This window comes from Juglans regia, chromosome 9 (assembly GCF_001411555.2).
Source record: "Juglans regia cultivar Chandler chromosome 9, Walnut 2.0, whole genome shotgun sequence".
Taxonomy (NCBI): Eukaryota; Viridiplantae; Streptophyta; class Magnoliopsida; order Fagales; family Juglandaceae; genus Juglans; species Juglans regia.
Window position 1 is genome coordinate 20,834,399 of NC_049909.1, and position 62,092 is coordinate 20,896,490.

Sequence of the window (62,092 nt, forward strand, 5' to 3'; positions counted from 1 at the left end):
CTTTACTATGTTTTTATCTGTTCCCCCTACAAGAAAAAAAGAAAACCACGACTCCAGTCCCGACAGATAGTCTATCCCAAAGGAGAGAGAGTTTCAAATTGCAGCCGATGATTCGTCTTTATATCCTCTCTGTTTGCTTTAATTTAATATGTCGTAAGCTTCATTAAAAAAAGGAAAAGAAAAGAAATAACATAGCATTTTGGTGAACTCCTAAATCTCTTATCCGGTTTTTCTTAAGAATAATCCATGCATGATTAGCTCCATGCATATGCATGCCTTTGTCAAACAATAGCATTAGCAGAAACAGCTTTAAAAGTACTAAAATTCTTTGCCTTCAATTATAAACACGATGACGTTCGACGGACCATTTCTTCCACACCCATTAATATTATCGACAATAATTAATTAGCAAAGGGGTCCATTCTAGGAGCTTATAAGCTGGTAGTGGGGACTGGGAGTAGGTGATGAACAACCAAGAGTTAATTTGTTGACTTTTAAAAGTTTTGACTTAGAACATGCAGGTTACGGTTTAAATCTATGGACCGTGCCTGAGAGAGTAACATGCTGCGGACGGCATGCACGCCGGTGAAAGAAACGGACAGCCTAGCTAAGACTCACATGCACAGTTGGTTTGAACCTTTTTTTTTTTTTTTTTACACATTGGCTCTGCTTTTTATAGACTTGCTTCTCGTGAGATGGTGAAAATGGCACCATGCATTATGCATACGAGAGGTAGAAAGCTTGCTTGTTTTAGGGCTCAAAAACCATGGACAATATTATAGAATTAATCTCGGGTATTTAATAATTTGCTTTTGTTACTGTTTCGAGATGACAGTTTTGATGATGATCAGGCTAGCTAGTACTTTTTTTTTTTAATAGAAAGAAGACAGTACTTCAATTTTATTGATAATCCTCACTTATGATGGAGGAAAACCGTGATTACAAACCGAAATCTAATAAATAGTTTGACTAGTTAGTACTCTTGGTGATCATGTTGTGAATATGCTGATTCGTGTCTATGGTAAGTAGTTATATAGCTAGCTAGGGAAGCAAAGATCGGGAAAGCAGATTGACAGTCTATTAATAGATATATATAGCATTAATGACATATTAGTTATAATTAATGTCAATATAAATGTAGGCATTATGAGTCATAAATTTAATCTAACGCATGATCAACACCTACGATAGCCTAGTTATTGAATGCCAAGTTATTGGCATATTTGGAACAAGAACTCGCTTTAACCCATCTCAAACTAATTATTGATGACACCTACTACTTTTTTAACTTTCTATAAAAAAGTTAAATTTATTTATTTTTTTTTAAAAAAAGACGATATCCCAACATACTTCATATATTTAAATATATATGATCTCAACATATTTATATTCAAGCACATTTTAATGAGACCTACAACATATTATTATTCATATATCAACTCAAATCATTTGAGATCATTTCAAAATCCAGGCGCAATCTTATAAGTATCGCTAAGACCGTCCATCAAGAATTTCTTCCATCGTCCACAGAATATTTGATGTTGTATGTGGACAGTATGAGTTTGATTAAATATTATGAAATCCATGTATTATGTATATATATTATTCTCCAAACCGTAGGATTCCTTGGCTAGCTTCATGTCCACCCTTTAATAAGCAAACCTAAAACTAGATGCCCCGTGGCCCGTGTGATCAATTTAACAGATGGTACGTACCTTCCAACCAATTATTCTTGAGGCTAGCTACTAGCTAGGATATTGATTCTTTGAGTGTTAAAGAAGAACTTGGGCATGCAGCATTCATGTCGAGAAATCTCAAAGGAATTATATGATCTTTAAAATGTAATGAACCATGCATGGATATATACCGTCACATTCATATATATCTGCATGCATGCAGTTGAAAGGTAGGGTTTGATGCTTTATGCTTCCAGCATAATTTTAGTGCACATGATGTGCAAGTAGAACCTGGGATATATGCATGCAGGAGGTTTAATTCACGTAAAGCTAGCTAGCTTGCAGGTGAAATTTAAGGTGGTATATATATCTAATAGATGTCATGTCATCCTTTAGGACAAGGCCGATCCCATGAATGAGAGCGTGCAACATAATTAATTCACATGAAGTTTGCAGCACAAACCAATTAAGTTAATGGTGTTTACTTGAGAGTTGAGACAAAATACACGCGGCAGTAGTACTATATATATATATATATCTTTACCTACCATGGAAGAAAGAAAATAAGTTAAGAATCAGCATTTTAATTAGACAAGACTACTTATAACTAGCTTTATACATTATGGTTTTCCTAATAATCCAAGTGCTGTCGTTTAGTGCAAATATCCAAATTCTTTGGTGGGCATTATATGGTCATGATCAAGATCAGTTTGGTTAGAGAATCTACATGCAAGGGGAGGGCTTCCTATGGAGACTTTGTCTATGTTCACGTACAGTTAGCCGTTTTCTTTTGTAATTGGAATCTCCTTTTATTAATCTTATATATGCGCCTGTCCTATGACCGATCCTCCTTTTTTTTTATGTGTCCATATAGCTTTGGTGTTTGGGAATGCATCACTTTAATCTCAGCATGCCCCTGTATTACGTACATAATTAGGCCTTTTTCAAAGGAGATTCTTAGCTGTCATTGGCCAATTGTCATAGGATACTTACAAAACGAGAATCAGTAAATGTTCTTTAGTGGAATTTACACAAGATAATATATATGTCTTCCATATATATATCAAAAACTTTATCTGGCTGTCGCCTTGGGTAGGTGGAAAGTTGCAAAGTGGCCCTTTTCTTTTTTCTTCTTTTCATTAATCTGGCACTGAACATTTAGATATTGTCGCTCATGTTCTTTCTAGCTAGCTGTTCTTTTGTAGATAATCACGTACGATGCTCATAAGGCATAACCCTGTCTGTTTAATTTCCTAGTTCTTAACATGCATCAAGCTGGATTGTGTCCTAGATAAAAAAGGCCAATATTGTACACAGATGCGTTCTAACTTATATATATTTACTAATCACCATGCATGACAATGACCTCAGTTGCAAGATGAGGCACCCAGATGTGATCGAAAATAAAAATATTTGCTTTAGCCTACATGATACTTCGAGGATCGAGCCAAAATGAAAGACAAAACTCTGGCTGGCCTATGCCAACTAAATTCTTTGTGCCAAATCGTCGTGTATTGTTTTCTGCATCAAGAACGTCTAGTACTACAAATATAACAAGGCTCCGGCCAAATTAACCACCAAACTCTCTCGATCAGTTGGGTTTACAGTATTAAAGTGATGAACACGATTTGATCTCTACGGACGTGCCAAGAGACTAGCTAGCTGATCATAAAGACAGAAGATAAGCCAGTACTAGTAATTACCCTAAGAATTATGAGGCGCGGGGAAAGAAACAAAGATTAATATATAGTAGTTGAAAAAATATTAATTGTTTTGTTGCAAGTTGCAAAAATTCGATGATATGATATTTCACAAGCTGGTTTGGAAAGTTTGATATCCAACGAAGAAAGCGCCACAATATAATGAGACTTTCGCTGTTTACTATGACTTTGTTATATTTTTGAAGTTAGAATCTGATCTTTAATAATTCATGCTTTTCTGCAGCCTTTTTTTGGTTCGTGTTCTTACAGCTTTGGAGTTCCCGCTTTATAAAGTAAGCCAGTAATTAAGCTTGGAAAAAGCTTGCGCGCCCATGGTTGTTTAGAAAGGGTTCAATTCATATTCTTTTGCTTAATTTTTTTGTTCTTTCGGTAAAGGGTTCCGAGCCTAATTTAGCAAATACTCAAACAAACCCCATATATATCTTAATTATAAATAATTTTGCTCGATTTACAAATATCTGAGGTGATCCATGCATGGGAAATAACATGCGTAAGATAGATAGAAATACATTCTTGCATTTCAATTCAAATAGAGAAAATGGATATATAAAATATTCTAGATCTTCTTGTTGAGGAATAATCTCGACAAAGTCTTAGGCATGTTTATAAGAAATGAATAATTTTATCTTATTGAACTGATTTTATGAGATGAGTTAGACTCATGAATTTTTTCACTCCCAAACTATATATGAGTACTTAGATTCTCCGGAAAAATGGCAAACTTTTCCTGCATATAAGACAATCATGAATTCTCTATCAACTCAAGCACGCATAATTAGGTGAAGCTAGCTAGCCGCCTTGGCCGGGTGCATGGTTTGTCATGTTGAAAGCAATTTTACGTTAAAATAAAGTTCGAGTAGTTGACCCTTTTGTTGAAGTCCATGCCCTGAGCAGTCATTGTTGACTGCTCAGCGCTTAACCCTCAACCCCCAGCGCCCAACCACCTAATGAATGCAACAATAAATGCGTTCATACGTGAAGTAATGCGCCTATAAATTAAAGCTTCAGACGAGAGCATCATACACCCAAAGAGAAAAGAAAAGAGAGAGAGCCGAGAGAGCTCTGAGAGAAAAGAAGAGAGTTGAGTTGAGTGGAGTGTGATCCTCCTCCTCTGTAATATTTTCTTGTGTTCCACTATTTATTAGTGAAGCTCTTTTCTGTGGATGTAGGCAGTTGCCGAACCACGTTAAATTTTTGGTGTCACTGAGTGCATGAGTGTACTCTTTTATTACCGCTTTTATCCCTTCCGCTGTGTTGATTTCCCCAACAAGTGGTATCAGAGCGTTTGTTGGAAGAAGTTTTTTACAGAAAACTCGGTTTTAGTGTGTAGCTCAGTTTTCAAATTTGAGCATACCACTGTGTTCGTCTCATCCAGACAAGAAAAGCGGTGGAAACCAGAGGCCAAACGGATGCCGCACGCGCTCCCACGCGCCGTCTGAAGATCGGAGAGTGAGACCCACTCTCGACACGCGTCCCACGCGCCAAGTAGAGTCTCTAGCGCGTGATTCCCACGCTCATACACGCGCCACACGCGCTCCAGAGAAGACTTGCGCGTGAATTTCACGCGCCTGACGTGTTCTTGACTTTATAAAGCGCGTGAGGGACACGCGCCTACGCGTTCCACGCGCACCAGAGGTGTTCAGGCGCGTGAGGTACACGCGCCTACGCGCTGTTTGTCGCGCCACGCACTGCACGCGCGACAGAGTTCCTGTTTTGGTTCTTTTGCTCATTCCTTGTGCTATCTGAGTCCGATTTTGACGAAACAAGACTCGTTTCCAACAAAATCAGACGTTCCGGACACAACGGTGCTGTCCGTTTTGTGATATTCCACCTCAAAGATCCTGTACTTGTATTTTGTATTTAGAACAGTCTAAATCCATGGAGGATTCAGCATCAGGCGCCATGATAAAGCTGACTGCCTCAAACTACAGTCTTTGGAGACCTCGAATGGAGGATCTCTTGAACTGTAAAGATCTGTTTGACCCTTTGGAAGATGAAGGGAAGAAGCCAGATGAAGTTACGGATCAAGTGTGGAAAAAGATGCACAAGAAGACTATTGGTCAGATCAGGCAATGGATTGACCATAGTGTTTTTCACCACGTGGCCCAGGAGACGGATGCATATAACCTCTGGAAAAAGTTAGAGGATATGTATCAGGCTAAAACTGCTCGAAACAAGGCCCTCTTGATGAGACGGCTTGTTAACTTGAAGTTGAAAAGCGATACCTCTGTTGCCGAGCATACTAGCGAGTTTCAAAACCTAGTTAACCAGCTCGGGTCCGTCAACCTGAATCTTGGCGATGAAGAACAAGCCCTGCTACTTCTCAGTTCATTACCAGACAGTTGGGAGACGCTGGTGGTCTCCCTAAGTAACTCTACTCCAGATGGCAAACTTACCATGACGATGGTTAAGGATGCCCTGTTTAATGAGGAGGCCAGACGAAAAGAGACAAGCATGAATCAAACTCATGCCCTTGTCACCGAGAGTAGAGAAAGGCCTCAAGGTAATGATAGAGGGAGAAGTGGAGGCAGAAACAGAGGGAAGCCTCAACCACGTGGGAGGTCCAGCAGCAGCAAGAACCAGCAGACGGGTAACATAAAATGTTACCACTGTGGCAAAGAAGGCCACATGAGGAAACACTGCCGCAAGTTTTTAAGGGAGCAAGGTCAAAGCAGTAAGCTGAAGAAAGAAGATGGTGAAACCCTTGTCACTCTTTCTGGAGATGTGGCAATACTCTCCACCAGTGACGAGACGTGTCTGCACGTTGCAAGCCATGATGTTGAGTGGGTGGTAGACACAGCAGCATCATACCACGCCACTTCCCACAGTGAATTTTTCACTACGTACAAAGCAGGAGACTTTGGTACGGTAAGGATGGGGAATGCCAGTTCCTCGAAGATCGTGGGTGTTGGCGAAGTGCAGATAAAAACCAACGTTGGTTGCACCATGGTGTTGAAAGATGTTCGACACATTCCTGACCTTCGGCTCAACCTGATTTCCGGGACAGCCCTTGATCGACAGGGCTATGACAGCTACTTCAGCAAAGGCACTTGGAAGCTGTCACAAGGTGCCATGGTTGTCGCCCGAGGACATATTTGCGGTACGTTGTACAAGACCCATGTGAAGATCGGTTCTGATAGCCTCAATGCAGTGGAAGACGAGGCATCACCGAATCTGTGGCACAAGAGACTCGGACACATGGGTGAGAAAGGGTTAGATACGCTTGCAAAGAAGGCACTTATCAAAATTGCCAAAGGAACAGCGTTAAACCCTTGTGAGTACTGTTTGTTTGGCAAACAATGTAGAGTCTCGTTTAAATCCTCTACGAAGAGAAGATCAGAGTTGTTGAGTCTGGTACACTCTGATGTATGTGGTCCCATGGAAGAAGAGTCATTGGGAGGTAACAGATATTTCGTGACATTCATTGATGATGCTTCACGAAAGGTCTGGGTATATGTTTTGAAGTCAAAGGATCAGGTCTTCGAGCACTTCAAGAATTTCCACACCCTAGTGGAAAGAGAGACGGGAAAGAAGTTGAAGTGCCTGCGAACGGACAACGGAGGAGAATATGTCTCCAAAAGGTTCGCTGCATACTGCGCTGATCGCGGTATTCGACATGAGAAGACGGTCCCATATACCCCTCAGCACAATGGTGTAGCCGAAAGAATGAACCGGACCATCATTGAAAGAACAAGATGCATGCTCAGTATGGCCAAGTTACCAAAGCCATTCTGGGGTGAAGCTGTTCTAGCTGCCTGTTACCTGATCAACAGATCACCTTCTGCACCACTGGAATTTGAAATTCCTGAGAAGGTTTGGTCTGGAAAAGATGTCTCTTACTCTCACCTGAGAGTGTTTGGGTGCAAAGCCTTTGCACACGTATCCAAGGAGCTGAGACAGAAGCTCGATGTCAAGTCAACTCCATGTATCTTTGTTGGATATGGAGATGAAGAATTCGGATACAAGTTATGGGATCCAGTGACAAAGAGAATTGTCAGAAGTAGGGACGTTGTGTTCCATGAAAACCAGAACATAGGAACTGAAGCTTCATCAAGAGAGCTTAGTTCCGATACTCCAAATCCTGCACCATTACAGTCCGCCACAGATAATGAGGAAATGCAGGATCGAGATCCAGAAGCAGAAGAAGAAGCTCAGGGTGTCGAGCAGGGGGAGCAAGAATCCTCTCCACCAGCAGCTGGTGTACCACCACAAGGGTTAGATGGTGATGAACCTCCTTTGGTTGATGAACCAAGAAGATCGGCAAGAGGCCGCCTACTGATTCCGTCGAGGAAATATCCGGAATCAGACTATATTCTGCTTACTGATGAGGGGGAGCCAGAGAGTTTCCAGGAAGTTCAAACTCATGCTGATAGAAGCCTATGGGTGCAAGCAATGCAAGAAGAGATGAGTTCTTTACAGAAAAATCAGACCTATGAGTTGGTGAAATTTCCTGAAGGAAAGAAAGCCCTAAAGAACAAATGGGTGTTCAAGCTGAAGAAAGATGGCCAAGGAAAGCTGATGAAGCACAAGGCCAGATTGGTTGTCAAAGGATTCCAGCAGAAGAAGGGAATCGACTTTGACGAGATATTTTCTCCGGTGGTGAAAATGATGTCGATCCGAGTCATACTCGGATTGGTAGCCAGCTTGAATTTGGAACTCGAACAGATGGATGTGAAGACAGCCTTTCTCCATGGAGATTTGGAGGAGGAGATCTATATGGAGCAACCAGAAGGGTTTGCAGCTCCAGGGAAAGATCACTTAGTCTGCAGGCTGAAGAAGAGTCTCTATGGCCTCAAGCAAGCGCCGAGGCAATGGTACAAGAAGTTCGACTCATTCATGATGAGTCATGGTTACAAGAGACTTGTTGCAGATCAGTGTGTCTATGTTCGAAGGTTCCAGAATGACAAGTTTGTCATACTCCTTCTTTATGTTGATGATATGTTAATCGTTGGTGAGGATAGGTCCATGATTAACAAACTAAAGAAGGAACTATCCAAGTCCTTTGACATGAAGGACTTAGGCCCAGCACAGCAAATTCTGGGCATGAAGATTGTTCGTGATAGGAAAGCCAAAAGGGTGTGGCTATCACAACAAAAATATGTTGAACAGGTCATCAGACGTTTCAACATGGGAGATGCTAAGCCAGTCAATACTCCACTTGCTAACCACTTCAAATTGAGCAAGAGCTCGTGTCCTTCTTCAAAGAAAGAGATTGAAGAAATGGAAGCAATCCCCTACTCTTCAGCAGTAGGAAGCCTAATGTATGCAATGGTTTGTACCAGACCAGATATTGCTCATGCTGTAGGCATGGTGAGCAGATTCCTTTCAAATCCAGGAAAGGATCATTGGGAAGCAGTCAAGTGGATTCTCAGGTACCTGAAAGGTACATCGAATATGTGCTTGTGTTTTGGGGGAGCTAAACCAGTTTTGGAAGGCTATACAGATTCAGATATGGCAGGAGATCTGGATAGCAGGAAATCTACTTCGGGATTTCTCTTCACCTTTGCAGGAGGAGCTGTCTCTTGGCAGTCCAAGTTGCAAAAGTGTGTTGCTTTATCCACAACAGAGGCAGAGTACATTGCCGCAGCGGAAGCTGGGAAAGAGATGCTGTGGATGAAGCGTTTTCTCCAAGAACTAGGAGTTAGTCAAGAGGACTACAAGGTACATTGTGATAGTCAAAGTGCTCTAGATTTGAGCAAGAATTCAATGTACCACTCCCGCACCAAGCATATTGACATCCGCTATCATTGGATACGCGAAGCGATGGAACAACAGCTGTTGAAGCTTGTGAAGATCCATACGAAAGAGAATCCAGCAGACATGCTGACGAAGGTGGTTACAAGTGAGAAGCTTGAGTTATGCAGAGACATAGCTGGGATGGAGAACATATAGGTAAATGGGCATGGAGGGGGAGAATTGTTGAAGTCCATGCCCTGAGCAGTCATTGTTGACTGCTCAGCGCTTAACCCTCAACCCCCAGCGCCCAACCACCTAATGAATGCAACAATAAATGCGTTCATACGTGAAGTAATGCGCCTATAAATTAAAGCTTCAGACGAGAGCATCATACACCCAAAGAGAAAAGAAAAGAGAGAGAGCCGAGAGAGCTCTGAGAGAAAAGAAGAGAGTTGAGTTGAGTGGAGTGTGATCCTCATCCTCTGTAATATTTTCTTGTGTTCCACTATTTATTAGTGAAGCTCTTTTCTGTGGATGTAGGCAGTTGCCGAACCACGTTAAATTTTTGGTGTCACTGAGTGCATGAGTGTACTCTTTTATTACCGCTTTTATCCCTTCCGCTGTGTTGATTTCCCCAACACCTTTGGATACTGAAATAAGAACAAACAATGAAGCCAAGGGCACCAACATGTTTTGAGGAGAAAAACAATAGATGTCAAAGTCGGAGGAGACCTGCTTGCATGTTCTTCTTCTTCTTCTTCTCTATGCATGTTTTAAATAGTAAAAAAAAAACAACTTAAACAACTCGACACAGCACCAAAATGCCGGCCAAATAACAGAACTTTTTTTTTTCTCAGCTTTCGAACAATCTCGAGTCGTTTGACCCAAAGATTACAACAAAATGAAGTGCAAGCTGCTGCTTCCTTAATTATTAGAATCTTTGCTTCGATTTGCTAGTCCTTTTGTATTTGTTTGTGGAATCCGTCCGATGCCTTTGCTTGGCCATTTCTACTTGTCTTTCATCAACTATTGAGATGTCGGGGCCGGGTGACGCAAACTCATGAAGATCAGGTACGTAATTAAGATAAGGTATCTGATAAGTACTTGATCAACCGAAAGTTCCAAAGGGTATTAGTTATCTAATCAGAAATTAAGAAAGAAGATTCCCAGTGACAATTTTCACGAAATTATTATTCTTGTATGTATGTATATATGATGCCACAAAATTTGGCACAACCTAGTATGTAATTGCCACATGGCAGATGTTGTTCATATTCTTGACCATAAAATGCTACATTATATATATATATATATATATATATATATATTATACCCTTGTGATAATGATCTTTGTAACTAATTAATCACATCGATCATCATCACCCTCCTCCAACTTGTCAAAAATAATCACCAATTAAGCTACGTACCCTGATCTCTCGTCATGCATATAAAAAGCATATAGACTTGATTTATTCTGTGGAGTGACAGTGCATGTTAGAGTACGATATTAAAAGGAACCTTTCGAGTTGACTTCAGCTACGAGATGGATATTAGCTAGGTTAGAGCTTAATTATTAATAGTTTTGATAATATATGTGACACGTCCCTACATTTTGTTTATTAGCTAGGTAAGAGTTATTCTATTATCAAGTCGGTGTATAGATAACACAATCTACATTATTTAAATGGTAAGATTTGATTTATAAGATTTGATTTATAAGATTTAAATTTTAAAATTTAAATTAAATTATTTTATATAAGTAATTTATTAATTATGATATACACTTAGTTTGATAACAGAATTTATATTTGTTTAATTCAATTAGCATTTCAAAAGTTTCAAAACCCATCAATGAATCCCAAGTGGGTAGAGACCTAAAAGTTGGCCAGGCCGTGGGAATAGATATGCATGGGCTCAAATGCAAGTTGAACTATGGGCCTAAATAGAAGGCTTTTTCTAAGGTCCTAGTCCTCACAATCAATAATCAAGTGGGCTCTAGATATTCCGACCCATTCGTTCTGCTTCGTGGACTGGAAAACCTTGATTTTTATCTACGTGATTTTTGCAGAAGGTAGCCCAGCCCGACCATCCAGTTAGCTCTGCACGGTTGACGATCAATGATGATAGTGGGAATAGTCTTAGCCCATCCCACAATTTAGTTCTACTAAAGTATAATTAACCCAATATTTTATCTTCCTTTTAATTAAATAAATAAATAAATATGTAAATACTCTATAGGATTACAGTCTCTGTCTTTTTTATGAAAATTTCTTAAATATATTATCTTTCGCTTTCCATGAGTTAGGTCTGAAACAAAAAATTTATTTAAAAAATAAATAAATAAAAAACAATTATGCATATATGCAGGCAGATATACATTTAAAATAAAATAAATATATATATATATATATATAAAGTCGTGGAAGCTAATGTGCATCGAGTTCGTCACCATATTTGTTAATTGTCCAAATAATTAAATAGTTAAGATGTATTTATCTAATAATTTAATATTTATTAAATTTCCTTTGTTTTTTTTTTTTGGCAGCTTGCCTAAAACCATTGTTTAGAAAAGATACATGTAATCTCATGAATAATATCATACTTGTTTTCAAATTATTTACTTAGTCAATGGATGTGGTCCCATATTAAAATTAATATTCTTGTCTATTTGAAGGGAGATTACTTCCCCTTCTCCCATTTTCTAAACCACTTTCATTAAATCTACTTAGAAAAAAATTATATTAAAAAAAAGTTTAGGTTATGTTTAGATGTTGAGATTAATTGAATTGTGAATAGTAATATTTTATGAGTTTCATTGAGATTGGTTTAACTTTTTTAAGTTGAAATGTGTTTAATTTTTTAAGTTAAAATGTATAAAATAGATTGAGATGAGTTTAACTTTTTATAAAAAATTAAAAAAATAATATGTCTCATTAATAATTAATTTAAAATAAATACTTGAAATAAGTTGAATTTTATTCGACAACCAAACACAATCTAAATTTGGAGTAGGCTAGAAAAAGGCACTGAAGAGCTCCAACATGTGCTAGCTGCAGCACTAACATCATCCACTGCTAATCTAACACATGACATATTGCAAAGAAACACCTCTCCTTTTTTTTTTTTTTTCTCATGGAAATGATGCAAAATCTCAAAAAATGAAAAGAAAAGGGACCATTTCCAGAGATAGGTCTCCCCTAAAAGTTTCCCAGAGCCCATCATAACAAGTGGAAAACGTACTCAAGTCTTTGAATTATCGACTGAAATGCATTTAATTTGAAAAACAGAGTGCACTTAAAAGCAAGCAAAAAGATTACTGTACTGCAGCACACTTTGTGATAAGATCATAAGACTAATTAATTACCCAAAGCTATGGCCTATTGCTGTACGTTGAGCACTACAATCAATGAATACATGTTTATACAAGTAGTATTGCTTATTTTTTATGGTCATTTTTATTGTGAAAAATAATGATTTATGAGTAAGTCAACCCAAAATAATAAATACGTTATGGTTAAGCAAAATAATGCAACAGTTTTTATTTTTTATTTTACTCTTTTCCCCTTTTTTTAAAAAAAAAATACTTTTTTGATTTTCTTTATGTCTAAATAACTTGAGATTCACTTTTGTTTTTTAATAATACTAAATATAATTATAGATTGGAGATGTGCCGCACACTCTTTTTGAAAAAAAATGAGATTGATTATTAAAAAATTAATTTTTTATATGAATTTTATATTTATTCATTTAAAAAAAAAAGAATGCTCTTTTCCTTTTTTTTTTTTAAATATTATTTTGCTTTTCTTTATGTCTAAATAACTTGAGGATCACTTTTATTTATGAATAATGCTAGATATAATTATGAATTAGGATGTGCCGTATATTCTTTTTAAAAAAAAGTGAGATTCACTATTAAAAAATTAATTTTATATTTATTCATTTAAAAAAAAAAGAATACTCTTTTCCTTTTTTTCTTTTAAATATTATTTTACTTTTCTTTATGTCTAAATAACTTGAGGTTCACTTTTATTTATGAATAATGCTAGATATAATTATGAATTAGGATGTGCCGTATATTCTTTTTAAAAAAAAAGTGAGATTCACTATTAAAAAATTAATTTTATATTTATTCATTTAAAAAAAATGCGCGATATTTATATATTTTATGTCTGTAAATATTATTTCTCTTTATTTTCTCTCTTCACTTATCATTCCATGGATATAATTTTTAAGCCAAAAAAAAAAATAAAATAAATAATACACTGTCTATAGGTGGGAAAAAGGGAAGAATAATGAATAAAAATAAGATTTGCTTTCTCAATTAGATAGTTATAACGTGTCACCTCCAAAAAAAAGGGATGCTTGCCTGCCTGCCTGCCTTTGACAACCCCTCTTGTTTCCTTCTCTAAACAATTCCTTAATTTCTTGACAACCAAATTTTACTTTCCATTCACCTAAAAGATATATTATTTAAATAGTATAAACATATAATATAGTAAAGAAAGAAAATGATAATGGTGATAATAATTACTTATTATTTCGTTTTGTCCACTTTTACAAAAGGAAAGAATAAAATAAAAAGAAAAATAATAATAATAATAATAATTCCTACCCACTTTCAAATTTATTTTATTTTATATCTTCACCAGATTCCAACCAAAATTCAAATATCGATGCTTTTTTCTCATAAAATATTAAACCATCACAAAATAATATTCATTAATGACTCATTATTCAACATTTTCTTTTCCCATTTATTTTTTTAATCTCAATTCGGACAGTCTTAGGAAAGTTAGGCACCCAATTAGCTTAAACAACGAAAACAAGGTTTGTTATTATCTCAGCATTTTCCATTCGAATCGCAAAATCAAAAGTCATAGAGCTCAAAAATCAGCCTTTTTTTCCTTTCAATCTCACTCAATTTCCGAAAATAAAAATATATAATTTTTTTTTTAAAAAAAAAAAGATAATCACCGTTTGAGCTCTGTTTCAGCTTAGCTCTGCAATAGTCTAAGTTTGCAGATTAAATCTCACTTCTGCTTTTGAAAAAATCGTTTCTTCAAGTTCTTCTGCTAGTTTAACACTCCAAAGAAGCTTCACTGGTTCTGAAATTTCAAGCTTTTGTTTTTTTGTTATTTTTTCTATTCTTTAAAAAAATCTTGAACTTATTTTTGGGTGATTTAGATTAAGAGGAAAAAAATGGGCTTTTGATGAGAAGCTTATAGAAAAATCTGTGCATAACTATGGAAGCAAGTGGTGGGGTTACAGTGGTTGGATCAGATGCTCCGTCGGACTACCATATAGCTCCGAGGTCCGAAAATCAGGCTCAGACAGATGGATCCGCTCCACCGCCGACTGCGGCGGCGCAAGTAAGTGCTCCGCCGCCGTCAACGGCGGCGACTGTGGATGCTCCAGCTATGCCGGCAAAGAAGAAGAGGGGTCGGCCGAGGAAGTACGGGCCTGACGGTAGCGTCACGATAGCACTGTCTCCGAAGCCAATATCTTCCTCCGTGCCGCCACCTGTGATCGACTTCTCAGCTGGGAAGCGCGGAAAAGTGAAGCCGGCGAGCTCGGTGAGCAAGACCAAGTTTGAGGTGGAGAATATAGGTAACGAGAAAATGTGTTCGCCACATATGTTTTATGGTTAAAGATGGTATTGTTTTTGTGTTTCTGACTTTCTGCTTATAGTTTGTGCTGTTTTGCATGCGGGTTTGGGGTTGGGTTTTGGTTTAGTTTTTATAGTGAATGGATTATCGTTCTGATCTTATGGGGATTTGAGTTTAAGATGGTGCTTTGGGGTTTAGGGGATGCCTGTGGGTAGGTGTGGGACCTCTGATTGGATGCGCTAAGTGAGATCTTGATGTGCGTGGTAATTCTGAAAAGATGGTGAGTTTTATGGGTTGGTGCGAGAATGGTGGAATCTTCTTGGTATGGCTCTCATTTGGCACTTTCAGCTTTTAGGACGATACTTATGCAAGGTGCCAATTTGGGGTACCTGCTAAAAGTTTGCAATCGATTGTGAACAGACTTTGGACTTGAAACCTGTATTCTGATTGCCGACTGATCATTACTGCCAAAGGGGGCCAAAGGGAAGTTGTTGTTCTCTAGACATTTAGCTCCGAGTTGGTGTTTTGTTGTTAGATTCTTGGAACACAGTGAAAGTAATTGAAGGTCTGCAATAGTTTTAACTCTTCGTATATATTTTGATTCTGTTTACCAACTAGGGAATCTGAATATAAATCAAGACCTTTTGTTTTTCCTTCTCTCATCCTCCTCTCATTTATGTAGTCAAGACCTATACTGCTGATACAAAAAAAGAAAAAGAAAAAAAAAGAAAAAGGTCAAGCGTCCTTGCACTCCTTCAAGATACCTTTTAGTATATTTCTGTGGTAACTGGTAATACCTTCCCTTTTTTTTTTTTGACAGACATCATTGCTTGTAAAGCTGTAGTTCTTATTCAGATATTTTAAAGCTGATGGCTTCATCCGTGCTGTTTGGAAATTTAGATTCCAAGCCATCCATCATTAAAGGAGAACTTAACACACAGGATTTTAAGTATTTACCAAATTAATAATCCATAGTAGGAAAGCTCTATACCTTGTTCAATGCAACATCGGCCAGTATGAATTAGTTATGCAGGGTGTAATGTGAACTTGGGAATGATGACATAGCATCAATGATTGCAGATTGGCACAGCATTGGTTTTGTTAATATGTCGTATTTAAGATTACAATTTTGTTACTTGGCTATGCCTATTATTATGAATAAAACTTCTTAATTACCTATCAAAAAAGAGTCAGAAGCCTAGACCTTTTTTTCCTTGCTTAGATGCATTGATGCACTGGATTCATCCATAAATACTGTGGAATTGGATTGAGCCTCGATCCGGAACCCTAGCATTTAATACCTTCAAATTTAGAGAAAACCTGAATGTAAAAAATGGGCGTGTTTCCGGTACCAATATAAAATCTCCCCCTGTGAGATGCAATATTCAAAATAATGGCTACTTTTGTTTATTTTAATTTCTTTTTATTATATTAGTGGTACTTATATCATGAGTACACATTGACAAACTCAATATATCGTTTATAGATGGTCGCAGTGAAGTCATAATTATTTGTTGTAAAGTCTTTACATCGTTCATTAAATTATGTTAGATGACAGCTTAAAAGGAGAACCTGTGAGATTTTTACTTTTCTCCAAATTTTCTGCTTTTAGGAAAACAATTATGTTGCATTTGACATTGTTTCTTTGCTGGAAAGTAAACATGTTGCATGTTCTGTTTGCCTAGTAAATTTAAAATTTACTTCAGAGGGAGGCTCCTTATTGTGTTTACTGATATTTTAAGAATCTTCTGTAGGTGAATGGGTTGCATGCTCTGTTGGTGCCAATTTTACGCCCCATATCATCACTGTTGATACCGGCGAGGTAATTGTTGAAAATAAGGGTGTCCTTTGAATGTATTTCATATATCATATATTGCATGAAATTCCATTATGTGAAGTATGGTTGGACAAAATGAAGACATTATGTGGATTTCATTGTCAGAGAAGGATGACGTTCTTTGAATCCAAGATATTTGGGCCTTAATGCTGATTTACCATGGATTGTACTTAGTTATTTTCCAGATATAGGAGAGAAAAAGATCTAAGATATTTGGGCGTTATGCTGATTTACCATGGATTGTACTTAATTGTAAACATGGAAAATGTGGGTTTTGTTTGGCCTGTGGATGAAAGAATTGGACTAAAACCCTTGCTTTGATGGTGCACTTTTACTACATTACATTTGGGGATCTTTTTTTTTCGCAGGAGGGTTATACGTTTTACCAGAAAATGAACTCCTGGTGTAAGTTGGGTTTCTGTTTCATTTTATTAGTGTATTTGTGCTTTCTTCTCCTGAGAAGATAAAAGACTTTATAGAGGAAAATCTGATCAGTTAAAATGACAGGGTTGATTTCTTTGTATTGTCAGTATCTGTACCTATTCCATTATCTATTACCTATTAATTTATTGATGAAGGATATCATCCCCTGGAAAAATTCTAAAAAGGTTTCAAATGGAGTAGTCATTTAATCCAATATGTACATGTTATACCAACTTTAGTGAGGTAAGGTCCTTTGTACAAAAATGGCGCTTTTTTGGCTCCAACTCCCTGTTGATTTACCTGCATGATACTGTCTGGGAGTTGCCATAGAAAATGCTGGAAAATTAGATTTTGTAGTACTACTTTAGGATGATTTCTATCTGTACATTTCTTACTTTAATGGCTTATTCAAGCAAATGATTTGTCTTTTATCATAAAGGTGAGTGTTCCTTTTGTTTATTGCAGGATGTTACAATGAAGGTTATATCCTTTTCTCAGCAAGGGCCTCGAACTATATGCATCCTCTCTGCTAATGGAGTGATATCAAGTGTTACACTTCGCCAGCCCGATTCTTCTGGGGGTACATTGACATATGAGGTGATGCGCATTATCCACCTCAGATTAAATGAGTATTAATGACCTAGCTCTGTTGCGATGATTGTCGTGGGATATTTGCATTGCCTTTGATAACTGTATGCTCGACTTTTTCCTGCTGTTAAAGATGCTGTCCCCCCCCCCCCCAAACCAAAAAAATAAAAATAAAAAAACTTTTTCCCTCCACCATGCGTTTTGTTATGCCATTTTTTGAAATGGCTGGTGGACACTTTTTCTAACTCAGGTACATATAGTATTTTTCATTCTATAAATTTAGTTATTCTCACGCATCGAGCAGATCAGCGACTAATTGTGAATAAAAGTGATGACCAATATCCTCCAATGTACCCAATCAAACCATACCTGCATTTATATATATCGTTTCCAGATCCTATCATTTTTATTATTATGTCATTAATTTTGCATTCCCAATTTCTTTTTGCTGCTGTTCTTGCAGGGTCGTTTTGAGATATTATCGTTATCTGGATCATTCATGCCAAATGATAGCGGAGGAACAAGGAGCAGATCTGGTGGGATGAGTGTTTCATTGGCAAGTCCGGATGGGCGTGTAGTAGGTGGTGGAGTTGCTGGTCTATTAGTTGCTGCGAGTCCGGTGCAGGTATGGCTCTTATTTTCACGCATTTATGGTCTTCACTTTTTAAATCGGTGCACAATAGAAATGATAAACTAGTCTCAATCCAAACTTTTTAACATCTCCTTGTAAGAAGTGATGATTGGTACAAGAGAGTTCCATAGCTTGAGGGTCGAGTTGTGATATTTTTACCTTGTTGGTATGAATCAGGTTGTAGTAGGCAGTTTTCTGACAGGGAACCAGCATGAGCAAAAGCACAAAAAACAGAAGCACGATTTCGTATCAATTGCCGCACCAACTGCAGCTGTTCCAATATCTAGTGCAGATCCCTGGACTTCTTTGGCATCAGATTCCAGGGATAAGCCTACTGACATTAACGTATATCTGCCTGGAGTGTAACATAATTGGCCTCACATTGTTGTGCAGTATGAGGTTAGTTACTGACCCACTTTGGCAATCCGCTCAATTAAGTTAAAATCTCACTTCCCTGTGTTTATTTGGTTTGCGAACCTAATCCACTATACATTAGTGTACCAGCATGTTGTTTTCCATCAGGGATTTCTCCTTTCCATTTTAGGTAGCATTTATATTAGTTAGCTGAGTGAGTGTACCAAATGTTGCCGCTGTTTTGTCAGGGAGATTAGTTTGATCATGTAATATGTACACCTCAACTTTCCTTTCTTGGAGTGATTATGGTTTGTAATTTTAAAGTTTCTTTAGACATTCTGAATTATACATGCTCACGTCTTCAATGGTCTGTTATTGCTAATTAATCTGCATTATTTTTTTATTTTTCTTCTCAATATTCGAATCACTTAAATAACAATATGACATTTTTTTTTAATATTCCGCTACGTATATATAATTTTCAAGATTTTTAGGCTCTTCAGCTAAACTTGTTTAAGCGTGAAGGTAGCATATCAAATTCATTGTCTTGACCATCGCCGCCAAATGGTTAATACCCACGATAAACAAAAGGGAAATGAATACAAATTACACAGGGTTTGTGCACAAATAAGGTTTAAAAAAGAGAAATACTAGAATGCCGTTTGAGTTTGTCGTCTCTTCATTTTGACCGTCTATATATTTTTTTTTTTTATTTTTTTTTTACTTAATGATTAAGAAAATGACTTTTAATGTATTGATGTATTTTTTTAAAATTTTTTTTTTAAATATTTAAATGTTAAAAAAATATGAAAATAAAAGATAATTTTTTACATATGAACAGTAAAAAATTTTTATTTTTAATTTTTATCACAGTATTGGCATTCTACATAAAACAAAAAGGAACTTTCGGGCGGGTATGTATTATCAATTAAGCTTGGAAGTTTTAATTTCTTCACGAGGTGTGCTTACTGAATTTCCACGTAAATTAATGGTATACTGCTTAGTGCTTGTTTTCATATTTCTATGAAAACCACATTTTTTTAATGATTAAATTAACTCGGCGCCATAATCCTATACCAGAAGACATCACAAAAGAACACAACCGCCATTACCCATTTTGTATTTCAGGGCATGAGATTTGTCCAGATACTAATACCTCTAATTCTGTGTTTGGCTGCCATTCTGGTCCTGAACTTGTGGACATCAAACCATCAACAACACAAGTTTCATGGATTCTCGTTAAGTCCTTATCTTTAGTTTTTAGCTTTTTAACACAATAATAATTGAAAAAATCTATACAACCTCTCATCCTCCACACACCACACATTTTTTAAATTTTATTTTTTTTTTCTTTCATCAAATTTTTAATATATGAATAATGAATAGAAAAATAAAATTATTTTAAAAAGAATAAACTCAAAAAAAATTTTAAAAAATTTAAAAATTAAAAAAAAAAGGTGGTGTGTGGAGGTTGGGTAGCATTGCTCCAATTACTATCCATGTTGGAAATTACAGATCGTCTTCAGAAGAAGTTGATGGGTTTTGGTCAATTTTCCTCCCTTGTATGACGAGGAAGATCCGCAATACCATACTAGGGATTACAAAGGGGATGACGATGAGGAAGATGAAGAATACTGGGGTTCAGATGGTTACAATGATAGTAATAGTATTGATGACTACATCTTTTGGCAAGATAAAGAACAAGATAATGACGATTTGCATGGAAGAATCGAAAGCTTTATTGCTAAGGTCAATGAAGAACGGAGGAAAGAGAGATTCAGGAAGATTTATTGCTACCAGCTCAGACTTGGACAAACGGCTATAAAGCATGATAACCCATTTAGATTTGTATGTAATATGTTTCAATCTAGCAATAGATGTGAAGTAACTCTAGTCCGTAGTTAGTTATGAATTGTTTGTGCATGTGTTATTTATCTGGCAATTTTGTTCAAAACTAAATCTAATGCAAGTTATTTCAAACTCAATGATATAGAATGTAACTAATAACCTTATCAAGTTATTACGAACACTGAACATTATAATATCCCTCTCTTATATTTAAGGTTTAATTGAAAAAAGAAAAAGAAAAAAAGAATTCTGTCCAAGTTGCATGGGTCATCGTATGATATAATTAGGAATGATGCCGAAAACAACGAAAGGCACCATTTTTTTCCTCTCTATCCCAATTTATAACTACAAAGCGAATCCTACATGTTGATAAATTAACTTGGGAAACATCCCAAAATGTCAAACAGAACTTATCTCAAGAACAAGTACACTGACCCCGCAGCCTTTGCATGTGTTTCCACCTTAAGATGAGACTGTCAAATTTTCAGCAATCATCTCAAGCAAAGGGTAGGTTAACCAAGCCCTGTTCCTGCATCCTTAGGAGGTGCATCGGCCTTAATACGAGGTGGCCTGACAATCCGATCAATTAACCCATATTCAAGAGCCTCCTGAGCATTAAACCGTTTCATCCTGCTCAGATCTTTGTTAATCTGCACATAACCATTAAGACAGTTTTTCAAGCTGATGACACTCCATATTTTCAGAAATAAAAAGGGTTTAGTTCAAGAAATGATGGAAACATTGCTTTCCAAAATTTTAAAAGAAATTATTGTGTCCTGTAGGGGTGACTGAGAGAGGTGACAAATTCCCGTCCTTTGTGGAGGTGTAACTTGCAGTCTTAAAAGCAATATAATACCTTACTTACCATATGTAATTCTGTGTGCACTTGGAAAAGCTTAAGCTTCTTCACAGCCATTAATTACAATACCAAGTACGCATCTTTTATTTAAGTATAAAAATAAGCAGCCAAAAAGACATAGTAAGTTTTAGTGATGAGCAAACTAACCTTCTCGACAGGCTGGCCTGTTTTCTCAGCCAACTCATTAAAAAGGTAATCTCGGATTCTAAGTAGCTCATTTGCTTCATTACGAATGTCGTCAGCCTGAGATAATTTTTGTTACATATCATTCTGTTTCATTGTAATTTTCACGCATATAGATTTACATGAGAATATGGCATGCAGTCACACCTGACCACGGGCAGCTCCAGCAGGAGATTGGAGCGCAATTCTTGCAAGAGGCATTGCAAAGCGGCTACCCTTCAATGCAAAAAAATTATGAACAATATAAATTATCTTAAGAGCTCAAGCATTATGGATATAAAACAAGAATGAAATCTATTCAAAGAGCATATTAGACTCAACTCAACTATGCCTTAATCCTAAGATTGGGATCAAATCTATAAATGCTCATCAACTTATCAAAATCTGCTGTGTATTCCTATTTGTTATTCTATCCACCAGTTGAAAAGCCTACACTCTGTTCACTCCCTATTTACATATCCTTCATAACAATTTCTATCCACGTTTTTTAAGGCCACACATAACATATTTATGCAAAATAAAATATATTCCATGAACGCAGTAGGCTACTAGGGTTCTAACAACAAGACAAATGTGGAAGGACAAGACTTCAATTGAGGAATATCCCAATTAGCATAATCACACAACTCTAGCAAAGCTGTTCTTTTGGATGCTTAACTGATGTTTCTAATAAACCAAACAAAAGGGAAAGGACAGTCCACTATCATTCATCCTTTACTGCGTAGGTGAAAATACCTACATTGTAAGTCCAACCACCCTGCACTAGTGCCACACATTGCATTTATCTGTTGTTTTTAGCCTCAATGCCTCCCAGATAGGAAGGTATAACAATAGAGTTTATCACTTCAAAATCTAACGGAGACATTTATTACCTTTTCTCCAGCAGAAAGAAGAAAGGCTGCTAGATTGTATGCATATCCCACACAATGGGTGGCGACAGGACTGTTCAAGCTCTGCATGGTGTCATAAATAGCCATGCTTGGAGTAAGCTGCAAAAGAGGAAGTTTTAAGTGAGGGAAAAAGATTTCACAAGCAACAAGAATATGGTGATAGAAGCATGCTTGATTGCAGAAGACTGGTTTAGAAGGAACTCACATCTCCACCAGGCCCATTGATGTACATATAGAGCTTTTTGGAATTATCAACGCTGTCCAGGTACAGCATTGTCGCTAATATTTGGTTGCTAAATTCTTCATCTATATGTTGTCCAATAAAGATAACACGCTCTCGGTACTGCATCACGAATTCGGTGATTTTCTTAGAGCAATATAATTAATATAGATCGGTATAAATTATAAAAATCACAAGGGAACTTGACATCCACATATAAGCAATTGGTACTGACAGATGAGCACTGGGCAGTCAATCCCCGTCATAAAAACAAAAAACAAAACAAAAGGATATGCCCAACTAGCTAGAAGAATAAAAAGAGCAAAATTTCCGCAATCCCTATAAAGACTGAAAATGCAGCTAGTATAAGCATTCAACCAAGCATAGATATTGTTGAATATGATGGTTTCTAATCATGCCACGGCCCTCTCACTCTGAATTGAGGGGCATGAGAACTCACTGAAGTAAAATCTTTCAAACGCCCTATGGGGAGTAAAACCCAGACAGAATGATCTCACCAGCCAAAACTGTTTATCAGGTAATATAGGGAAAATGGTAGTGTGAAATCAAACCCAGATGTATGAGTGTACAGCTCATCCCAAGTCCACCCTTTGACCACTAGGTTGCATCCTTACGGGTCACAAACAACATTGCTTTGAATAAAAAGAAAAAAAAAGTCCAAGTTTAAGATCAACAGATGGTTATGATTATTGAATCAAGTCCCTGGCCTGGGAGAATTGCATTTTGCTTCTTTCTCTTCACTTTTTGACACAGGAAAACCTTAGGTGGTGATACATGAAAGTGATTGCCAACCCCATGTGGCGTCATATATACATTATTACCCGTAAATAAAACTTTCAGATTTGTAAATTTAATAGAATATGAGTTTAAGATAGAGTGAGGTCTAGTGACTTACAAGGGCATTCCACAGATCAACCCACTGCCAAGTTCCCTCACCAGGAGTTCTATATGGCACTCTCGGTGTCCCTATAGGACTCATTCTAACTCGTCCTCTTATTGATATTTGGTTATGAGTCCTGAAAATATATTAAGTGCATCATACATTAAGAACATATTGCTTTAGAAAGTAGAAAATTTCAAAAGAAAAATAAAATCATGCAAGTATTGATACATTCTCTTTATTCAAAAAGGATAAATTAAATATTATAAAAAAAAGGATAAATTAAATGAAAGTTATTTCCTAAAATATAGATAGATCAGCTCAGATGTTATTCAGGTACACAAACCATAATGGAAGAAATAGAATTATCGCATAATATTGGCATAAAAACAAAATAATGACTTATGAGAGGAAGAACTTCCAACTACAGTGAGTTATACTCTAGAAGAAGAAATACTTGACACCTTCAAATCCATGTGTGTTGGGGATTTACAGCACTTAGGGAACAATGGGTTACGCATTATATAACATTGATATAAACAGTCAAGCACCCATAACGCAAGTGCACATCCAGCTGCACATCTGAGTTAAACATAAAACAAAAAAACTCGGGGACAATCTAAAGATAACAGGAACAAAAAAGCAATAACAAAAGCTTAGGCAGTTAGGCTAATCCCACCGATGTCATATTAATAAGAAAATAACCCAATAAAGTTTCCTTTGGATAAAAAATATTAAAAGGTAACAAAATGTAGTTCAAAATAGCTTATAATCCCTCTAACCCAATTAAAAAAACTCTTCTAATGCTAACTCGCTCAGTGAAGCAAAACGTTGTAAAAATCGAATTACAAGATAATATATAGCTCTAGGTGCATCCAAAAGTAGAAAAATCAAAATTATGCTACCAAAGAACAACAAATACCCAATGTCATCTTGACATCGGATACATATGCTTTCAAGTGATTAAGCACAAAACTTACCAACCGTGCAATCCAGAACAGTCAGGTTAATCTTTACGACCCACGAATGAAATTGCAAAACATAGAAGTTAACAGAGTTAGCCTATAATTCATTCAGTTACCTGGGCTGCAGGCTCTTATTAACTTTGCCATAGAATTCAGCGGTCAAGTTAGGTATTCCAGCTCCAAACGGACCTACCAACAACGATGAAAAATAAATATGGTACAAAATGGATAGAGAAGGAACATTCAGGAAAATATAACGTATGTGAGCATGCCTGAAGATTGAAGCTTCAATCCTGAATAAAGCTTTGTCGCGCAACTGTCAAAGACAAAGATCAATTAATTATAATACCAGTCGATTTTCCCGTCCACTTGTAAAATACTAGCGAGCGAGAAAAAGGGAGCGAACCTGAGGCGATGATGTGAGGCTCCAGTCTGGGGGTGAATACCGGTAGTATGAAGAGAGACTGCCATGTTTCACAGAGAGAAGAAGCGAAGGTTTCTACTCTTCTCGGAAATAGGATGGAGGGGTAAGATTACGAAATAGAGAAGGATGAGATGGTGCCGGTACTATTGTAACTTACTACTCTTTAGACTGATCTGAGCCGTTGGAGCTCGGTAGGAGAATGATAGGCTTTCTTAATTCTTACTTTCTCTTTTTTTATTATTTTTTAAATAATTTTTCATTTATAAATTCTGATTTTTGTGAGTCGATGTTTATCATTTACTCTAAGATATAAAAACTTCGAGCAAATTAATTTTTTATTCTGAAGTTTCACATTCAATATCCTAATAAACTATTAGACATGCTTGTAAATAATTTTATTTAAACCAAACTGAAGAGAAAAAAAAAAAAAAGTATAACAAACAATAAATATGGATATGCGTTTAGCTTCTTCTTTTTTTTCTTTATGAAAAATAATAGTTGCAGTCGTAAGTATGTAAATATTGTACAATTATTTAAAAAAGTGAATAAATATGAAATTTACATAAAAAGAAAATTAATTTTTTTAATAATAGATATCATTTTTTTTTAAAATGACTATATGTATTATTTTTTTTATTAGCATTGTTTGTAAATTAATCTTGGGGAGCACAAACTTTTATAAAGGAACTTGGCACAATTGCAAGTAATTCAAGAAGCATACCTTCCATGACTAAAATTTTGTGCATCTATTATAATATAATGAGAAATGATTTGTATAAATTATAAATAGATAAATTATGCGCAAGAATTATATAAAAATAATCTCATAAATTGACGTGATTTTATCTAATCCGTTATATCTACTTCACAGTAAAATTAACTTTACAATATGATAAATCACATCAAATAACATCAATTTATATAATTATTTTTGTGTAATCTATTTATAACTAGAGTACTTTTCATTTAGAAAATACGTTGTACTATGCTCTCGAAAAGTTGGGTGGTTAAAATAAAAAAGAGGATGACTTTTTAACTAAAATTGGGTTGAACTCTAAAGTTGGGGGTTACATTGGGATGTTTCAACAAGGATTGCTTACAAGCAGGATAACACTGCCTTCTACAAAAGCGAAGTACAGAAGGGGTGGGGGGGAAGAGATTAACTTATTATCCAAACAAATACAAACCCTGCTATTAATTTAGTTACAATTGGTGTTGCTTGGAGGCAGCAGTCTATCGCTAACACCTTAGCAATAGTTTGCGGCATTCGATACCTCCAGTACATACTCCAGAAAGTAAGTTACAGTCCCCAACTATTCATGCTCATCCAGTGTGGTTAGAATCATCCTGCAACAGATGTACAAGGAAAAGTCTTGTGATCTGTTTATAGACTATCAAAATTGAAACAATAAATTTTTGAGAAACAGCAAGCAGGCTCTCTAATGGCAGTACCAAACTATGGAGAAAATGAGCAGAAATATGAGATAGAAGAATTTGAACAGCCGCTGCTTCTTTTCCCAATTCAGCAGGTTGAATATCTCAGTGACATCTACCAGGTGCCGCCTTTGCAAGTACCTGATCAAGTGGAGGATGTATTTAGCAAGGTCACAAAACTTATACATTCTAGCATCTCAGAACACCAACACATGACCACTGCAAGAAACCAGCAACTAGTGCAAGCTACAAGGTAGCAATTATATGCTATCTACTTCTGCACATAAATACTGACGTCCTTTCTTCCTTTGTTATCCCACATCCAACTTCTCAGGAGATTCAGGACAACTCAATTACGTTGTCAGAAATCTGAAATCTCAAAGGGTGGTTTCACATATTCATCTAAACATTGTAACACATCAATAGTAACAGAAACCAAACCCCGAATTATGTGTATTCAAACAGGTGAAAATCACAAATTTGTGGAAGGGGAGACACAAACAAAAGAAAACTTACAGTCTAACATTGTAGAAAAGGTATGGACCACACAGCAGGGACATAAACCAATGCCTTGTTACGAGATAGAATACACATAACACTCCTTGTGCAATGAACTCCGGCAAAATCACTCTGTTGATTCGAGATGAAGAGTCATAAGGGTTGATATAATCAAACTCTAGATCTGCCAGGCACATAAGCTGCAAGAAATGTTTGACTGTTAAAGTTCCATATTTCATTCAACTAAAGAAACAATGAATTAATGGAAATCCCCCGATTATATGCAAGTACAATGCTGCTCACGCTAAATAAAACTGTGGGAATCCCCCGATTATATGTAAAACTATATGCAAGTACAATGCTGCTCACACATAAGCTTACCTAATGAATCTTTTTTAAAACCTATATTCTATGGATGCTATCAGCTACAAGTTTCAACCCGCTAAATTTCAGAATAAAACGTTTTTGATAAACGAATCTGAAACTTTAAACTTCAGTAGTTTAAGGTCGAGGTAAGATGCCAAAGGTCACTATTTGACTTAATTTAGAGCCCTGTCATTATGTCATATAAAACTTTAACAGAGAGAGGAAAAGTCATGGAACTTATGCTATCAGTTGACTCAATAAGATACCTATGAGAGATATTTCACGTAAACGAGAAAAAAGGATTGAATATCAATTTTAACCAAGAATTGAGAAGAAAATCGATGACGCAAACCCGCCCCCCCAGTTACGAACATATCTACCAAAGCCAGCTAATATTCACAAGAGCCTAATTTTAACCACTATATTCCAAATCTCGAAATGAAAAAAAAAAATCCAAAATCTTAAAAAATGCACTCTGAAATAAAGCATACGAACCAAGAAAAGAAAACCAATAGATATAACAGAAATTCAGGGTATTGTCCTTTTGGGATTGACCTGATAAACGACGAGGACGAGCAAGGCTATGAGAAAGAAGAAGGAGACGAGCCACAAAAGGAGATCACCCATGCTCCTCCTCCTTCTCCTCTAGCTTCTATCTATCTCGGTCGTAACTGATGTCTCTTCGAATTCAATGCGTCAATCAGCAATCCCAGAAGGACGCGCACGCTATAGCAACGCACAAGTCGCTGCTCCAATAGAGATGAGGTACGGAATGCGCGCGGCTTTCTCTCTCTCTCTCTCTCTGTATATATATATATATGTATATGTATATATATGTACATGGGTGATTGGTGAATGTGTATGTTATTTTGCGGCAGATACACGAAAAGGATCGAATAAACTGAATGAGGGGTTGGACCGTTGGATGGCTCCACAGAGACTAGGGAACGCGGAGCACCGAGGGTGAGCGATGTGATTTTATTTACATTTTTATTCCCATTTTAGTATTTATAATTTTCAATTTTTAAGTCTTTTTCACTTTGGGTCTTGGGATCTATAGTCAATACTCTGTACTCGCTATAAAATGACATAAATTTGAAGTCTTTCGAACTTTCCACTCTTATAGTCTCCCACGTTTCTAATTTATAAATCCAACATTTTATAAGGGCCATGGCCCATGGTTGACAAAAAGGATTCAGAAGATTTTTGGGCTCTAAAGGATTGGGCCTTTGCTTGGCCTTTTGATACTTTTACCTGATTTTTCTTACATCTATCGGCCTCTACTAAAAGCCCATTTTGATTACACCTATCGGCCTCTCCATGGGTTTACATGGTTTAATATGTATATAAGAGAAATGATATTTATAAATATAAATGTGTAAGTGTTGTGTAGTCGTTTTAAAAAAAGTGAATAAATATAGGATTTATATGAAAAGAAATTAATTTTTTAATAGTAAACTCTACTCTTTTTTAAAATGACTATATAACATTTACACATTTCATGATTATATATAACATTACAATATGCACAGGTAGTTAGTATAAATACATAGTTTAGGATACATGAAGAGTTCAGGAAGTAGACAATAGCAAATAAAAAACTCTATATATATATGCTAATAGTATCGCACATAATACAGCAGTACTTATGGATTAGAAGCATGGCTATATACAAGTGGGGGCTAACGTTGACTGAAAAGGCGCCGGCTAGACCTATAACAAGAAATCCATTAACTTGGCTAGTGGAAATGCAGCTTCAGTTGCATCATCTGCTTTCTCGGAGAAAGTAGAGCCGGTAGAGGTGGATTGCTTTAAGCACAAGAAGAAATTCCTAGACCCCAAGTTTATCAACTTCTCCTCTGGCTTCAAACCTGCACCCACCATCCACACGAAGTTGGTCCATGTTTTGTACTTCAGAAAAAATTCAAAACAAAAACAAAAGAGAAATTAAAGAACGCAGCTCTTAAGTATTAATTGTGCTAAAATTGCTGTCTGCAAGTCCAAAACCAATACTAAGATAAGTTCGAAAAGAAAGGACGACGCAGAAAACTTTTTCTTGAAGATAACCGAGTCGACACAGTCACTCAGGGACTTTGGGAATTTCTAAAAGAGGAAATTTTCTTAAGTCTCTAAGGCCATGAACGGGAGAGCTAGGGTACTCGAACGCATACTTTCCAAGCTGAACTGCGAGTAGTGGAGCTCGAAGCTGGGAGGATCGATCTTTGGCAGCAACGGCCTCCTTTTTTCCCTGTCGTAAATCTCCAACACCTCCTTGATCAAGTCCAGGATCGTGTTCTCAGGCAGCATGACCACCTGTACAGGACCCAAGCTTCTCTCGATCGTCACGTTGAGCAGCAGCTTGGTCGGCCTGCCGAGGGACCCTCTGGTGGCAGGAGCCGACTTAAGTCTTCTAGGGACAGTGATGAGGCCGCCAGGACGGCGAACGATGTCGGAATGTCTTTCCAACGGGAAGGTCTGGAGGGACCTGTAGGAGGTCGACGGAATCCTAAACACGTTAGGTCGCCGATGAAGCGTTAGAGACGGGGAAGTCATGAAGAAGAAAAAAGATTAGACGAAGGGTTTGAGCTGGAGATCAGTATGGTAGGAGTGGGAGTGGGTTAACGTTATGCTTGTCGTTGGAAGTAGGGTTTTCTTTGTAAGCAAGAGTACGTGAGTAGCTAGCGTTGGAGAAATGGCGGAGTGTTTGAGTTTCAAAAAAGAAAGCTCGAAGCTTCCGAGAAAGTGGCAAACGTGAAGCAGCCCCATTAATACTTGGCTGATTGAAACTTGCTCAATAGTAATAATAAACTAAAATAGTTCGGCCGTTGGAAGATGCAACAGCTTCTTTCGTAATTTTATGAAAATAATGAAAAAATAAATGTTTTAGTACAAAGAATATCTAAGTAAATTTTAAAATACAATCGATTGAGGTCGTATGTTATATTATAAATTAGAGTTAACATATTATATAAAATTAGGTAGACAGTGAATTTATTTTTATGGAGCAGCTCATTAGCTTGTTGATAAAAAGTACCCAAAACGAGGAGAATAAAGCAATCTGTCTGGGGAAAACGCCAAGAAAGCGAACAAACAAACAATGGACATGACTTTTGAAGTGAGAATTAATTATGGGGTTGGGCACAGCGTGTGTTGCGTGCATGGGCGTGCCACCGAACTCAAATGCATGCAAGAAGAGGAAGGACAAGGAGCCGGAGCAGCTTGAAGATCACCCGCGGACCCTTTTTTTTTTTTTAAGTTGTATATTAAATAAGAAAATCATATATAATATTTTTTCATATTCCTAATCATAAGGGTGAGATCATTGCTTGGATGTTAGAATCTTGCATGATGGATTGAGAGATTAACCGTCTTTATACGATCACTATAAATAATGGATCCTCTAATGATGTTGTTATTAATCATGTGAGGAAGATCATAAGAGATAAGAAGTTCATAATTTTGGAGGATGAGTTTATACATGTGTGATGTGCTGCATATATTTTAAACCTTATTGTATGTGATGGTTTAAAAATTATACGTGATACAATAAATAATATTAGAGAGGCAATAAGATTTGTGAGATTTTCATCGACAATGTTTGATATGTTTAAAACATGTGTAAAGGATCTGAACATTGAGTGTGAGAAAATGGTGCGTCTAGATGTTCCTACTAGATAGAACTCAACATGCCTAATGCTTAGTGTTGCTGAAAAATACAAAAAAGCTTTTGTGCTAATGGGAGTGAGGGATTCACAGTTTTTGCCACCTCCTTATGAGGATTGGAAAAGGACTCGTATTTTTATTAAGTTTCTAAAAGTTTTTTATGACGCCACCTTAAAAATCTCTGACTCATTGTATGTGACCTCAAATATGTTATTTCAACAAATTTGTACAATTGAGCACACTTTGAACAAAATGTGTCAGAGTAAGGATGGTGTGTTGATGAACATGACATCTAATATAAAACTTAAGTTTGATAAATATTGGGAGAACAAGAATAGGATGAACATGATTGTTTATATAGCTTTTGTCCTTAACCTTCAATATAAGATTACAACATTGTCATACTGATTAAAAAGGTGCAAAGGGAATGAATGTGGAGATAGAATTGAGGCCAAAGTAAGATTGCTCGTGAATCGTTTGATTGAAAAATACCACAAGTTTTATGGGCTAGATAATGAAAGATCAAATATGGCTCATAGAAGTTCCTCAAGTATTATTGGTGACGACCTGGACTATGAAGATTTTGATACAGCTCTAGAGCAATATCTTGAGGAGCAAAACAGATCGGTATTTAGCTCAGACATGGATAGATATTTGTCGGATGTGATTGAACAAAAAACACTCGAGTTTGAGATTTTGACTTGGTAGAAGAGGAACTCATTTAGATATCTCATCCTTGCGGAGATTGCACGTAATGTATTGGTCATCTCTATTTCCATAGTTGCATCCGAGTCCGCATTCACCACCGGTGGATGTGTAGTGGACCCATATTGAAGCTCATCAGCGCCAGAGACTGTCCAAGCATTAATCTGCGCACAAAATTTGAGTTGTAAACTAATTAATTCTTAGGAGACTGTCCAAGCATTAATCTGCACACAAAATTTGAGTTGTAAACTAATTAATTCTTTGGAGGTACAAGAGCATGTAGAAGGCATTGACATCGGAGCTAAATGCTTTTCTTTGTTAATTTTGATTTTTTATTACTAACTTATCCATTTAACTTAACCTCCAATTTTTTTTTTTCTTTTTAAGGTAACCATCTTCATTCAATTTCAGCAACTTAAGCATATTCCGCTTGAAGATATTGAAGAACCCCTCAAAGGTTTCACCAATGCTCACATCTGAATTTTGTCTGTGATCATAAAGTTTTAGTGTTGGCATTGTACACTTGATTTGATATTGCTTCAACTCGTGTTGCAGATGAAAGAAATCAATTTTCTCCCAATTTCAAATTCAAGATGTGAAGAGTAGTAGCATTGTACTAGTTTAATTAGTTATGATGTATTATTATTTAGTTTGTTCTTTGTAAATTAATATTTTATATTGTGATGTAACATCAACATTATTTATTTTTTTTGTTATTTTTTTAATTTTTTTTTAAAAAAATTTTAATAAGTGTTTAAATTATTATTTTTTCAAAATATGAGAAATTTAAACATGATATTATATATTTTTTTAAAAAAAGTGCTATAAAAATATTTTTTAAAGTTTAAACAGTTTTTTTTAAGTGTTAATAAGCCAGATTAAATTCGATTACAATCTGGATATTTGGATTTATTGGAAAAAAAATTCGGATATCCAGATTGAAACTGGATATTCGCCCGAATTATTTTCGGATTAATCCGGGCCAATAACTGCTCGGTTTTTAGAATCCGCATCCGGATTCGGTTATGGCCGGATATCCAGATCCGGTTGCACATCCCTAACTGCCACTTCTAATTTTAATTATGTAAATTTGTTACTGGCAAATAAATGTAGTACACTTCTTTACAACGGTTAAAAACTAATTTTAATGTTACAAACCTGCTATTAATTTAGTGTAGAGATTGCCCTTCTTGAAATAGGATTCTTTGCATGATTAACATTCATTTAATTAAAAGACTAAAATATGTTATGTGTAAGAAATGGTCCATAAATGAGTGGGATAAATAAAGAGCTAAATAAGAAATATAATTAGCACTATCATCCAAGGACTTTTCCCGCTACAATTTGAGTAATTAATTAGAAAGAATCTTAATTTTGCAATGCATAAATTTATAAATGTCTTTGCAGCCTATTGTATTATTATAATTATTATTATTTTTGCATATGTACGTACATATTTATATAGAATTATGTTATATATTACTCTTATATCCCACTATTTATCCTACTATATATATTGATATAGTACAAGAGAAAATCGAAAGAGTTAATTTAAGAGTTATTAGTGAGTATCAAAAGCACCCGTCCCAACTCCCAATTGCAGGCTTTTAAGGGGCTGAAACCTGGTCGAACAGCGCAGGATCATCAGAAACCAATTTGTTTTGGGGCGACTAAAGCCCAGACGCAATTTCTGGCCCTATCTTTTACAACTCTGAGTCAGGACTCGAAAGTTGCACCTTCTCTGTGAAAGTCTGCCCTTTTCCCGGTTGCGGACATCTGGTTAAGCAGGAAATAATGAATGGTGACGCATCCTTTGCATCGACAAAGAATATTCGATGGACATACTAGGTTTATTACCATTAAATAAAAATGAAAATGCTAAATTTATTACAAATTTTACTACAAAAGCTTTATAAATTTTATGTGATTAATGACATATCACGTTTTAATGTATTCATTATTTGGGGCTCAAAATATTTTCTTGGTTCCTAGACTATAATTCTCGCATTTTTTTTTAATTTATCTCTCAACCATTGTTTACTTCAATTATTATACGAGAATATGGAAGAACTGATTTTTTTTTTTTCTTTGACAAAAGGAATTCAACTCGAATGATACAAGGCAGAACATGACGAGCTCATCATGGTGGACTTTATATTTTTTTTCCATCGATCATCACGGTGGACTTCTTATAGTTAAAAATATAAAATAAATAATAAAATCTCTCTTTTAATTAGTTTAAATTTTATAAATAAGTAGAATTTAACGTAATATCCAAACACAGATCTTGAATCTAAACACTGACTCTCCACTTCACCCAATTAAAAGTTTTTGAACAGGGGATTTCACAGTTATAAACAAAGAGGAAACAACATGCACTTATATCTATGATTCTATAATATTTGCTTCGCTAAGATCAGCGTCCATCAACGTTGAACAGTATGAACCAGCAAAAGGATTACTTTTACAGCAATTTACATATATATCAAATGATTGAGAAAGCAAATTACGAGACTCAATCTTGTATTGTAATCTGTACATTCTTTACGTTTGAAAGAACAGTGAATTTGTATTAACGGAGAAAAGGGAAACTGATTCAGAAAGAAAAAAAAAACAGTAATATAATTAACGATGGGTGTGGTGTTTGGGTCATCCATCATTATATGCAGATAAAGAGTTTCCAAAGCCTACGTGTTCTTCTAAAAAATTGACTGATCTTTCGAGCGATGAAAGAAGGGAGTAGGAATGCAGGAGGTGGAATGGGTGGGGGAGAGCTTTCTCTTGCCGGAACATTAATGTCTGAAGTACATGGAGACGCTCCATTACTACTATGACCACTGCTACTCTTTCGAAGATAGAAGCTTCTTCTACCAACATCTCCGACCAATTCTGATTTCTCCAAACCTGTTTAATCAAAACAAAGACAATCAAACATCAGTTGGAAAACAAGCTGCTGCCGATGTTTATATATTTATTAATTGGTCATTTTAAAGCTAGCTAACAGCTCTTAGAACAGGTTTGAAGCATGACATGGTGCAAAGACACCAGACTTGAGAAGCTGAGAACTAGGGAATCTTAAAGGTTTGCTTACTTTTAAGGCTGAAATAGGAGTCATGCAATTCGAATGAGGATGCTGCATCCCGGTGAAGCTTAGGAGTTCGGCCTTCTTCGCTATATTTGTCAACAACAAGCTTGATGGTGTCCTCCACACTTGCCCCTAATTTAACCATGGTCCGCACTGGTCCTGGACTTCCTTCGACTGTCACATTAACCACCACCTTTGCATCTTTCTTGTATCCCTGCATTCCACAATCTTCACGACGTTTAGACACGCATGATTATTTCTGGGAGTAGTCCTAGAATTTTATATATGTTCAAGATGTAAAAATAATCACGGGATTTGACATGGGCAAGATCAGCAACTTGTTTGGATTTAGACATGGTTTATCAATTAGAACCGACAGAGGAACATTTGTTCCTGTTGTCCAAGACACTCCCCATTTTCAACAACCAAGACCCCGTACTAAATGAAAACCAACGGAAGAAAAGACAAAACGAAAAAAGTCGATTGTGGTTTTCTCACATTGAATCTGTACAGTTTATTTTTGGTTCATCAATCTCAATGCATAAACCAAAAGGGGAATCTATAAACGGTTAATAACTGGTTTACACAACTAGATGAACGAAAAAGAAGGACCTTGATCAGAGTATTTAATTTTCAATTGGATTTAGCATACTTCTCCATTTTTTGTTGCATGGAAGATTGTTAAATTATAATGGGTGCCTGCCATTTTTTTCATTCATTATTTTTTAGAGCTTAAGAGAGGTTTTCACAGCTCAATGAATATAGGGTCTTGATTAATGTATTGAGCAAATAGAAATTAATCATTTTTTTTTTAAATCTCAAAAATCTTAGAATAATTGTTTAGGTGTCTAAGAAAAAACACTTAACTGACAGCAATCAAAACCCTTTCCCATGTACAGGTGAAAAAAAAACAACAAAGAAAATTTTTTTCGCGACAAAAGGTATCAATCTTGACTTTTACCTCGTACTTCTGCGGAGAGGGACCGAACAACGAAGGCGAGGACGTGCACATGTCCGTAAATGTGTGAGGCCTATCAAGAACAGCAACACCCTCGGATCTCAAACTCCGATCATCGTCGCTGGTGCTGCTGCTAATACCGACGGTAGAACTCCAAAGAACCGGTTCCGAAGAGCATCGCTTCAAAATCTTTTTGGGCTTGGAAGTCAGCTTCGCCGATCTCCGAGGGGGCGGGCTCCTCCTCCGAGGGGATGACGATGGGTTCGGCGGCTTGCTTTTCCGTCCACCAGTCGCCTGAGCCCTCCGCCGCAGATATCTCTCAGGCATATGTTATGGAATAGGAGCACCGGTTTGGAGAGGACACAGGTTGCGTTGCGTTGCGTGGGAATGGGATCTTTGTTTGTTGAAGTTTCGTGGGATTTGAAGGGTAGTTGGTTGTTTTTGGAAGTTAACGTCACTGTGATTTTGTACTATTGGTGACACAGTAGTTTAAACTTTAAAGTCTACACATTTTTTTCTTCTGGACCCAAAAGTTTGAGTAATCTTCTAGTTTCATACCTTATTCTTTTACTTACTTCAAACAAAAACACATTTAAAATAATCATTATAATTTTTTTTAAATAATTATTATAATTTTTTCAAATTTAAAAAAAAATAATTCAATTTTTTAAATTACAAAACAAAAATTATATTAAAAAATCATATTCTAATAATATTTTAATTTTATAATATTTTTTATCAACTTTTTCTCTATCTCATTACTATTATCTCAAAACTTAATAAATACTTAACTCAAATTATCTCATTATTATTCATAAACTATCTTATTATTATTTATAAAATTTTTATTTCATCTCATTCTCAAACATGCCGGCACGCCATAATCCATTTACTTGGCTTGGGGACTTTTCTACCGCTTTGTCCCCCACAATTTCAAATGCCTCCCCTCCTCTCTCTCTCCTTGATTTAAAAAAAAAAATGATGTTTAAATAATGAGTTGACATGAAAGTTTAAAAATGAAATAAAATATTTTTTTTTAATATTTTTTTTTAATTTAAAATTTTGAATTATTTATTATATTTTGTATAAAAATTTAGAAAAATTATAATAGTGAGATGAGATAAGATGAAACACTTTCACTTTTTAAATGAGGCCTAAAAATCATAACTTAAAGTAAAATTAATAAGAATCATATTTGAAATTAATAGAATTTATATAATATATAATATATTAATATGATATATTTGAACCATTTTACTTATCAACATCATATAGAATTTATTTTTGGCCCTTGAATGGTTCCAAAGTGTACTTATAGGCAAGCCCTGATTTTCGTTGATTTGACTCAATTTGAATATCAAAACTAACTCAATTCATCTCATCACATTTCATTATTATAATTTTCATAAATTTTCACATAAAATATAATAAACAATTCAACTTTTTCAAATTTTAAAACAATAATAATATTGAAAAAATATTCTAATAATATTTTATTCAACCTTTTAACTTTCATCTAAAATAATTTCATCTCATCTCACTATTCAAACTCCACCCAAAAGAAATCAATTCGTCTCCTTAAATTTGGCAAAGCAACAATAACTTAAGAAAGGAGATAATCAATTCTTCTCCCTAAATTTGGCCAAACTTAACAATGGGTTCTAAAGTATTAAAAAAAAAAAAAAAGGTGTGCAATGTTGCGGAAACTTGATCAAAATTTTGATTTTACACAACTCAAAATCAGGTAGAGATTGAGAGGAAGGGGGTGGGGCCAGCCACGGCGAATTAAAAAAATGAACTGGTCGAGTGTTTAATCTTGTTATTCGCAGAGCCTCCATAAGTCACACTAATCCATTGTTAAGTGACGAATTATGTTTTCCATCTGAAAAGGATCCATGGAGAAGCCTTCCTTTCAAACATATTAAAGAAAGACTTCCAGCAACACGGTGATCAAGGTGAAAAAAGTACACCCTTCCAATTCATGCGAGACGCCAAGTCCAACAACATTGTATAACTAAGAGCTGAAGAATTGGGCCATAAAATATGAGGTTGCCATCAAAAGCCGGAATTATTTACCATGGTCTCTAAGCACTGAGAGAATGCCTTTCCTTCCAATTATGAGAAGTCAAATAGATTCCATCCAACTACAACCAGGTGTCTTTGTGAACCCCTTATCCCCTGCAACCTTCCTCAGTCTCTTGGCATCATCCCACCTTCCGACAGAAACATAAATGTTGGCGAGAAGAGCAATATAACCAGTTGAATTGGGCTCCAGCTCAACGCAATGCCAAGCAGCAATCTCCCCAAGCTCAACATTTTGATGTAACCTGCAAGCAAGAAGCAAAGCTCCCCAAACCCCCGCATGAGGTTTCATTGGCATGCTCCCTATTAGTTCATATGCTTCTTCCAACCGTCCAGCCCTTCCTAAAAGATCCACCATGATCCCATAATGATCAGCTGAAGGTGAAAGCCCATGGTCCTTCATGGAGTTAAAGCATTTGTAGCCTTCTTCAACCAAGCCAGCGTGGTTATAGGCAGTTAGCAGCCCAGTGTAGGTAACTAAATTAGGGCAAATACAGGCATTTAGCATCTCTTCAAACAACCTGACCGAATCAACTACCTTACCATTTATCCCACAGCCTAAGATCATGGCAGAATAAGCAATTAGATCCTTTTTCCTCAAGGCATGAAACAACTCATATGCTTTATCAATGCTTCCACATTTCGCATACAGGTCTACTAAAGCAGTAGCCAAATGATCATCCAGTTCAATACCTAATTTATAAATATATGACTCAGTCCAAAACCCAAATTTGAAATCTCCTAGTTGTGAACAGGCAGATAGAACACTAGCCAAAGTCATCCCATCTGGCTGAACATTTGCATCTGACCCAAGCATCTGTTTGAACAGCCCAATGGCCTCCTGAGGCCGACTATTCTGAGCATAGCAGGCTATCATAGCATTATACGAGAGTAGACAATTCTTATCCATCTGATCAAACAGTTTGCGAGCAGACTCAAGATCCCCCCATTTCGAGTACCCAGCAATCATTGTGATCCAAGAAATATTATTTCTTCGAGGCATCGCATCAAAAATGCTTCTAGCTGATTTTATACTCCCACAGTCAACATAACCACTAATCATCGAGTTCCAAGATGCCGAGTTTTTCTCTGGCATCTGTTGAAACAAAGAGCCTGCCTGGTCCATATTCCCTGCTCTTGCGTACCCCGAAACCATTGAATTCCAAGAGATAACATCTTTCCTTGGAATCTCATCGAATACCCTATGGGCCTCTGCTAAATTCCCAGATTTCAAATACCCAGATAATATAGAATTCCACGAAACGACATTCTTCTCAACCATCTCATCAAACAATTTCTGTGCAGTTACCACATCACCCACTTTCGAGTAAAAATCCACCAGAGCTGTTTGCACATAAACGCAGCCACAGAACCCAGATTTATAAACCTGAACATGTACCGAAACCCCACCTATCTTATCTACAACTCTAGCGCATGCCCTTAGAGCAGAGGACGCAACAAATGTGTTTGGACACAGTCCCAGTCTCTGCATTTGAACATAAAGCGAAAAAGCTTCTTTGAATTTCCCATGCTGGGAAAAGAACCGAATTGTGCAACCCCAAGAGAATGTATCTGGGTTTTTTAATTGGTAAATGACTAGTTTTAGATATTGAGCAAGACGGCTTGAGTAATTGGAAGTTGAGAGGGAGATTTGGCGGACTAAGAGGGGCTCGAGGTGGTTAAGACCGTTTACGAGGATGTGTGCGTGGATTTGCTCCGCCTGGTTGACAGTTAGGCAATTGTTCAACAAGGTTGTCAGCCTCGTTACCAGCATTAAGAATTTCAGATTGCAGGCTCCTTATGTTTCGTCTATAAAGCTTCTCTCTGGTTCACGTCGTGGTGCTTGAGAAAGAGATGGAAGACCACGTGCTTCGGCCCAAAGCAACCCAAATAAATCTAGTGGCAAAGTTGTAAGCCCAAGCTATGGATGCAACATACATTACCATTGGTTACGAATTTGTTATTTTACAAATTAAATAGAGAGGAATTATATAAAAATAAATTTACAAACTAACGTAATTTGATGTAGTATATTGTATAGTTACTTTTAACGTAAAGTATATCTAACGAATCATGTGAATCTACGTCAGTTTATAAATTTATTTTTGTATAATATATTTGTGTTTGTAACAGTTCTTAAGTTGTCAATTGTGTTATGGTATTGATTTGAATTGTACCAAGTTTGATTGGGTCGCATATGTTTTAACTTCTAAATGGGTCAAACCTCTCAACACTAATTTATTAATTTGGTGTTGAGTTGGTATCAAATTTGAGTTTCTTATGATTTGTTATAGTCAAAATAATTATATTTCTCTTTATCTCAAATTCTATTATCTCTAATCGCATTTGTTAATGTTGTACAATTTTAAGCAGTTTCACACTTCAATAATTTAAAATGTACTATTCATCTCAAATGATCTGTTGATTTAAAATGTACCATATCAACGTGAATAATTATAAATAATAAAATTCAAAATGAGAATTACATTTCTCGGGCAAACATAACCATGAAGGTTTTTCTAAGGTAATGATTTTTCAAACATTGAAATTGCTGGAACTATGGAAGATTGTACCTGAAAACAACTGATCAAATTGAAAGACCAAATTAAGCAGACCCACTTAATTCGTTTAAAGTCCCCTTTGAAGGAATTAGCATGCATGAAGATGAACAGTCACCATATATGCCATCATTTCAGGCCGCATGCTAATCAGTATAATCACCACCTTAAAGCCATGCATGCATGGATACGACAAGGATATGAGGGAAACTAAAACAAAAATCGATAGAGACAGTAGAGCAGATCACTTTTGTAGCCAACTAGTGTGTGCCATGGACCACTCCCCATGAATCATAATCTTATATATTCTTCATGCATCACATCATTATCTTTCCCACATGATACACGCGCGTCACTGATCAAACGGTGGCCGCTGGAGCCAATCATGGATCAGCTCAAAGTTTATGACTCAATCTTATCTTTCTGTTTAATTGTGACGAGTTATTTTTTATAAAAATAATTATTTTTTATTAAAATGAGTCTATTTTTATTGTAAATAATCATTCTCGTTCTAAATAGTCGGTCACAAATCCTTAATAGACAAGTTACATGTAAGTTAATTCTAAATAAACACAAATCCTAAATAGATAAGTCACATATAAATTTTTTTTTGTTAAAAAAATAGGTTCCACTAATAAAAAATAATTTTTTTACACTTTTTTAATATGGGATCTATTTTTTTTACAAAGACTTGTATATAGTTTGTTTATTTGAAATTTATATAAATCATTCCTCAATCTTGACTCAAACCAGCAATTTTAGGTGGGTTTTGGTTTTATATTTTCAAAATGAACCAAATCCTATCGGAAGTGAATGAATTGGCTCCAAGAAAGAGGGAGATAATGGCAACTAAATTAATCCATGCATGGCCCCAGATAAATTTGGAAGCAGGAAAGAAATGAATTTTCAAGGCGATTTTTTCTCCAAGAAAAGAAAAAAAAAAAAAAACGTACTAAAAATGGTGATGAAATTGATCAAGCGGTTAATGACTTAAATGAGCTTTTGGAAATGGAAAGATGAGTACAACTGATTCATATTGCTCTCATATATATGGGAATTAGCTAAATAATATTGGTAGTGATTAGTCATTAGTCTAACCGACATATCTACTAATATTTAATACGGATACGAAGTAATATATGCGATCATAGTTCATGTTATCATATTTTGAAAGGACAAATGAAGTAGGAAGATGTCACGGGTTGGGAACAAAAGCTGCACGAGGTGGGGCTTAACAAAGGCATTAACTTGACAGGTTGGTGGAATAAACAATGATTTAATATAATCAAATCAAAATAAAATAAAGAATAATTCTACATATAATCGTAAAATGTGTAAATGTCACGTAATCGTTTTGAAAAAGAGTAGAGTCTACTATTAAAAAATTAATTTTTTTTCATGTGAGTCTCATGTTTTATTTTATTTTTTCAAAATAAATACGTAACAGTTGCATAATTCACGATTATAAATATTTTTTCTCTAAAATAAAATAAAAATAAATAAATAAATAAAACTTTAATATTGTCATTAAGATATTTGATATATTTAAGTGCCCATTGTCTGATGAAAAGTAAGCAAATGATCATCAATTATATATGTTGAACTTGAAGACATTTGAGAGGACTAAAACCTAACCACTTGTCACCTCCAAGTTGCATTATCAATCAACCTAGCTAGCTAATTACAACTCACATGCCTTCGTTTTCACTTCCAAGTAGCATTTATTTTCAGCTCCAAACAAAACAAAAAAGTTCGGAGCCTATCATGTTACTCATTCTTCTTGTTCTATCTAATATCAATTATCAATAGCTCTACACCTTTCCCATCTCAACATCAGACAGACATTCAAATTTCCCTTTTGGAACCAAAGAAAGATTGTAACCAATGAGAAAGTTTAACGAAAGCAATATCATTTGTCTTCATTTTATTCTTTACAAAACAAAAAAAATCGGATAAACACAAACCTTTTTATAACCACCGCTTTTTCATAGTTGATCTCTCATTATGGTAGTAATTGATTTATATATCAAATCACATCAATTTATAAATTTTATTTTATTAAATTTTTTTTAGATAAAGAATATTTTTTAATAAAGAAAAGTTATATAATATTTAAAATTTAATCATTTTTATGAATGGATAGACAGACAGTATCACATTATTGATTATAATTATAAAAGATTAATATTAAACATAAGTCTCAAATATTCAAATTTCATATAAATTCTTTATAAAAAATGAGTCTCATCAATTAAAAATAATTTTTTATATTTTTCAAAATATAGTCTATTTTTCTTATAAGAATTTATAAGAAACTTATCTATTTCAAATTTATATAAATTTATAAAATAGTAATGTTAACTATCTCGTAGAAAGGAAGGAGTGATGTTTTGCTTAGTGGGTCCAGGGTGTACTTTTAGAACATGCAACTGGATCTACTGGTTTTTGCTCCGACGTGGAGAACAGGACAAAATCTGGGTGCCTACTATTATATGACTGACTGTAGATCAAAGTCACGTGCTATGTTACTGGCGTATCGCAACATGGATGCAGAGTTCCTTCTAGGCCGAGACGGAGAACTGCGAAGGTGATGTCTGATATTTGTTTGGCATGCAAGTCTTCTTGCAACCTGGGAAGGTGGGAAAATAGAAAAATAATAACAATAAAGATTGAAAAGTGAAAAATAAAAAGAAGGTGAAAGAGGGATTAAAGAAATAGATTACGAAGACAGTGTGTTTAAGTTCAATATTCTTTAATCAATCAAAGGGGAACATTTTCACACTCAAATCATATGAAAATACTTATAATTTTGTAATTAGAAAAGATGAAATTTTTGGAGGAGCTCAATCCGTATTTTGGAGAAAAGAAGTACTGTACCCTTCTTCTGGTACAGTTTGCGACAGATTGCTCGGGGGCGGCGGGGGAAAGGAGTTCTGGAGAAGCAGTCACCTCGGCCGTTGGACATGTCCCGCATATTTTAACAGACATCCAGCTCATCCCAACCTTTTTCACTCTCCTTTCGGTCCAAAACCTAAACAAAGGGTGTCGCACAGGACCCACGCCTCCCCTACAACATAATACATACATATATATATATATATATATATATATATAACCCACCCTGTCTATACTGCCCTCCATTTATTTAGCGTTCTCAACCTCGGTGACCAATCCTCCCCGCCGACCAATCCTCTTCTTCCAGAATTTGGTATTTGCCCTACAATGCTGCCATACCAGACGCTCGACGAGGCCTCGGACGCCCTCGGCCGAAACCTGACCTACGCGGAGACCCTCTGGTTTCAATACTCCGCCCGCAAGTCCGACTACTTCCTCTACTGCCACACCATTCTCTTTCTCTTCTTCGTCTTCTCCGTCGTCCCTCTTCCTCTTGTCTTCCTCGAGCTTGCCCGCTTGACCGGCTTCGAACGCTTCAAGATTCAGCCCAAGGCCAGGTTGTCTTCCGCTCAAGTGTTTCGCTGCTACAAGGATGTCATGCGCATGTTCTTCCTCGTCGTCGGCCCCTTGCAGATGGTTTCCTACCCCTCTATTCGGGTACTTTATTTGTGCGTATAATTTCTTTCTGTGGGTGATTTTGGTAATCAGATTTGGATTGGTTTTTTAAAAGGTTATGTCAAACCTGGCTTCGGGGTGCCTTTTTTTTTCCAGTTAACGATTACTTCTGAGATTTTAAAGAATCTATATTTCTTAATGTTCGAGTTTGCTCCAAGATGAGAATTGCGGGCCCTTTGATTGGGTGCATGTCCTTAATTTTTAAGTTTTGTGATAAACTGGTGGGTTCTCAACGCAATATAAATTCTGTGATTATTGTGACGTGATTTCTTTGACTCGAGCTCTGGCACTTATCCTCATTTTATGCAAGTAATCATTGCAAACTTTTTCATGTCTGTGATTAGATTAGCAAGTGTTTGAATTCATAGGAAATCTTGTTTTGTTTTATGTTCCACGTTTAATTATGTAGTTCTGTTGTTATGGCTAAATCTTGAACTCCTGGATGAAGTTGTGAGGTTTTGTATTTTGGGGATTTTTTTCGTATTGGCCTTTTCTTATCTTTCTGGAATATCTCTCTGCGATATTGAAGTTCAAGCAATTTTCTGTTCATTCACAGATGATTGGGATTCGCACGGGGTTTCCATTACCTTCGGGATGGGAAATATTTGCACAGTTGTCGGTGTATTTCGTGGTGGAGGATTATTCGAACTACTGGATCCACAGATTTCTGCATAACAAGTGGGGTTACGAGAAGATTCATAGAGTTCACCATGAATACACAGCTCCAATTGGATTTGCGGCGCCCTACGCGCATTGGGCCGAGATTTTGATCCTCGGTATCCCATCTTTCCTTGGGCCGGCCATGGTGCCCGGTCACCTGATCACGTTCTGGCTGTGGATTGCTCTACGGCAGATTGAGGCGATTGAAACGCACAGCGGGTACGCTGCTTGCACATTCTTCTTTTACTTCCTTACCATCCTTTATTGCTTTATTCGATTGTGACAAAGCGATGCCCAGTTTAGATTATCTTCCTTTCTTTTCCTCGTTACTATTTTAATTTCTATGTGAAAGTAAGATGGATTTCAGGGATCTTTAACAGTGCCTGCCTTGACCTTGTTGGTGGTGGGTACTACGATCAGTGTGATGCCTTGTACTGTTATTTCTGTCATTTTATTTTTCTGAGGGGTTGCTTGGGTAGAGGAAGGGCGTATTTGTTTTACATCGTGAGTTCCTGTTCATTTCTGCACAAACAAATTGGCAAAAATAACATTCCCAATTTTCTTTATAAACCATCTCTTATAGTGGAGAAATACCTTTTACAAATGGGAAAGAGCTTTAGAAATTACATAAATCCTGAAATCAAAATCCTTATAAAAACCATATATTCTAATAAATCAATCCATAACATATTTTAAAATTGTAATGTATGAGAAAAAGATGTTGAAAGAATCATTCATTTCTTTTCAGTACTTTAATCTATGGTCTGCCTCATCGAAGATTATCACCTCCTTTTTGGACTTTGTAAAAGCCTTTGTAAAAGCTTCTGACAATGTGCACTTAACTGATTGGTGACTGGAGCATCTAAAAATTGTCATGATAGTTGATACCATAAAACTCTCTTTTTGTATATTAAGTGACTCGAAGTTGACCACCTATTTAATTCGTATATTTTTTTTATCAGTCTCTATGGCTGTTGTCTTGCTTTTGCATGACACAATATTGGTCATGATAATGAAATTCAACCTAGTAACTAACTGTACACGCATACTTCCACATAGCAACAGACTAGAACTCAGTAAGGGATGGAGAGAGTCAAAGGGAGGTAGCATACTAGATATTTGTATTTTTGGGACAGTGTCTTCTTCGGTTATGTGGATTTTTGTGACAATCAGATACATGAACAGCCTAATTGGCATCGGATCAGAATAGGCTGTATGTTTCATTTTAACATTCTACTGTACATCCTTGTTGTCTTTGCTGAACTTCTTACCATTCTGGACAGCAGCAGATGTTGATACTTATGTTTTGCGATACAGGTATGACTTCCCTTGGAGTCCCACAAAATACATTCCATTTTACGGTGGTGCTGAGTATCATGACTACCATCATTATGTTGGAGGGCAAAGCCAGAGCAATTTTGCTTCTGTGTTCACCTACTGTGATTACATTTATGGAACTGACAAGGTAATATTCCATATTCATTATAATATTGGCATGCACACTTTATGCAAGGTATGCAACTGAAAAATGTTTCTGCAATAACTTCTTTTGATTTTGCATCAGGGCTATCGATATCAGAAGAAGCTCTTTCAGAAGGTAAACCACTAAGTACTAGGCCAGTGCTTCTTGAATTAGCCCGACTATTTGGTTGATTTTATTATCTGGAGCGTAAAGACAAAAGCATTGCAAGAGTACTTTTTCCCGTCCTTTTAATCAGATTGATTTAGTATGCAGATATCTGTTATTCTTCTGCATAGAACGTGTAAAATGGTTGTGCCTTAGGTTGAATCATCTTGCTTTATCATCATCGTCTTCATTATTACCATGTTGCAGCGGACTAAGTTTCCATCTTTGCTTAGTGTTCCTACTAACTTCTTATTTTATTTTTATGCAATACAGTCGAAAGGGGAATTAAAAGCCGGTGGTCAGCAGAATGGGGGCTCACACCATATTTCTACCCAAGATCTCAAATCTGACTAGCTATGATACTGCAGAACCTATCTGGACAAATGCTCTTTGTTATGCTTTTCAGCAGTGACAACATTCTGAGATCTGTGATTAGAAGTTAGTGTCAGTATGTTAGTCCATGTAGAAGTCCTCAGTGGCTAAGGAGAATATTGGCTTGGGATTCTTCAAAATTGGGATGTTTTGTAGCTTGGGGAGGGAGAGCGGGGGTGTTGTGCTTTGTTTCAGATTTTAATGAATGATTGTATATAACTTTTTTTGACAATCCAAAATGATGTCACAACCAAGTTACTGAAAGAAAAATTCTAGCTTTGGTACTTCTCTTCTCCTAAGGATACTATTTGCTAGCCCATTCTTAACCTTACAACTGTCAGCTTCGGTTCCAGCATTAGGCAAAGTGCATTTGATGTCATGGTATGGTTTCAAACCAACCCAAAGCCCAAGTGATTGGGACTAGGCTACAGAGATCAGGCAATTCATTCAATCAAATAACAAAGATGCCTGAACAATCAAAACATTGCGTCATTCATGCTTGGAACTAGAAGTCAAAAACTATAGAAACTTACATCTGGCATATCATCCTCTATAGTCTACCCACTTAGATTTATAGGGTTTGTTTGGTCGATGAGGGCCATCTGGTTAAGTTCTAGATTAATCACCAATGGAATTATATGATTGGTTCCTAGGCAAAGGCGGCGTTACTATTTTTTGCTTTATTAAAGATTTTAAAGATAGTTACAGCAAAGTAGCCCGTCTAGCTCAGCCGGTAGAGCGCAAGGCTCTTAACCTTGTGGTCGTGGGTTCGAGCCCCACGGTGGGCGTTGGTTATCTCTTTGTTCTGTTTTTTGTTTTCAATATGGACCGACAAGTGGCCCACAGAAAATTTAGTCAACTTTTCACACGTGGAACAATTTTTTTAAACGAGAAAAACGAACTTTTTGTTTTTGGTTTTTTTAAATTTCGAGGCCCCTCCTATATAGTTGTTAAATGGGTATCATCGGCTTAAATTATTTTTGGGTCTTCGGACGCCCTAAGAATATTGGTCCGGAGTTCACATTGGCCCATCCACTTGATGGGTAGTTTTCTGACATCTCTCTCTCTCTCCTTGGGCACACACGTTGATTTTAACAAATACCATGAACACGACCGAGATTGTGAACGAAAATATAACATGATGCTTCTCTATCCATACCCTAAAAAAAAAAAATCACCATCAGAAAGTAGACATCCAAAGAGGCCCATTGGACAATAATCCCACGTGTAAAAAGCACTAACTGTAGATGACACAATCATATGGATTCAGTGGCGATGATCATCCAATCTATTTCAATCTATGTGATCCCTTTCTTTTTTATTTTATTTAAAAAAAAAAATTATATAAAAATAATCTTATAAACTGACATAACTTAATGTGAGATTGTAACATTACTCTTATTTTAAATTAAATTTAACGAATCAAATAAAATTATGTTAATCTATAAAAAAAAATTTATGTAATTTTTTTTTTTTATAGATGTAATTTTTTTTTTTTTTTGTGGGTTCGATCGAAGTGATGTCGAAGTGGAACTAAAGACATTATCATATTTTCACCTATTTTGGGGGACCCGCAGTCATATGTGGTTTTTATCTAGCCACCTGTTTCTAATTGCGGAACAAAGTTTCAGCTTTAATTGTGTTTGTGGGCCTACTTGGCCCATTTTCCTTTTCCGCACTTTTTATAAAGGAGGAAAATTGCAAATTAGCTTTCTCTTTGTGTCATATGTTTTTGCCTTCTATTATATATAGTTATTTTTATATATTTTATTAATATAATTGACTAAATAAATTATTTTATATTAAAAAAAATAATACAGTCAATCACATTAATAAAATACATAATAAATATACAAAAATAATTATATATAAAATTTTTGTATACTTTATAACTGTATTAAACTCTTTATATTCGATTTCTTTTTTATTCGTTTCATATCCCTCTTGCCAAAATCTTGGATGCAAGTAATTGCCAAAATTATGGGTTGGTTCTACTCGTAGTTCTATATTTGCAAAGAGATTTTATAATAATAAAGAAAATAATAGTATACCAAATGTGCCTACTTGTATTTTTTTTTAATTTTTCGTAATAGTTAAAGAATTGACTATTAGTAAATTTGTATTTTTTTTCTTAATAGTTAAAAATGTTTAAAAAATATTTAAAAATAAAATAAAAAATCCATTTACACTGATATGCATATTTGAAGTGCAAATTTGGTATGCACCCTATCATTGTCTTAATAATAAACTAACAATTGATGTAATTTTATATAATACAATAGATCTATATTACAATAAAAATTATAACTTTACAATCTCTTATATCACATCAAGCTATTTCAATTTATAAATTTATTTTTATAAAAATCTTTTGTGGCTAAAATACATATTTTAAAGATGTGCCTTGTATCCTGATCTTTATATAAAATAATTGATATATAAAGCGAAGTGTATTTGATGGCATAGCATGTAGGGAAAGTATATGGTACAAAATGTTGCATTATTTTCGGGATTGAAAGACCGAAAGCAATATTGCCAGAGGTAAAGAAGATCTGTTCATGTCCTTTGAGAAGGAAAGTCTGCCCCCAGCTCACAAGAGAGATTGGAGGAATAAAGAACTCTGCCGCCAACTACGTTATTGACATTAGGGTTTCGTTTGGTTACTTAACTCCTCTCAATTCATCTCAATTTATTATTATAATTTTTTTAAATTTTAACACAAAATATAATAAATAATTTAAATTTTTTAAATTCTAAAATAATAATATTATTAAAAAATAATATTCTAATAATATTTTATCATCTCAACTCAACTCACTTCAACATCCAAACACAACCTAAGAAACCCGAGATTTGGTTAGAACTAGATCAAGATTACAACCTCATGTCATGGCAGCCGCAAACATCATTCACAAATAATGAACGTACCAAAACCAAACCTTAAAACAAATAAATTAATCAGATAAGATGCATGCATGGTAATTATTCATCATGCATGTTTTGTTGGAAATTCTTTACTTTTCCTACAAATTTGTTCATAATTCTGTGTTATGATCTGTCTCCGTGCATCCCATGCGATCTCCAAGTCCACTTCTCTTGTAACACCTGATAGCAAGATAAAATAATGAAAAGGGACCGAGGGGGAAGAAATTAAGAGGAGAGAATAATGGTATTCGATCGTAAGTTTGAATTGAATGGAGAGAATGTGGCATCAAGTTTTGAATTGCGGGGATAGCTCCCCTTTTTGGAAAAATTGGCAGCGTTTTGACTTATAATTAATGGACTCGAGACTTCTAAACTTGAACGTACACAATTGGCTTAAATAAGGAAAAGTATGAAATAGATAATTAAGTATTTTTTTTTTACAATATTATAATCCCGTCTCATCTTATTTAGAGCATTTGTATTGGTTTTATCAAAGTTATCTTCAAAATTTAATAAAAAGTACATATTTTTAATAAATTCAAAATTTTCCTAATCATAACCTTACATTGGATTAGTTATTGAATTCATCAAAATAATAATATAATATTATTTTTTTAATAATAATTTTTTTAATTTTTTTTCATATTTTATAATTACATTAATCATATATTAATTAATAATTTAATTTGATTCTTATATTATTATTACAAAACGGTCTTTGTTTTTGGGATACTAGACAAAATCACACCTTTCTACCTTGTTATGGGATACTGCATGCACAAAATTAAAGAATATTCATATAGATTAAACATCCATTAGAGATTAAATGTGAATAAAAAATAAATTTACTTGGTGAACAGTAACCCTTCAAATTTAAAGAAACTCATTCATTTACTGTAACTCAAACCTTCCCAGTACTTATCCCTTTGGCTAATTAAATGCAACTGTATTTTGATAAAATTCATCATATTTTACATTTGACTAGGTTTTTAAAAGCCAATGCCAATGCTCTAATTAAACGTGTGAGTTGTGATGTCATCTTTATTGTATTTATTATGGGTTTATTAATTTATGGGTATTTTGTTTGGAAGTGCATGTATGTTATTTTTATTTAAAAGGGAGAATACAGACATTTCTCGTGGCTTTATATATTGAATGGTGTTAGGAAGCACAGATTATTTTCTATCCCATTTTATGGTCTTAGGTTCGTGTCTTTGTCTACATATATGTCATGTGCATGTCATGTTAACGTTTTTTTCATTATTTTCTAAAATAAAACTATGTCGAAACTATCTTATGACTCACGAGGGATAGTGTCATATCATGTTTTCTGATAGAGACTTTCTTCCATTTATATATATATATATATATTTTTTTTTTTTATACGTATTAATTAAGATATGCAGATTATCAAGTATATAGGCCGGTTAAATGAATGGCGCCAAAGAGAAAGGTGGGAAACAAGAATATATATGCCCGTTATGCATGGAAAGCATTGTCGATCATGATCATCTTGTATTATAAAATAAATCAAACGATATGTCGTTAACTTAATCATTGATTATAGCTTCAAAGGCCAAGATTGTTTGAATTTGACGTGTGAGCTTCTAACTCAACGGGAGAGTGACTTGTGTGTACGCATGTTAATTCTTCTCCTTCAGTAATTAAGGTTGTATCGTTCCTACGTACGTTGGCGCCATTACTAAATTTTGGGTTCCGATCGATTTTGCTACGTATTCTTCTTTTCGAAGTAAAGCCAACGTCGACTGTCGTGGAAACATAGCCTCCATACATATATATATATATATATTAAAAATGTGATCTACCCCAGCTCAAAGTTTGATCACCATCATGGCCGAACCACCAAAGCCATCAATCCAGGCTTTTGTTTCATGTTTTGATAATGTTAACCAAAAATATATGTAGGCCATGCATGGCAAAAATGTTCTGAAATGGTACTCTTCTTCTTCTTCTTCTTTTTCTTGAGACGAAAATGGAATGCCAAACAAAATTAACAATATATGATCAGAAGATGGCATTCTTCTTATATATAAGAAAATCCAGTACTAGATCTTGAGCTGATCGATGCATTAGAAAGAATAATATAAAATGGCGTCTTGAATATTATTTGTTGAATAATATAGAACAATCGATATCATATGAAATTATCACTTGTTTTAAATATTATTTATTCTACAAGTTTAAACTAATAGATTCTCCCTCGTGAATAATTAGAGAAAACACGTAAAATATTTAGTTAAATTGAAATAGAGTGTAGAATTAGAGAAAACATGTAAAATATTTTCGTTTTGATAGTGAGATGAGATGGTTTTAAATTAGTTGAATAAAATATTATTTTTTAATATTATTATTATTTTGAGATTTGAAAAAATTGAATTATTTATTATATTTTGTATAAAAAATTTAGAGATGTGAAATGAGTTGAGAGTATTTTTGTATCTAAACAGAGTCTTATTGTTCGAATTCATGATTTCTACTTTAATACCATGTGATTTTAGTAGAAAAAGTTATCTAATTATTTTCTTAAAAAAATCAAGTTATTTGAGTTAAAAAATATTATTAAAAAAAAAAAGAAGAAGAAGAAAGAAAGCGGAATATCTCCTTAAGAGGAGCTTTATACGAGGAAAACAAATGAAATTCTATAGTGTGACTGAAACTTTGAGAGCGACAAGCTAGGGGAAAAAAAAAAAAAAAGACAACCTAAGCATATTAGCTTTTGTTGAGACAAGTGCTAATTATTTTGGAAGGTGCAATATATAGAAGTTTGAAGCTCATTAAAATTGCCATTTTGAAAAACAAAAAAAATTATCCATTTTTGCGGAGACATATTAAAACTTTATAGGCACCAGGTCACTTGGGGGCACGCACGACACAACAACAACGTCCTAGTTGGAACATATATAGTGTCACTCTCATTCTTTTGTTATGCTCGAGTTTGTAGATTAGCTGTTAGGGCCAAAGACGTCAAATCACTGTTTGAGGATTCAAGTTTTACGTAAATGAGGTAGTAGATTGATTCGTGACAGTTGGGTTTATATTTATTGACTCGGATTAATATTCAACATTGACTAATAAAATTATTTACTTTTATTTTTAAATTAATATCTTAAGTTTATATCTTAGAGTCAATTTGGTTTGAATAAGCTCGTGCTTTATTCGTATACCTACGAAAAAAATAGAAGAAAACATAATTCTAAGGAGTGTTACGGGCATAAAATAATTTTATAAATTGATACGGATTCATGTAATTTATTAGATCTATTTTATAATAAAATAACTTTACTATCTAACGAATTATTAAATCATATCAATTTGCGAGATTACTTTTATATAATCTATTTAATTATACAGTTATAATTGGTTTGGCTTGATTTTGATAAATTAAAATACCATAGAAAATTTTTTGTTTTATAAATAATGAGATAATAAAAGTGTTTTTTAAAATTTTGTAGTAAGCTAAGGGGTTTGGAAATTATGACTCTTTATAGTTAGAATTATTTTGACATACTATGTGGTATATGCCTTTTTTTTTTTTTTTTTTAATCTATCTTCCTTTTAAAGATAATGTAATGATTCAATAGAAGATTCAAGCCGCATGACTTATATTTTAAAAGGATTAGTTAATGATATAGTTGAAGTTCTATTAAAACATTATAAAAAATAAGAACTTTTTATTTTTAAACAATATGAGATTTCATATACTACATATCCTTATCACTTTTTAAAATAAGGTATCACAGATAAATTTATAGAATTTATCATCACTAACATACAAATATAAAGAGAATACAACCATATAAGATTAAATTGTTCAACGATGTTGAGATATTGAGATAAGTTAAGTTAAGTTGTGAATAGTAATATTTTGTAGTTCCTATTAAGATGGGTATAAATTTTTTAAGTTGCGATGAATTTAATTTTTTAAGTTGAAATATATTAAGTAAGTTGAAATGAGTTTAATTTTTATATAAAAAATTGAAAAAATAACCTAGCTTGCTAATATTGGCACAAGATTAGAAGTTATAAATGGTACAAAAATTGGAGCATAAAGACCGAAAGAAAGAAGCATTTTAAAGAAGCAGTTTACGCATAGCTACCTACTCTTGGGACTTTGGAAATAAATAATCCCAAATGTTGGTAAAATAAAGGGAGAAATCCGAAGCCCTTTGATTCCATACGACGTTTGGTGAAGTCATTCAAGGCAATTTTATTGGTTGGTCTATGGTCAACAGTGCCACCAAGATGTACTGGTTGGAATCAAATTAAATTCCTAGGTTGCCCTTTTCTGTCCACATTCTACATAAATAAACCAACATATAGAAGTTACATAACAAGGAAACCTAATTTAATTCAGAGGACCGCTGTAGTCATAAAGAGATTATATAAAAAAAATTACACAAATTGACGTGATTTTATGTGATTCGTTAGATCTACTTTATAATAAAAATAATTTTATAATTTGACGAACCACGTGAAGCCACATCAGTTTGTGGAATTACTTTTGTGTAATTTATTTGTGGCTAAAGTATTTCTCAAACAAAAATAGGTTGGTTTGGGGATTGAGATGAGATCATATCAAAATTTTGTGAATTGTAATGAGATAGTTTGAGTTGAATATTTTTTAGATTTTAGAAAATGAGATAAAAAAATTTGAATAAAAAATATTATAAAGTTAAAATATTGTTAGAATATAATTTTATAATATTATTATTGTATAGAGATTTGAAAAAATTAAATTATTTTTTATTTAAAAGTTTTTGAAAATTGTAATGATTAATTTGAAAAAATTATAATGATTAGTTTAAAAAATTTAAATTTAAATTATGTTTAAAAAAATGAAAAAAAATGATATAAAAATTTTGAAATGTAGTTGTGTTTGGATGTTGAAGTGAGTTGAGTTGAGATGATAAAATATTGTTAGAATATTATTTTTTAATATTATTATTATTTTAAAATTTAAAAAAGTTGAATTATTTATTATATTTTATATTAAAATTAAAAAAAATTATAATGATAAATTAAGATGAGTTGAGATGAATTTAAAATCCAAACAAAACCTTACAAACAAATACTTAAATTGAAATTAGGATTTTCTCAAAGAAAGAAATAATAAACATAAAATAAAGAGGAACGAAACGGACAAGGGACTTGGAAGACTCTCTTCCTCACAAAGACCCAACAACACGAAAAGAAGAAGCATAAAATACACAAAAAAACTAATACCCTCCCAAAAGTACGCGTGTGTTTCACTCCCCAATCACTTGGAAGTAATGACCAATCCTCAGGTAGTGTCTTCGCGTACATCGGACTGTGGTTTTACCTTCCTTGGTACCAGCTCCCATCGACATGTCTCCATCGGGCTTCCCACGCGCACATAAGCGGCGCGTTGAAGCGCGTACACGTCTTTCCTTGTTTCTTGCCCATTGTTTCTTTCAGTGTCTTGGTCTCAGAAAAAATAGCTGAAGTGACCCCATCAGTGAAACGAAAGCCATTATCCCTTCTCTCCAAAAATCTCCATAGATCGCTGGGCTCCGGCATGGCACTCCGCCGGAAATTCAAGCTCCGGCCACTCCAGACTCCTTACCCGGGCTAAATGCGAAGAAAGCGCTACCATTTCAGCAGCTCTATCCAACCCGGCAAGAATGACAACAACGATGATGACGATGACACTGCTACTGCGGTGAAAAAAGAACCTTTCAAAGTTCGGAATTCCCAAACAAGACCCCAGCTTTTTTGTTCCTTTTCATCTGGGTCCTCGCAATGGCGGCTACGAACACTGCACCACCGCCAGTGGACTCAGCCGCGACCGTCGCCGCCTCCGCCGCAGTGTCAAGCGAAGAGCTGACTGCTAAGGCCGTTCACAAGAGGTACGAAGGGTTGGTGATGGTTCGTACCAAGGCCATTAAGGGGAAAGGGGCGTGGTACTGGGCGCACCTAGAGCCCATGCTGGTTCATAACAGCGATACGGGCCTGCCCAAAGCAGTCAAGCTTAGGTGCTCTCTCTGCGACGCAGTTTTTTCGGCCTCGAACCCGTCCCGCACCGCCTCGGAGCACCTCAAGCGCGGTACTTGCCCCAATTTCAACTCCGTCGCCAAATCCATTTCCTCTCTGTCACCCTCCTCTGTTTCAATGGCTTCGCCGGCTCCGTCTCTGCAACCCAACAATCGTAAGCGTAGCTCGTCTTCTGCTTCAGCTGGTGGTGGTGGTGGCTCGGGTTGTTCGTACCATGTACCACCGCTGGCAATAGTGGATCCGTCGCGGTTCGAGCTGGCGTTCTCGCAGGCGATGTCGGTGACGACAGTGTTGACGCCGAGCTCGGGGAATTTGCTGCCACAGCAGCCGCATTTGATGCTCTCCGGTGGGAAAGAGGATTTGGGAGCTCTTGCTATGTTGGAGGATAGTGTCAAGAAGCTCAAAAGTCCGAAAACGTCACCTGGACCGACACTCAGTAAGACCCAGATTGATTGCACGCTTGATTTCCTCGCTGATTGGGTCTTCGAGTCTTGCGGGTCGGTCTCTTTCTCGAGCTTGGAACACCCCAAGTTCCGAGCTTTCCTGAATCAAGTTGGGTTGCCGGCGGTGTCTCGGAGAGATTTCACCGGTGCTAGATTGGATACTAAGTATGAGGAAGCCAAGGCTGAGTCTGAAGCGAGGATTAGAGACGCTATGTTTTTTCAGATTGCCTCCGATGGGTGGAAATCCAAGAATTATGGGGTTCCGGTGGAAGAGAGTTTGGTTAACTTGACTGTGAATCTTCCAAATGGAACTAGTTTGTATCGGAAAGCAGCGTTTGTTAGTGGTTCTGTGCCTTCTAAGTACGCAGAGGAGGTTTTGTGGGAGACAATCACGGGCATTTGTGGGAATGCCGTGCAGCAGTGTGTAGGTATAGTTGCAGACAAGTTTAAGGCCAAGGCATTGAGGAATTTGGAGACTCAGTATCATTGGATGGTTAATCTTTCTTGTCAGTTCCAGGCGTTCAATAGTTTGATTAAGGACTTCAGCAGGGAGCTTCCATTGTTCAAGACTGTCACTGGGAATTGTTTCAAGCTAGCCAATTTTTTCAATTACAGGTCTCAGATTCGGAATAGCTTCCATAAATATCAGTTGCAGGAGCATGGACATGCCGGGTTGCTAAGAGTACCGTTGCGCGAGAGTGAGAGTACTGTAAACATTGGATCTGTATATACAATGGTGGAGGATATACTGAATTCTGCTCGAACGCTACCGTTGGTTTTGCTGGATGAATCGTACAAGATGGTAGCAATGGAGGACCCAATTGCGAGAGAAGCCGGGGAGATGATTCAGGATGTGGGGTTCTGGAATGAATTGGAGGCAGTGCACTCGTTGATTAAATTAATCAAGGACATGGCTCAAGATATTGAGGCGGAAAGGCCATTAGTGGGGCAATGCCTCCCACTTTGGGACGACCTTAGAGCAAAAGTGAGGGATTGGTGCTCCAAGTTCCACATCGCTGAAGGACCAGTAGAGAAGGTGATTGAAAGGCGGTTCAAGAAAAACTATCACCCAGCTTGGGCTGCTGCTTATATACTTGATCCTCTTTATCTGATCAAGGACACTAGTGGAAAGTACCTTCCACCATTCAAACGCTTGAATTCTGAGCAGGAAAAGGATGTGGATAAGCTCATAACCCGGCTTGTTTCGAGAGAAGAAGCTCATATTGTGCTTATGGAACTTATGAAATGGAGAACGGAGGGGCTTGATCCAGTCTATGCACGAGCTGTACAGATGAAGGCGAGGGACCCCGTTACTGGAAAGATGAAAATTGCCAACCCCCAGAGCAGTAGGCTTGTGTGGGAAACGCACCTTACTGAATTTAAGTCGCTATGGAAAGTCGCAGTTAGACTTATCTTTCTTCACGCAACTTCTTGTGGTTTCAAATGCAATTGGTCTTTCTTGAGATGGGTGTGTGCCCATGGGCACTCAAGGGCGGGTATGGACAGGGCTCAGAAATTGATATTCATTGCAGCTCATTCAAAACTTGAGAGACGGGATTTTTCAAGTGACGAGGATAAGGATGCCGAGCAGTTCACCTTGTCAAACGGTGAGGATGATGTGCTAAATGAGGTTCTTGTCGATACATCCTCGGTGTAGCATTTTTCTTTTCACTTGTTTAGAAACTAAATTTGTAGGATTTATTGAATTCTTTCCACATCTTAATTGTTTTTTCTTCGTTTCCATTTTGGTATTTCCTTACTTACTCTTTACAAGATTTTGGGGGCAGTCAGGTGGGGAAGAGAAGTCACTGACAAGGGATTGAATTTTGTATTCCTACCGCTCGACCTCATGCATCAAGAAACATCCCATCTTCACCCTAGATAATGTCGGAGTTTTTGGGTTTGCAGAAAAAAAAAAAGGAAATCTTCTTCTTTGTAAAGATAGAGAATGCTACACGAGCAACAAAGTTTCCCACCAGGAAGAATGCTGTAAAATTTTTATTCCTCTAGTAATTCGAGATGAATAATCTTTATGAAGGGGAAGGTTTTATTCTCTCCTTAAAGTTTTACGATTGAATATCCATTCTAACTTTTTCTGTGAGATTTAGTAAACTAACAATTAGATATTTGCAAACATAGAGTGGGGGTAATTTTGATTTTGCCATGTAATCAGAGTTGATGTGATGGAGATGTGTGTGGATCTGTGTATTGTGTGTGTATTCAGTATTTATATCGGAGTTTATTTGGGTTGTAATGTAGAAGATGCTCTTTCGTCATTCAATTGTAACAATTTACCTTTAGGACTGCATCTGATACATATTTGCAGGAACTATCTCAAGTGGACATTGATTTACTCCAAAACTAACCTCTCCGTAATTGCATTCTCAAAATCTGTGAAGGTGCTGCTTTATTCTGTCACTCAGTTATTATATTACTAATCTTCACCATCCTAACTCAATTAATAAAGTGATTGATCTTCAGACGCAATAATATTTCTTTTTGGAAAAAACTTGTCGAAATGTAAATTCATCCCAAAGTCATAGTTGACCTCTTGAAGCTTATGTAACTGAACAATTGGCCCCTTGTTTTCAGATTCAACGGATGTGTGGACTGCTGGTAGTTCCTTGGTTGCCATGCATGATTAATCGTCTGTACAGCACAGTTCAATTAGTGCTCTTTTATACATGGAAGAATGATCGTGAGGGTTTGCCTTGGAAGCTCCAATTGTTCTTTTACAGATATCTTGTGGTCAGTCTTTCAGCGAATTGAGTTCCCTCGACAAGCATAGGTTTCTGCTTGATCCTTTATATATTTATGCTTACTACAGCTAATTAAGGTTCACTTCCTCACTAAAGTGTGTTTTGGCTTATCTACACGCACTGTCTGCAATCTGCCTGGTTTACAATCCACTCGGAACTACTCAAAAATCCTTTCATTCATTAGTTCTTTTCCACTCAAATCTAGTACAGGATTTTCTGTGTTTGAGGTTTTGAAGCTCACAAGGGAGAATAAGTTCTTTCTTTTAGAGAACCTTTAGTTTTAACCGGAGAAAAAAAAAAATGTCTGTCAGTTGGACTGAAGAAACTGTGGATATGATGATATGAATTTATCTTTTTGGTGACAGAAGCATTCGACAAAGATATCGTTGGACTGGAGAGGTTCCACCATAAATGGGTTGGTTGTTAGTAGGATTGGATGGACCATGATTAAAGAGAAGTTTGCCAAAAGGATCCTAGAAGGATTTGACTTGAAACTTCTGCATTGGGGTGTCTTCTTGCAAAACGCCAGAGTTTTGCTCAAACTGTTCGGGTGGGTGGCGAGCCGGGTCAACTACCTTGGAAGAGACCTGAGAGTAAACCTTTCTAGCTGGAAGAGCACTACAAGCTCTTTCTATCTTCAGAAATATCTCCTGGTTTTTGTGTCTTTGAGAGAGTGAAGCCCCACAATAAAAGGAGTGGAAGTCTTTATCCTAGCCTGTTTGTCATGGAGATAAATGGGTTTATTTTTTATTTTTTATCTTAACCCCCATCAAATCAGAGCTTTGGGTTACTTCTCTCTTAAACATTCCAAGGCTGTGGCATTCATGCAGAGTTAATGGGGTGATGCTCCCCGTGATTATGAGAAAGGTCTTGAGAGGTCCCGAAGCAAAGAAGACTTGTCGGCTTGAAGCAACACAAGGAGATGCTTGAGAGTGATTCTACAACGAACTTTGAATTGATTTTTCTGGTCTGGTTTCAAATAACAATGGGTGTTGAAAATAATTATATTTAACAGGGCACTGCTGATGCAAACCTTAATTGGATCTTTTTCCACATTTCATTTATGAATAATTTTTTTTTTAATGTTATGATTGCTATCAAAGTTATCTGTGCTGGTACAAGTTTAATTATTGAGTATTCAAATATGTTGTCGGGATGTGTATGTCGCAAAATATATTTGTCAATTTTCTAAAGCTATCATAGGATATTCATGTCCAACTTTAGGCCATTGAAATGCCTTGGAAATATCAAGTGCTTGGTAATTACAATTTTCTTTGCAAGAGAGAACATCTACGACTTTCGAAGTGCAACATGTTGGGCACTGTTTTGCATGGCATCATCTCAAGAGAGAGCTATAGAGACTTATCTTCTCCAAGCCATAGAAGCATAATAATTATGCAGATGACTTCTTACCAAAACAAACTTCTGTTTGTTTTGGTTTGGGTTTGGGTTTTGTAATCTCATGTTTCGGTTTGTAACTACGGTTTTTTTCCGTCGTTACAAGTGAGGATTATTAATAAAATTGGGATATCATCTTCTTTCTGAAGAAAAAAAAAAAAAAGTTATTTGTATTTTATTTTTGTATATTTTTTTTTCATTTCTTATATGTAAACATCATCAAAATTTCAAATTTACTTATTTTCAATAATCATCCAACGATTGTTTGCCATCGACCATTTTCACAGCTACTAAAGGAGTTGCCCTATATTTTGGGGGGGGGGAGGGGTTGTCACTGTTTACTTTGCATCTTTTCATGGCAAAAAGTGAAGATCCTAGTGCCAAGTCATACCTACCATGTACCCTCGTAATAGAAAAGCCCCTAACAGTTCGAAATTTGCTCTCTCTCTCTCTGTCTGTGGGTTGCTTTCAGAATCAAACCACACACCTCCACGAACAGTTAAAAAGGTCAAAAATCAAGTGGGTCATCCCTTTTCTAATGAGTGAATTGAGTAGAAAAGTATTGAGTATTGTATTATTTCACCACCATAATTGGTTTAATTTCTCATTTTAGTGGAGAGAGAGTTTTTTGTCGGCAATACTTTTTACTAATGCCGACTGCCCACCAACTAAGCCCCCCCTCCTCTCTCTCTCTCTCGGTTGAGCTTTTCATCAGTATGGTCTACTTCACTCCACTCAATTTTTTTTTTTTTTTTTTTTGCTGTTAAAGGGAAAAGAAATATGATGATTAGTATCGGACGACCCTGTCTTTATACAAGAATCTTCTCCATTCCAATGCTCTTCCCCCGCCCATCATGCAACCTTTTTCTTTTCTATGTTTTCTTTCTTCCATTCTAGCTAGACAGCTACTATAGCAAAATTATTGCCTTCACTTTCTCATTGTTTGTGGTAATTTTATCTTTCCGTTAATGCTCTAGTAATTAGCACTTCGTTGACTGTCGGGTGAATGATCTAAGCGATTGAAATGATGTAAAAACATAACAAATAAAACAAAAACACGCACATAAGATAAATGTTTTAGTTACAAATAAATTTATAAATTGATGTATTTTAATATAATATGTTTAATTATAAAATAGATTATATGAAAAAATTACTCCAAACTCCTATATTGAAAAATCGGTATTTGCAATTCTTAACAGATAGAGATATATATAAACTGCAGGGACGAGGCAGGTAACATAAGATTATAAAAAATTTAAAAATAAATAAATAAATAAATAAAAACGTGATCTTATGTTACATAGAAAAATGTAAAAAATTATATATGGACTAACCCTGTCACAGCCAAGATTGTCGTTTTGGGTGAACTCATTTTGTTTTATTCACAAATCACTGACAAATAGCTATAGAAAATGATACAGTGTACGTTGCTTTCACTGTTGTTTCACATGGAACACTCATTTATGCTTATTTATTTGTTAATTTTTTTAGTAAACTCGCGCCTTCTTAGAAATGCTGCCAAAAGTCAATCCCTCTTTATCTATTCTTCACCAACCCAACCCCGAGAATAACCCTTAATTCTTTCTGTGGTCCCTGTACGACGAGAATAATCCCTATAAATACGAGTAAATCTATTATTTTTTTTTTTCATTTATGATAGATTTATAATTAAAATATAATAAATAATTTATAATTATTTAATATTATATTATAAAAAATTAAAATTAAAATAATAAATAACATTACTCTGTACCATTAAGAGTATGATACGTTTTTATAATTTTATTTTCCAATTTTTTCACCCACATCCATGTTTGGAGAAGTTTTAAATGTGATAAAATAAAATGAATTGATCGAAATAACCAAGTTTGAAAGCAACCATCTTGATTGATCATCTGATGCTGGACTGCCAATCAGATTAACTGCCAACGTTGACGGTTTATCCGAACATTATTATTTATCTCTAACACCTTTAAACTCTTGATTGTATGACGGCTTGTCCGAAGATATGTTGTTTATGTGTCACACTGCAAAACATTTTGTACCTAATATATTTAAGAACTATCTGGTTTCATCTTCATCTGTCGGAATAGGATTCAACCCCACAAAACCAATCATTTCCCTTGTGCCACCAATAATATTCTGAACATT

The 62,092-nt window shown here is 35.6% G+C and overlaps 8 protein-coding genes and 1 non-coding gene across 16 annotated transcripts; 4 read left to right on the top strand and 5 right to left on the bottom strand.

Annotated features, from left to right (window-relative positions):
- The first annotated feature begins 13,826 nt into the window (after positions 1-13,826).
- LOC108981856 (AT-hook motif nuclear-localized protein 1-like) lies at positions 13,827-18,862 on the top strand. Its single transcript, XM_035694016.1, has 6 exons — positions 13,827-13,900; positions 14,258-14,680; positions 16,434-16,501; positions 17,405-17,536; positions 17,991-18,152; positions 18,336-18,862. The coding sequence occupies exons 2-6, from the start codon at positions 14,317-14,319 to the stop codon at positions 18,522-18,524; spliced, it is 915 nt and encodes a 304-aa protein (XP_035549909.1). The 5' UTR covers positions 13,827-13,900; positions 14,258-14,316; the 3' UTR covers positions 18,525-18,862.
- A 1,640-nt stretch (positions 18,863-20,502) lies between these two features.
- LOC108981857 (ATP-dependent Clp protease proteolytic subunit-related protein 2, chloroplastic) lies at positions 20,503-24,919 on the bottom strand. The gene is made up of 9 exons (XM_018953109.2): positions 24,785-24,919; positions 24,651-24,694; positions 24,495-24,567; positions 23,429-23,549; positions 22,498-22,635; positions 22,275-22,391; positions 21,550-21,618; positions 21,367-21,462; positions 20,503-21,010 (listed from the first exon to the last, which is right to left on the bottom strand). The coding sequence occupies exons 1-9, from the start codon at positions 24,847-24,849 to the stop codon at positions 20,873-20,875; spliced, it is 861 nt and encodes a 286-aa protein (XP_018808654.1). The 5' UTR covers positions 24,850-24,919; the 3' UTR covers positions 20,503-20,872.
- Positions 24,920-25,809: 890 nt separating this feature from the next.
- Positions 25,810-27,904, bottom strand: LOC108981851 (protein cornichon homolog 4-like). The gene is made up of 4 exons (XM_018953103.2): positions 27,656-27,904; positions 26,753-26,934; positions 26,255-26,377; positions 25,810-26,149 (listed from the first exon to the last, which is right to left on the bottom strand). Exons 1-4 carry the CDS (start codon positions 27,725-27,727, stop codon positions 26,116-26,118), a joined length of 411 nt encoding a protein of 136 aa, XP_018808648.1. The 5' UTR covers positions 27,728-27,904; the 3' UTR covers positions 25,810-26,115.
- A 732-nt stretch (positions 27,905-28,636) lies between these two features.
- Positions 28,637-29,822, bottom strand: LOC108981855 (uncharacterized protein At4g22758-like). Its single transcript, XM_018953106.2, has 2 exons — positions 29,272-29,822; positions 28,637-28,971 (listed from the first exon to the last, which is right to left on the bottom strand). The coding sequence occupies exons 1-2, from the start codon at positions 29,651-29,653 to the stop codon at positions 28,814-28,816; spliced, it is 540 nt and encodes a 179-aa protein (XP_018808651.1). The 5' UTR covers positions 29,654-29,822; the 3' UTR covers positions 28,637-28,813.
- Positions 29,823-33,789: 3,967 nt separating this feature from the next.
- Positions 33,790-35,950, bottom strand: LOC108981854 (uncharacterized protein At4g22758-like). The gene is made up of 3 exons (XM_018953105.2): positions 35,515-35,950; positions 34,560-34,767; positions 33,790-34,372 (listed from the first exon to the last, which is right to left on the bottom strand). The coding sequence occupies exons 1-3, from the start codon at positions 35,836-35,838 to the stop codon at positions 34,128-34,130; spliced, it is 777 nt and encodes a 258-aa protein (XP_018808650.1). The 5' UTR covers positions 35,839-35,950; the 3' UTR covers positions 33,790-34,127.
- Positions 35,951-37,094: 1,144 nt separating this feature from the next.
- On the bottom strand, positions 37,095-39,436 carry LOC108981853 (pentatricopeptide repeat-containing protein At4g22760). Its single transcript, XM_018953104.2, has one exon. It carries the CDS (start codon positions 39,365-39,367, stop codon positions 37,637-37,639), a length of 1,731 nt encoding a protein of 576 aa, XP_018808649.1. The 5' UTR covers positions 39,368-39,436; the 3' UTR covers positions 37,095-37,636.
- Positions 39,437-43,275: 3,839 nt separating this feature from the next.
- Positions 43,276-46,664, top strand: LOC108981850 (methylsterol monooxygenase 1-1-like). Its single transcript, XM_018953102.2, has 5 exons — positions 43,276-43,703; positions 44,278-44,600; positions 45,699-45,846; positions 45,946-45,978; positions 46,282-46,664. The coding sequence occupies exons 1-5, from the start codon at positions 43,374-43,376 to the stop codon at positions 46,360-46,362; spliced, it is 915 nt and encodes a 304-aa protein (XP_018808647.1). The 5' UTR covers positions 43,276-43,373; the 3' UTR covers positions 46,363-46,664.
- Positions 46,665-47,095: 431 nt separating this feature from the next.
- TRNAK-CUU lies at positions 47,096-47,168 on the top strand. The gene has a single exon. It is a non-coding gene; the product is annotated as a tRNA-Lys (tRNA).
- A 7,368-nt stretch (positions 47,169-54,536) lies between these two features.
- On the top strand, positions 54,537-59,716 carry LOC108981858. Of its 8 annotated transcripts, none has more exons than XM_035693969.1 (4): positions 54,537-57,411; positions 58,108-58,180; positions 58,374-58,569; positions 58,906-59,714. In XM_035693969.1, the coding sequence occupies exons 1-2, from the start codon at positions 55,087-55,089 to the stop codon at positions 58,144-58,146; spliced, it is 2,364 nt and encodes a 787-aa protein (XP_035549862.1). In that variant the 5' UTR covers positions 54,537-55,086; the 3' UTR covers positions 58,147-58,180; positions 58,374-58,569; positions 58,906-59,714. The 8 variants fall into 8 exon arrangements, with proteins under 8 accessions (XP_035549862.1, XP_035549861.1, XP_035549863.1 ...); XM_035693974.1 differs by having other exon boundaries at positions 54,538-57,388; XM_035693968.1 differs by having other exon boundaries at positions 58,108-58,569; positions 58,906-59,715.
- The last annotated feature ends 2,376 nt before the right edge of the window (positions 59,717-62,092 follow it).

Bases quoted from the DNA above. Each gene is read 5' to 3' on its own strand.
- LOC108981854 (XM_018953105.2), bottom strand. From the start codon at position 35,838: ATGCCTGAGAGATATCTGCGGCGGAGGGCTCAGGCGACTGGTGGACGG. The intron at 34,768-35,514 runs GTAAAAGTCAAG...TGTGGAATGCAG, and splicing joins CCTCTCCGCAGAAGTACGAG to GGATACAAGAAAGATGCAAA. The intron at 34,373-34,559 runs GTAAGCAAACCT...TTGATTAAACAG, and splicing joins CTCCTATTTCAGCCTTAAAA to GTTTGGAGAAATCAGAATTG.
- LOC108981853 (XM_018953104.2), bottom strand. From the start codon at position 39,367: ATGCTGGTAACGAGGCTGACAACCTTGTTGAACAATTGCCTAACTGTC.
- LOC108981858 (XM_018953110.2), top strand. From the start codon at position 55,087: ATGGCGGCTACGAACACTGCACCACCGCCAGTGGACTCAGCCGCGACC. The intron at 57,412-58,107 runs GTTCTTGTCGAT...ACATATTTGCAG, and splicing joins AGGATGATGTGCTAAATGAG to GAACTATCTCAAGTGGACAT.
- LOC108981855 (XM_018953106.2), bottom strand. From the start codon at position 29,653: ATGACTTCCCCGTCTCTAACGCTTCATCGGCGACCTAACGTGTTTAGG. The intron at 28,972-29,271 runs GTATGCGTTCGA...TGGTGGGTGCAG, and splicing joins CTCGCAGTTCAGCTTGGAAA to GTTTGAAGCCAGAGGAGAAG.
- LOC108981856 (XM_035694016.1), top strand. From the start codon at position 14,317: ATGGAAGCAAGTGGTGGGGTTACAGTGGTTGGATCAGATGCTCCGTCG. The intron at 14,681-16,433 runs GTAACGAGAAAA...AATCTTCTGTAG, and splicing joins GTTTGAGGTGGAGAATATAG to GTGAATGGGTTGCATGCTCT. The intron at 16,502-17,404 runs GTAATTGTTGAA...TGTTTATTGCAG, and splicing joins TCACTGTTGATACCGGCGAG to GATGTTACAATGAAGGTTAT.
- LOC108981851 (XM_018953103.2), bottom strand. From the start codon at position 27,727: ATGGGTGATCTCCTTTTGTGGCTCGTCTCCTTCTTCTTTCTCATAGCC. The intron at 26,935-27,655 runs GTCAATCCCAAA...CATTTCTTGCAG, and splicing joins TCGTCCTCGTCGTTTATCAG to CTTATGTGCCTGGCAGATCT. The intron at 26,378-26,752 runs GTAAGTTTTCTT...CCACTTGATCAG, and splicing joins CTTTTCTACAATGTTAGACT to GTACTTGCAAAGGCGGCACC.
- LOC108981850 (XM_018953102.2), top strand. From the start codon at position 43,374: ATGCTGCCATACCAGACGCTCGACGAGGCCTCGGACGCCCTCGGCCGA. The intron at 43,704-44,277 runs GTACTTTATTTG...GTTCATTCACAG, and splicing joins TTTCCTACCCCTCTATTCGG to ATGATTGGGATTCGCACGGG. The intron at 45,979-46,281 runs GTAAACCACTAA...TATGCAATACAG, and splicing joins AGAAGAAGCTCTTTCAGAAG to TCGAAAGGGGAATTAAAAGC.
- LOC108981857 (XM_018953109.2), bottom strand. From the start codon at position 24,849: ATGGCAGTCTCTCTTCATACTACCGGTATTCACCCCCAGACTGGAGCC. The intron at 24,568-24,650 runs GCATGCTCACAT...CGTTGTTGGTAG, and splicing joins ATTGAAGCTTCAATCTTCAG to GTCCGTTTGGAGCTGGAATA. The intron at 21,011-21,366 runs GTTAGTTTGCTC...GGTTATGTGCAG, and splicing joins CAGGCCAGCCTGTCGAGAAG to ATTAACAAAGATCTGAGCAG.